Genomic DNA, 72089 nt, shown 5'->3' on the forward strand with positions numbered 1-72089 from the left:
TAGTTGAGTTATGGACAAGTTGTGAAGGGCTTTAAAAGTCAAATAGAAGAGTTTTAGGAGTCTTAGAGAACCACAGACATTTACTGTGTGGAAATGTAATATGGTCCTGTACTTAAGAAAAACAACAAACAAAAGTGTGGAGGATGGGCTGGAATAAAGAGAGATTTGAATCAAGAGACCAATCAAGAAGTCATTGTAATAATCTAGATGAGAGGTGATGAGGGTCTAAATTAAAGTAGTAGTTGAATGAACAAAAACAGAGAGTCAGATACAAGAAATGTCATGTAAATAGAAACAACAAAATTTGGTGACTGGATATGCAAGGCTAGAAAAGTGAAAAATTGAGGGTAATGTCAAGTTATGAGTTTGGATGACTGGAAGGACAATGATGTCTTTGATTAAAAAAAAAATAGGGAAGTTTAAAAGCAGAGTGGGTTTTGGATAGATGAGTTCTATTTTGAACGTATTTTATTTGAGATGTCTTGGACACAGAGTGTGTGTGTGAGAGAGAGAGGCAGAGACACACACAGAGACAGAGAGACAGAAATAGAGAAAAAAAAATACACGCACACACACAGAGACAGACAGACAGACAGATACACACACACAGAGAAAGGATAAAGCTTTGCAATTATGGAATGTGTTGTGGATGATGGACCAGCAACAGAGACAGAGAGGGAGTCGATTATGGAGGTAGGAAGAGAATCAGGAGAGAGTATCATTAAAATTCAGAGAAGAGAAAGTATTCAATTGATTTAAAGTGTTAAATGAAGCACAGAGACAGAGAAAAATTAAACCCTAAAAAAGACCACCAGATCTTGTAATTAAAAGATTGTTGATAACAGCAAATATTAGATTCATAAGGTTGGAACTCAGGCTGCAAGGGGTTTGAGGAGTGATGGAAAAGAGAGGAAGTGGAGGCAATAACAATAGACAGCATTTTCTAGGAGTTTGCAAAGGGAAGAAAAATATCGGGTGATAATTTGAAGGTAGGGTGTAGTGAAGGTTTTCTTTAAAGAAGGGAGACCTGGGCCTGCCTGTAGGAAAAAGGGAAGGCTTTAACAGACCCTGGTAGTAAATGGGCTGATATGAATATGACCTTTTCTATAACACAAATGAAAATACAGGAATACAGAGAAACAGATCGAAAAATCAATCAATAAAGATTTAGATGTTTACTATGTGTTAAGTACTATGTTGAGCACTGCTCAATCCCCTCTCTCAAGGAGGGATTACAATCTAATGTGAGAAGTATACAAACAGTTATGCACAAGCAAGATATAAATGGGATAAATTAGAAATAATCAGTGGGGGAAAGCTACCTAGCATTAAGGGGAATTGAGAAAGGCTTTCTTGTAGAACTTGAGCTTTTAGCTAGAAGGAAGATAGAGAATGCAGAAGAGAATTCCAGGCATCTAGGGCAGGGCAATGAAAATTCATGGTGTCAGAAAATGGGGTTTCTTGTTTTAGAAAGAGCCAAGAGGTTAATATAACTCCTTCCCAGAATGTGTAAAGTGGAGTAAAGTGTAATGAAACTGGAAAAGTAGGAAGAGGCCAGGTTATGAAGGGCTTTGGATGCCAAACAAAGGATTTTTATTTTATCCTAGAAATAATAGGAAGTTACTGGATTTTATTGAGTATATGGATGACATGGTTAACTATGTACTTTAAAAAGATCACTTTGTCAGCTGAATGGAAGATGGATTGTCATGGGGAAGAGACTAGGAAGCAATAGTTCAAATGTGACATAATAAGAGCTTGCTCCCAGGTAGTCAATGTCTTAGGAGAGAAAGGGGCACACATGAGAGCTATTACCAAGAATTGCCTGTGGTAAGAGATTGAATATTGGGAGGTGTGAAACATTGAGACCTAAGATTTGAACCTGGGAGATTAGAAAGATAGTGATATCTTCAATAATAATAAAGTTAGGAAAAGGGGATGATTTTTTGAGGGGAATAATAAATTCAGTTTTGGACATATTCAGTTAAAATATCTGTGGGAAATATAGTTTGAGATGACCATTAGGCAGTTGGAGAAGAGAGATTAGAGGTCATTGGAGAGGTTAAGGATGTTTAGATAGATCTGAAAATTATCTGCACAGAGATAATAATTGAATCCATGAGAACTGCGGAGATCACCAAGTGTAGAGGGGAAGGAAAACAGGGAATAGGATTGAGCTTTGGAAGGCACTCATAGTTAGCAAATGTTATCTGGATGAAGATGCAGCAAAGGACTTTGAGAAATGGTCAGATAGATAGGAGAATCAGGAGAGAAGAGTATCACAAAAGCTAAGATTGAATATCAAGGAGAAGAGGGTGATTGCAATGGCTGCAGAGAGATTAAGAGGGATGCAATTGAAAAAAAGGCACTAGGTTTGCCAATTAAGAGATTACTAGTAATTCTGGAGAGAGAATTTTCAGGTGGATGGTGAAATTGTTTTTTTTTTTAAATTTATTTATTATTATTATTTTTTATTTATTATAATAACTTTTTATTGACAGAACCCATGCCAGGGTAATTTTTTTTTACATTATCCTTTGCACTCACTTCTGTTCCGATTTTTCCCCTCTCCCTGGATGGTGAAATTGTTAGCCAGACTGTAGAGTTAGGAACAGAACGTGAGGAAAGTGAGTGAATATTTTCAAGAAGTGTAATCCCAAAAGGAAGGCGAGATGTGAGACAATAGACAGTAGCTAGCAAGGGTGAAGATAACAAGAAAACATTTTTTTTTTTGAGGATGGGGAGAAACAAACATGTTTATAGGCAATAGAGAAGCAGTCAGTAGAAAGGGAGAGAGTAAAGATAAAGGAGAGAATGAGGATGAAAAAGGGGGCAATCTGTTGGAGGAGGAAAGATGAAATGGGATCACATGTGCAAGTAGAGTGGTTTCCTTGACAAGGAGACGAACCAGGATGAAGGTGACAATACTGGCAGAGACATCTCTGGGTGATTTGAGATGAGAAATAATTGAGAGGGCAGAGCCCTTATTAAACGACTTCAACTTTTTTCAATGAAATATGAGATAAGCTTTTTAATCGAGACACTGGCTGTAGTAGAAGCTATGGGAACTTTGAGAAGGACTAAAAAGATTTGGAAGAACTGCTGTAGTGAGATAGTGAGTTAAGTAAGAAGATATAAAATAATTGCTTTGCTTCAGTGAATGCCCATTTAAGATTAAATAAAATACATTTGTGTGGATTCACAGTTTTGTGTTTTTCTCTAGCTTAGTTCAGGAATGAATGAGTAGGAGTGAAGTCAGAGGGTGGTAGGAATAATTTATCATTGATTGATTAATAACAAATACATAATTATGCATAGTTAAATAACCTGACGGTTGTGAAGGCAAGGTTGGCGATATCATAAAAAGGCTAGGTATTTAAGAACAGAAGACAGTGTAGAGTTGAACTAGTTTAGTAAGGCATCCAAAAGGGGGAAGGGAGGAGAGCAAGGACAAAGTAGGGGTGATGGTCTAGGAAAAAACTAAGAAGGGATTGGGGATTTTGGTGAAGCTAAATAACAGGATTTAGGGTTGCAAGTAAAGGGAGAGGTATTGGGATCAGACAAGAAAATTTCAGAGATTATGAATTTATTACCTCTTACTTCACTCTCTCCCTTTCTGTTGACTGTTTCTCTATTGTCTATACATGATACATTTATGGGAGATGAAAAGATCAAGGTATTGTTGTCTCTGGCCTCCAGAGGAAGTCTCGGGTAAAATTTGTGAGCTTTTGCCCTCATTGAGTTCTGTTAGGTAGTCAGCTGTCTAGGTTAGGTTTTGCATCAACTTCAGTCTCAACATAAAACTCCCCTCCAGGCTACGACTATTTTCTTCTAAATGGGAAGTAATGGTAGCCAAGCCCATGTTACCATGGTAAAAGACTTCCCTAAACTTCTGAAACAGGAGTTTGACCCCTTTAGTCTTACAGACTGTTAGAGGATATATGCAATCTGCAGGACTTTTTTTTTTTCTTCATATTTTCTTTTCTTGTTACATAAACAAAAATCCTTTTTCTTGTATTCTGAGCAGCCAAGGGGAAAAGATGGAAAAAATAAGAGTTCTTAAAATGAAAATTTTCAGTTTTCTAAATATATATTTTTATCTGAGCTTGCCTCATTCTGGTCAATTGAGACAGACAGATAAGAAATAATGATCTCCTTCCCACATCCATCCTCTTTCATCATCTGCAGAAATTGATGGCACTGGAAACTAAAGAAAAGCTAACTTTTCATTCAGGTATGACCTTATAGTGCAATTTTACAAGTTGTGAAATATCCCAGTAATTTTCTTTCTTTCTTTTTTTTTTTTATGGAGGGGGTAGTGAATTCATTTCCTTAAGATTGTTTTCTTTAAAATTTATTTTATTTTTAATTTATGGAATAAAACAAGCATTTCCATAACAGTACAATAAAAATTGTTGCATATGAAACTGCAAATCAATGCAAAACTATTCCTTTCAAATATACAGCCACATTATCATGTAAGTTTCTTTCTTCCCTTTTATTTTCTTTTTCCCTGTCCCAGGTTATATATAATATATATGTATATATATTATATATATATAAAATTATTCTGTACATCTATTTATCAGTTCTTACTATGGATATAGACAGTGTCTTTATTCATATGTCCTTTATGGTTAATTTGGGTCTTTAGAGTAGTCAGAAACTTATTTAGTCAAAAATCCTTTTTTCCCCCCCAGAGGCAATTGGGGTTAAGTGACTTGCCCAGGGTCACACAGCCAGGACGTGTTAAGTGTCTGAGTTCATATTTGAACTCAGGTCCTCCTGACTTCAGGGCTGGTGCTTGATCTACTGCACCACCCAGCTGCTCCCCAAATCCTTTTAAAAACAATATTGCTGTTATTGTATACAGTATTCTCTTGGGTCTGCTCATTTTGCTCTTCATTGTTTCATGCAAGTCTTTCCATGTTTTTGTAAGATCATTGAGCTCATTATTTCTTATAGTACAATAATATTCCATCACTATCATATACCACAACTTGTTTATTCATTCCTCAACTTATGGGCATTCCTGCAAATTCCAGTTCTTTGCTACTACAAAGAGAACTGATATAAACAGTTTAGAACATATAAATTCTTTTCCTTTTCCTCCTGATCCTCCTTGGAAATAGACCTACTACTGGTATTGTTGGGTCAAAGGACAGAGGCAGTTTAATAATTCTTGAGTCATAATTTCAGATTGCTCTCCAAAATGGTTGGATCAGCTTATCTTTGATGAACTAGAAAGAAGTGAAGAGAATCTTCATATAATCTTCATTTTATAACTTCAGTGATCTGTACAGAAAGTTATTGTAAAAAAAATCATTTTGCACTATATTTTGTAGTTCCTTTTAAAGATAGTTTTCAAATTAAGAAGAGGCTAGAAATCAACAGTTTTTCCTTATTTTCACAATACACATATTCTTATAGTTTCTTCTATCAGGTTTGGAAGGATTTAATTTCAATGTAATTTGTAGCTTTGAACTCGGACATCACATTTCAAATGTTCTTGAAAAAATTAAAATTTCCCATTCTTCAGGGACAGATGATGAAAGGTTTGAGTATATTCATATATAAGTTCTATAAATCTTATACTTCTGACAATCCAAAAATATTGAAGGGTTTTGGAAAAATTGGGGAAATGATTTTTTTTACAATAACTTTCTGTACAGATCACTTTTGTATATAATTTTTATATACTTTTGTATATAATAGCACTTTTGTAGAAACCTTATCCAGTCTATTTGAAAAATATCCCATATAAATTAATATTTATTATGTTATACATCCATTGAACTCTTTGCAGGCTCTTAACTTATCATTATCTATAGATCCATGTTTAATAATTATCTTTGATGAACTAGAAAGAAGTGAAGAGAATCTTCATATAATCTTCATTTTATAACTTCAAAGTGATTAGTTTATTAAAGCATAAGGAGAAGCAATAATAATGATTATTGCCATTCAGGGTTCAAGGTCCTATTATGGCTAGAAAGAGAGTGACTAGACTCAAGAAAAACCAAGCAACTTCAATCATGATAGTATAATTGATCCATGACACTGAAGTTTGAACAACTAAGAATGTATATATGGGAGGTTATATCTTTCTTTTAAGAGGATGATTAAGAATTGTTTATACAATATAGAGATTATTTGGTGTTTTGTCCTTAGGAAAAGTTTACTGAAAAAATTATAAGTTAATTGATACCAGAGATCAGAAAACTGGCCCATGGGTCAACTCTGCCCACTGTTTCCTGTTTTGTACTGTCCAAAGGTCTCAGATTTGGCCGTAGGCCTGTAATTTGACAATATCTAGATATTGTCCCATTTCTAATTAGATAATGTTGAAAAATAAGGCAAAATAATGAAATAATAGAGCATCTTTACATTTCTGAGTTTATTGCATTTATTAATTGTGGTGAGACTTTGATGTTTTATATATAAAAGGAGGGAGAGCCCTGAAGCTCAAAGAGGTCAGGAAGAACTTCATGAACACTGCTGACTCATGCTGGATCTCTATAGTCTAATTTAAAACATTTTACATTAAGCCACTTAGAGTAATAGTAACCAGTGCCTTTCTCACTTAAAGTCAACTGTCATGCATTTCCTTTCTGTATAAAATTCTAGAATGTAATTTTATTCATTTTTTAGTTATTGATTTTTTTATCAGAATGTTAAAGTAGGAAGAAGACTAAAAGGTTTTTTAGAAAGACCATGTATATGGTTAATAAGCAGAATGTATGAATATTTTCAATATTGTTAAATATTGAATATTTATAAAAGGAGTTGGGACTCCCAGAGCTGAGAAAGCAGGAAATGGCAACTTGAGAGCCAAAAATGGAAGTAAACTGCTATAGACATAAGACATCAGGGTCAATCAAAAGCTCTGGACCAATTATAGGCTGCCAGGAATCCACAAATCTGGGCAGATGAGACATGGTCCAAGGGATGAGACTGATTAGGTGACCCTTTTACCTCTTAGCAAGCTGATTTTCCTTCTTAGTGTTAGCCAGGCATACAAGCTTGTTTGTTCTTTATTTCTTATTTTATTTTTGGAAGTCATTTACTCACTATAGAGCCTTATTGGCCAGCAGAAATGCCAAGCTATGTATTTTATTTAAGGCTTATAAAAAAGAATAAGACAAAAGAGAGCATGTTTCTTATTTTAGTGAGAGGAAAGATTTGAGACATAGAAGTTGATCTGGGGTGTGTGAGATTAACTTATAGCAATTAAACAGAGAAACAATATTAAAGTCTGGTAATGAATTGGAGATTCAGAAGAGTAGCAGGATTTGAAACATAGGCATTGTCCTTAAATAGGGGAGGAAAGAACCAAGGACGAGTTTCAGATTGAGAATCTAAATGTTCTGGGTGGAGGGATAGAAAGTGGAAAGTTTGGTATAGGGATTTTTTGGAAATATTCATTCTACTTTGGATATTGTGAATTTGAGAATCTGATGGGGCATCTGAGGAAAAATATCCAGAAATTTGTTTATAATAATTAGCACTCAGGAGAGAAATTAGAGCTGGATAGATAGATTTGTGAATCTCTGATAGGATCCCCAAGAAAAAGATTAGGAATGTGCCCAGAATACATATACATATATATATATATATGTACACATATATATGTATGTATGTATATTGAATATCCAAGAAGGGAAGAACTTCGACTATCATACCAATATGGGCAATTCAAAGACAAGAAATTTTAGTTGAATCAATTAAATATAAACCTTAGGTATATATGAACTGGGATCTTTCCATATATATGTATAAATATGTATGTATGTGTCTGAAAAATCTATATATATATGTATATTGAATATCCAGGAAGGAAGCAGGGATGATGATAAGAGGTAACTAGAAATAATCATCTTAACTCATACAGAAGATTATTATACATAAATGCCTTTATGTTTTCTTCTAGATATATATGGAAAGATCTCAGTTCATATATATCTAAGGCTTATATGAGGAATGAGGAAGAACTTTGGCCATCAGACCGATATGGGCAATTCAAAGGCAAGAAATTTTAGTTGAATCAATTCACTGTCCTCAAGTGATATTCTTGTTGAAGCTTGGACTTTTCCATCTCATCTTACCATCTCAGGTTCATGGATATAAAAATGTGAAATAATTAAGTTCTTCCCCTGGCTCACTAATCGGATAAGACAGAATTCATTATTGGCTTCCAGGATTCAGCTGATTCTGAACAATTCTAATTGTATTCTTTAAAAAAAAAAAAAAGATCTGCTCCTGGATGGTCAGGTTAGTTCTGAATGCTTACCTCTTGACTTCTGGAACTGCTCACTTTCTGAGTGACCACAAGCTGAAAACACAATCGGTGTTCCTTTCTATTATACTGTTGCATGGCTCTGATCATGCTTTCTATTGCAAATGAGTCATCACAAAGTGTGTGTAGTATTTCTTTATAGTAGTGTCCCTGAATTTGTTAGGCAAATTTCCGAATATCACCAGGAACCCACATTTACCACCCTCTCTTCTTTTCCTCCCAGGATCAAATATAAATTGAATTTTAGAGGTACTTTTCACAACTTCCTTCCTTCCCACCTTTCCAAGATGCTCACATTTGACTGTCTCCTCTTCCCCACTCCCCCTCCATTCTATGATTTGGTGACATTGGCTGACTTTCAGTCCCTCAAACCCAATCTCTAACTTCCTTCTTCCTGCCATTGCAGTGGTTCTCTCTCATGGTCTCCTTACTCATCTCCATGTGACTTCTTTTAAGACTCAACTCAAATCTTCCCTTTATAGGAAACCTTTCCTAGTACCCCCAAAACTAGTGCTTTTCATTCTGACATTATCTTTTATGGACTGTCTCTCCCTATCCCTTTCTCCCAAAGTCCTCCAATATATCTAATAGATATTTACATTTCCTCTCCCATTAGAACATGACATCAGGGTCTTTTTTTTTTTTTTTTTTTTTTTTTTTTTTTGTCTCTTGTATTTAGCTCAGTGGCTAGCATATGGTAAACATTTAACCAATGTTTGCTGACAGATTTGATTTTGGGGACAATTTTCTCTTATCTGATTTCCTTGAGGAAATTGGGTGCTGCTGGAAATTGACAGCACTAGAAATGACAGCTGATAATCTAATATAAAGGGATGAGGCAGAATATTTAGAAGAAAAAATATTAACCCTTAAAGCACAGCTGTCCTGGGCCATTCAGTTTCTCATATCACTGTATTATGTATGGTACAGTGCAATTATTTATGTTTATGATATGCACCTGGAAGCCAAATAGATACAAAATGTACAATTGCTCAGATGATTATTGAATGCATTGGGTTAGTCCATTCACATATTTATTTTGGGCAGGTACTACTGTTACAAAGTAAATGAAATCTTGGAAAAGGAAGAAGAAAGAGATAAAGCTAGATCCCATTTGGGAAAAGAAACAATGTTTTCAGTGATCCACAATTGCTCATTGTTATAAAAATCTGTCTTACTTTAGTACCAATACCATCCCAGTGATAACCAGGTATGGCATAGTGAATATAAAGCAGGCTTGCAAAATAGGAAGACCTGGGGTAAAGCATTATCTATAACACATGATAGGGAAGCTAGGTAGTACAGTGAATAGAGTCCTGGGCTTGAATTCAGGAAGATTCAGTATTTTTACCAAGAAAACCCCAAATGGAGAGTCATGAAGAGTCAGACATGAGTAGAATAACTGAAGAACAACATATAGCATATGTTGGGCAAGTCATTTAGCAATTTCAGTGCCCCAGGTAATTCTTTATATTCCATAGTCTGTATGTGTCTTGTTTATATCTATTTATTTCACATCATGCTTCTCAATAAGAAATAAACTCTTTGCTAGTATGGTGGTACAGTTCTAGAATTCCTTCAATTGAGAAAGCTAAAGTTGTGGATCATGTCAGCTCTGGAGTTCTGTGCATCAGTAGTCTTAGTCTAGGACCAATATGATGAGCCTTTGGGAGCAAGGGATCACTATGCTGCTGAACAAGGGGCAAACCAATTCGGGTTGTACAAATGGAACAGATTTAAAGCTATCCTATAAGGCATCAGATCTATGAGTAACTACTGTATTTCCAGCTTATGTAAAATAAAAAGGAAGTCCAGTCTCAAAAAACAAAGTAAAACAAAAAAGAATATAAACTTCTTGAGGGAGGGACTGTTTCAGTTCTTTCTTAATAAACTCAGTATTTAACACAGGACATGACACATAGTAAATTCTTTTAAAATACTTGTTGATTAGTTTCTGACCTGCATGGGTAAGAATGTTTCCTCAGTGGCATTTTCTACACCAAATGAAATCATAGAACTAGCTGCAAAAAAAAAAAAAAAAATCATCTCTTCATCAGCAGTTCTCAAAATTTTTGGTATCAAGATGCTTTTGTAGTGGTAAAAATTATTGAAGATTTCCCTGCAAAGAACTTTTTTAATGTAGGTTTTATTTATTGATATTTACCATATTAGAAATTAAAATATCTTAAAATCATTATTAAAATAGTCTTAACCATGTGGATTCCCTGAAAGGGTCTCAAGACCTCTAAAGATCTCTGGACACACTTTGAGAATTGCTGTTCAAAGTGATGTTATCTGTTTATGAATCATAGAACACAATGATCTTGAAATAACTGTTATATATTTGGGTTTTTTTTTTGGTTTTTACAATGAAATATTTACTTCAAAAGTATTAAACAAATATATAAACAGTTTGTTTCAATTTCTATAGGCATGCTGTCTAGGTTTGTTTTAATGCACAAAAAGAAAAATATGATCATTTTTACTAGATAATAGAACTTTAGTGCTTCTACTACTTTTAAATTAAACTTAATATCAGTACTTACAAAGGATTTGAGAATATAGAACCTAGCAGCATATCATTATTTATACACAGAATTTAATAATACAAAAAGCATCAGTATTTAAACTGTCAAGCAATACCAAGTGAAAAATGTGCAAAATGTATACTGTTTGCATACCATTAGTTCAATTTGGAAAATGAGATCCCTGAAAAGACAAAGGTATCCATTTTTATTACAAATGAGGTGTAATTTGTAATAGTAATGTAATAATTTTTAGCAGTTATAGTTCTGGCTATGCTGTCTTCTACTAACTTAAAGCATTTTCCAATTTTCTCAGGATTCCTTGGTATCTTAAAGGTAATTAGGAGGGTTTGTACTCTCTGATTCTGACATTGCTGTAGCTCTAACTCTCATCAATGGTATTCAGTCAAATATAGGGGGCTCCCCTGCACCTCAGCACCATTTAAGTACTATTTAGCAATTCATGGACTAGTTTTTACAATATTTATTTCAAAGTTATAAAACAAATATACAAACAGCTTAGTCCATTCCTTTTTAGTGGAGTCTCAATCCCAAGTCCAAACCTCCCTCTGGTGCAAGTTCCAGGCACCCTGGCTTCTCAGGGCTTCCCTGCCAGGCTGGCTGACTGTAATAGTCTGGGTGGAATGTTAGCCCCAAGGTCACCATCATTCTGGAACTCTGAATTCCAGTAGGGATCATTGCTGGCATCTGAAACTGAGGACAAAATGAAACAGAACAAGACAAACACCCCACTCAGGGTCTAGAAGGAGAGAAAGGGAAAAGGTATTCTGTCCCTACACCCCAAACTTTTCCAAAGTTTGTTCATGGCACTCCTACTGTGAGTGAATTGTGAGCTTTTCTCTCTGGACAATGGAAAGAGTTATTAATAAGCCAAATCATTTGTAATCCAAAGAAGAGTTGAGAAATCATAGCTATAGTATATAGTATAGAGGATAGAAGCCTTGTCTGGAGTCAGGAAAATACGGGCTGAAATCCAGACTCAGATCCTTAGTTGAAGAAATCATTTCATCCCTGTCTCAGTTTCCTCAACTATAAAATGGGGATAATAATAGCACCTATCTCACAGTATTATTGTGAGGATCAGATAAAGAGGTTAGCATAGTGTTTGGCACATTGTAGATGCTTAATAAATACATGTTTCCTTTTCGTCCCTTTTCCCTGGTGTTTGTAACTAAGCAATAGCATGCTATCAATGATGATTTGTGTATAAGAAATATTCAGCATATAGTAAACATTTAACATGTTTTTAAATTCATTCATTCATTCATCCAAAAAAATTGTATAAAAGACATTATTGAGGTCAGATGTGAGTACAATGGGAAAGTAAACCAGTGTCAGGCATAAGAATCAACTCATGGAGAGCCTTTGAGCTATACTGATTCCCTTGATATAGTAAATAAACTAGGAGAAGCCCTTATAGAGAGTGATGTCTCTATAAAATTTATAGAAAGAGATCCCTGAGAATAGTGCAGGATGAAAATATGAAGGGCTTTGGATCTTTATAGACAAAGGCAGCTTTTGATGGGTTATTCCATTGGTGTCTGATTGTTTGGGGTTTTCTCAATAAGATACCAGAGTGATTTACCATTTCCTTCTTTAGTTCATTTTACAGATGAGGAAACTGAGGCAAATAGAATCATGTGATTTTCCCAAGGTCAACACAGCTAGTAAGTGTCTGAACTCAGGAAGAGGAGACTTTCTGATTCCAAGCCCAGTGTGCTATCCTTTGTATCACCTAGTTGTCCCGTAGAGGCAGCATCCATTGCCAATTAAGTTTCTAGCTGCCTTTGATGAATTCAAATAAACTGCATTATTGGTTTGGGACTGCTGAGCAGTCAATGATATTGCAAACGTTGCACGGGATTAGAAAAGAACACACATGCTTATTTTCCAAAGCAGGAAGAAAATAGACTCTATTAGTTCTAGACCATATTGCTTTGTGTCCATTCCTAGAATATTTTTAGAATGTATTATTGAAAAGACATTTAGAGATCATTGAGATAAGGGTAGCAGTAGTGTTAATAAAAAGGAAAATAATTTCTTTGAGAACTGGTCATATTAAAATGACATTCCTTCATACCTTTTTGGGGGGACAAGAGGGCAAAGTTATGTCATGAGCAGGCTTTGAATATAGTTTACCCCAATTTTAATATGATATCTTATGCTATCTATAGGGAAAAGAAAGGGATATGTGGGCTAGAGAACAGTGCCATTAGGTGGATTAGGAAATGGTTTGGTTGGCTGGACTTAACAGTCTTTAATGATTTCCTGTCAACTTGGAAGGAAGTGTCCAGTGGTTGTGCCAGAGATCCATATTTGGTATTGGGTTAATTAACATTTTTCTCACTGATTTGGATAAAGAAATAGATACGATCATTGTTAAATTTGCAGACGACATACAGAAGGTATGGCTAATAAAAAGATGGATTCTAGATTCCCAAAAAAATCCCTGCTAGGCTAGAACCTTGGATGGAATCTAATAAGGTGAAATTCAATCAAAATAAAATTTAGGGTGCTACACTAGGTTTTAAGCAATCAATTTCAAAAGTACAAGATGGGGGAGGCATGCTTAATCATCAGTTTGTCTTTAAAAGAGTTTAGGATTTTAGTGGATTGCAAATTCAAAATGTGCTTAGAATGTGATATGGAAGCCAAAAAAGTAATTGAAATATTGGGCTGCATTGAGAACCAAGGCTTTCAAAAAAAAAAAATAGTGATGATACTTTTGTTGTCATCTATTCTCATTAGATTTCATCTGGAGTTTTTATTATTATTATTATTATTATTATTATTATTCAGTTCTTGGTATTGTATTTTAGGAAGGATGCTGATAATCTGGGCAACATCCAGAAGGAGACAATCAGAAAGATTAAGGGTCTTTTGTCCCTGACATGTATAGTTTGTTTGGAGGAACTGAACATGGTTAGCTAGAAGAGTGGTATTTGAAATATTTGAAGGAAAAATTTCATATGGAAGAAGGATTGATAACAATAGATACATAAATTATATGATGCTTTAAGATTTGCAAAGTTTACATATCTCTATCTATCTACCTTTATATCATTAGATGCTCACAACATCCCTGACAGATAGATATATTGACATTTCACAGATGAGGATATTAAGGCAGACACTAAGTTACTTGATTGAGGTAACAGATATTTAGTGTACACAATAACATTTGAACTTGGGTTTTCCTGATGCTAACTCGCACAACTACATTCATTGGTCACCTAACTTCTTCTGTTGTTGTTGAATCATTTCAGTCATGACCTACCCTCCATGACACCCTGTGGGGTTTTCTTGACAAAGATACTAGAGTAGATTTGCCATTTCCTTCTCTAGTTCATTTTACAGATGAAGAAACTGAGGCAAACAATCACACAGTAAATATTGACTGGATTTGAACTCAAAGTCTCCTGACTCCAGAGCCAGGGCTCTGTCTATTGTGCCATTTCCTGCTTCAGCTCAATTTATAGATGAGGAAACAGAGGCAAATAAGATTAAATGACCTGTCCAGAATCATACAGTTAGTGTCTGAGACTGGATTTGCACTCCGGAAAATGACTTTTTCTGACTGCAGGCTTGGAGCTCTATCCCCTCTACTGTCTAACTGCCCCATGTAGAAATTTAAATAATATAAAAGGAAATGATGTCATTAGAAAGAAAAAAATCTTTAAGAATAGACCTTTAAAAAATTCTCTTAAGAAATAAGCTATTTGGGAAGGAGGAGGAGATACAGAGGGAAGCTTAAAAAACCAAAGATGTTAATAAATTTTTTATTTTGAAACAAAGAAAAGATTTGTTAGCCTCCACTACAACAATAGCTCTAACTAGGACAAAGTGAGTGGGACTTTGTCCCAGGGGGTCAAAACTTAGAGAGTACTAATAACATGTGTACAAGTAATTAAGCATTAAAGGTAGTAAGAACAGATATTTAAAATAGGAGGCAGACAGTCTGTGTGCCTCCTTCCCCTTTGGGGATAATCCATGTGAGTTTTTTCCCCTGTATAACTTATTTACCCCTGCTTCCCCATGGCAACAGTTTTCTTGTGCTCTGGGGAACCCATGAGAACCATACTTCCTCCACTTCCCCATATTGAGGACAAGTTACATTTAACTTCCTCCAGGTGCAAAAATTACCAGTTAGGGTTCTGACCACAGTCTTCTCTGATGCTAAACCTGATATCTGCTCAAAGAGCATCTGTTTGGGTCAGTCCTTCCCTCTACCTCATGCCTCAGTTTGCAAAAGAAATAATGTTTTTAGCTCACATTGTTATTTCAAATTGAAGTGTGTGTGTTTGTGAGTTACTTTTTACATAATGTCTCCCTGAGCAAAATCTTGCAACAAATCCTCAAAAGCAAGTAGATGTACCAATATTTCTCCAGGTTATCTAGTCAGAGTCAGCAGACTGATTTAACAGGCCTCAACCCACTAGGAGAAAATCATATCCTGTTTAACTCATGTCTGCCTGATAGGCAGTCTGAAGGCACCAGTGGTATAATTATCAAGTAAAAGCAAAGGGAAGAAAACTGGGAAAAGGGCAAATTTTCTCTCTTCTAGAAATCAAAAGAATTAATTTGTCAGCAAAACATAAAATATGTCAGCACAGTCAGTTTGCTTTGAATTTTATCAAGAAGACATTTTATTTTTTATATTAAAAGCTTTTTATTTTTCAAAATACATGCAAAGATAATTTTCAACATTCATCCTTGTGTTCCTAATTTTTCTCCTCCTTCCCCTCCTATCCCTCCTTTAGAGAGCAAATAATCCCATATAGGTTAAACATGTGCAATTCTTCTAAACATATTTTCATATTTGTCATACCGCACAAGAAAAATCAGATTGAAAGGGGGGAAAATGGTAAAAGAAAAAAAAAAACCAAGCAAGCAAACAATAAAAATGTTGAAAATACTATGTTGTGATCCACATTCACTCTTCATAATCCTCTTTCTGGATGTAGATGGCTCTCTCAAGTTTATTGGAATTGACCTGAATCATCTCATTGTTGAAAAAAACAGTCACAAAGTCTATCACAATTGATCATCAATAATCTTGTTACTGTGTACAATGTTCTCTTGATTCTATTCACTTCACTTAGTGTCAGTTCATGTAAATCTCTCCAGACCAGAAAGAAAAAATTTCAAAGGAATAATAAAAAAATTCTAGAAAATGAAATATCATCAAAAAAATGGAAACCCATGAGGCAAATCAAGTTCATTACCTTTTTTTGGGGGGTACTTCATTATAGTTCCTAGGCTTATAATCAGTCTAGTCTTATATTTGTCAAATGATTATCATTTTGCAACTTAATTATCAGCCCTCTCTTGTAGGCGTGAAGTAGTCTTGTACTTCCCTAAAATTTTCTTATCAAAATTAATTTCTTTGCTTCAGTTTCCTCATGAGTTTATGTGCCTCAGATATCCTTCTATGTCTTGCGATTCTCTAGGTTGGATTGAAGGCCCCTTTGAATTCTTGTCAAGTCAACAATCAAGAAGCATTTTTAATTATTGTTTTTTTTTTCCTGGTTATACATGTACATTAGATTTTTAAATGCACATTTCTTTATGAATCATGTTGGAAGAGAAAAATCAGAACAAAAGGGAAAAACCATAAGAGGAAAAAAAAACCCAGAAGTAAAAAAAGAGAAAGAAATGGACATACATGTATACTTATTGTGTATCTAAGTTATATTTTAATATATTTTAACATCTACTGGTCATCCTGACATTTAGGGGAGGGGGTGGGGGGGTAAGAGGTGAAAAATTGGAACAAGAGGTTTGGCAATTGTTAATGCTGTAAAGTTACCTATGTATATATCCTGTAAATAAAAGGCTATTAAATAAAAAAATTAAAAAAAAAAAAAAAAAAGAAATGGACATAGCATGTGTTGATTTACATTCATTCTCCATAGTTCTTCTCTCTCAGGATGCAGATGGTATTTCTATCCAAAGTTTATTGGAACTCCCTTGGATCATTGAACCATTGAAAAGAACCAAGTCTTTCATAGTTGATCATTGCACAATCTTGTTGTTATTGTGTACACTGAATTCTTGATTATACTTGTTTCACTCAGCATCAATTCATGTAAATCTTTGTAGGCCTTTCTAAAATCAGCTGCCATAAATATTTATTAGGGGCCTACTATGTGCCAAACACTGTGATAAGTGTTGGACATAAATAAAAGGGGGAGAAGAATCAAGGAATTCACATGAGAACAGTTAGGTACATACAAGATATAGTTAGGATAAACTGGAGATAATGCCAAAGGAAAGGAACAAGTATTAAGGAGGACTGGGAAAGACTTTTTATAGAACATGGAGGGAGGGAGAGAGAGAGGGAAGGAGGAAGGGAAGGGGAGAGAGAGGGAGGGAGAGAGGAGGAAAGGGAGGGAAGGAAGGAGGGAGGGAGAGAGATTGAGGGAGGGAAAGGAAGGGAGGGAGGGAAAGAAAGAGAGAGGGAGAGAGAGAGAGAGAGAGAGAGAGAGAGAGAGAATGGGGGAGAGACACATAGACACACAGAGTCAAAAAGAGAATATTCTAGGCATAGGGATCTCCAGTGAAAATGCATAGTTTCATTTTGGGAGGATAGTGGAGATCAGAAATTTCTCAGCTCTCCAGATTTCCTCCATAAACAAGAAATCATCACAAAATGAACATAGAACAACAAAATTAAGGGGGGGTAAAGCAGTTCTCTTGAGAGATCTTGAGAAGATCTCAGAGAAAACTCCAGGGGCAGAAGTCTGGTCTGATTGAAGTGTAAATCTCTCTAGGCCACTTCCCTGAATCAACAAATAGGAGGCCCTGAGGGAACTTGACTTTCACTTCAGGAACTTTTATGTGGCAAACTTTCATCTAAGGAATGGCAGAGGCTGATCTGGGAAAGGCACCCCCACCATCTCGCTGCTGTTTCCAGAAGCCAGACCTAACTGTGCTGACTAGATGTGATCCTGGGTTGTGGCTGTGGGTGGGAAGGAGCACGTACAAGCCTCGGGAATGTGGTACCACAGGGAGCAAGAACATTTTCCAGACAATGTGGCTGGAGCTTAGGGGAGAAAGAGAAAAGTCCCTAAGCTTGAGCTCCTCCACAGAATGGGAAGGTGGAGTGTCTTGTCTGAGGAACCCAATGAGACCAGTGGTGTGGATCAAAGGGAAGTGAGTTTTAAAGAGACTAGAAAGGTTTGAAAGGCTTGGAAAGCCAAATAAAAGAGGTAATAGGGAGCCACTGGAGTTTAATGAGTAGCAGTAGGGATACACATGATCAGATCTTTGTCCTTAGGAAGACTGAAAAATCAGGAAGATCAATTTGATAGCTGAGAGAAGAATTGGCTGAGAGGAGAGAGACTTGAGGCTGAGAGTTTTCTAATTGAAAAATTAGAGGATATCAAATGTTAAAATGTGTCCACTAGTGTCCACAGACATGCTGTAAACCTACCAAAGATGGAATTATGATACCATTCATAGGATATTTTGCAGGGACTGTGACAGGCTGGTCATGAGTAGGACCAAGGACAGCTGCTGGAGAACTAGCATACTTCAGTGATATGAATGAATGAGTGACAAAAAGCACTCACATTATACTAGATATTTTGCACACTGACACCTCTGAGATATTAGGACTCACATATGTTGAGTGGTTCTCTTGTAATGGATTTATGGGAAGACATGGACAGAAGCCACTAGGCAGAAATGGATTGCAATCTACATTGTAGATAATATTGTTGTTGGTAGTATCCATATCAATGAGATCCAGTTGCAAGTTGGGTACACTGACTATACCATGTTTTTGATGTAAATTCTCTTTTAGCAGTCTTTGTGAATGTCTGAGCTAAGTAGCATGACATTCCTTTGAGAGAGCTTTCTTTATATTTATTGATATTGTATATATTAGTTATAGATTAGTGGCCACTTGTAAGATTTTCTGGTCATGTTAGATTGACAAATGGGAATATGGAATTTTGTTTTTAATTGGTACCAAATAGTTTTGATGATTATTGCTTTAGCATTATAACATAAATGAAGTGTAGTAGTTATTTGTCCTTTATTCTAAATTATTTTCCTTCAGATTCTAGAACTTTTAGTTCAAATACAACTTATATAAGGCAATGATTGAAATGTATAAGATTAAGAAGCATTCCTCCATATCTAAGTGATTAAAGAATGTGAAAATTGTTTTTAAAGAAAGAAATGCAAGTTATCAAGAACTATGTAAAATGCTCCAAAACACTAATAATTAGGAAATGAAAATTAAAACGACTCTAGGTTCCATCTCATATCCATCAGATTGAAAGAGATGATAAAAAAAAAAAAAAGAAAAATATTGAGAGTCTGTGGGAAAGCAGGCACACACAATAATACCTTGTTGGAGTTATGAATTTGGTCCATTTTTTCTAGGAAACAATTTGGAACTCTATCTTCAAAATTGCTTAGTTGTGTTTATCCTTTGACCCAAATATACCACTACTAGTCCCATAAACCAAAAAAGATTAAAGAAAGAAGAAAAGGACCCCAAAATTGTGTCAACTTTTTACAGTAGCCCCAAACTGTAAACTAAGAGGTGCTCAACTATTAGACAATGGTTAAAGAAATCGTGATATATGAATGTAATGGAACATTATTGTGACATATTGTGCCATAAGAAATGATCAAATGAAAAGTTTCAGAGGAAACTGGGAGGATCTTCATTAACAAAATGAATCGGACAGAAATAGAACAATTTACATAATGACAACAAAATAGAGAAAAACAACTTTGTAAGGTTTTAGGACTCTGATTCATGAAGTGATTACTCAGTTGCAGAGGATTAACTATGTGTCTCTGTGAAAATAATTTTACCTCTTTGAGATTCAGCTTCATCAGCTCTAAAGTGGGAATGCGAATACTTGTGCTATCTACCACATAAGGTTGTGGTGAAGAAAAAAGGCTTTGCATAGCACTAAGCTGTACAAAATTGTAAGCTGTGATTAGAATGTTTTTGGGTTCAAGATACATTCCTAATCTTTGAAGGCTAGGTCATGGAATGTAATTACCATTTTCTCCCACAAATTTTCTCAACAAAATTTTTCTTGGAGCCATTTCAGGGACTGAATATTTGTCTGGATGAACTTTTATTCTGCTCAGTTTCTACATTTGTTTGTGGCTTTCTTGTCAAGAATTTATAGAGTTGGAGATAGCAACCTATAATGCATTTTCTTTCTTTCTTTTTTTTTTTAATTAAATAATTTTTTATTGACAGAACCTGTGCCAAGGTAATTTTTTACAACATTGTCCCTTGCACTCACTTCTGTTCCGATTTTTCCCCTCCCTCCCTCCACCCTCTCCCCAAAGATGGCAAGCAGTCCTATACATGTTAAATAGATTACGGTAGATCTTGGATACAATATATGTGTGCAGAACCGAACAGTTTTCTTGTTGCTCAGGGAGAATTGGATTTAGAAGGTATAAATAACTTGGGAAGAAGAACAAAAATGCAAGCAGTTTACATTCATTTCCTAGTGTTCTTTCTTTGGGTGTAGCTGCTTCTGTCCATCCTTGATCAATTGAAACTAAGTTAGATCTTGTCTATGTTGAAGAAATCCACTTCCATCAGAATACATCCTCATACAGTATCGCTGTTGAGGTATATAATGATTTCCTGGTTCTGCTCATTTCGCTCAGCATCAGTTCATGTAAGTCTCACCAATCCTCTCTGTATTCATCCTGCTGGTCATTTCTTACAGAACAATAATATTCCATAACATTCATATACCACAATTTACTCAACCATTCTCCAATTGATGGGCATCCATTCATTTTCCAGCTTCTGGCCACTACAAACAGGGCTGCCACAAACATTTTGGCACATACAGGTCCCTTTCCCTTTTTTAGTATCTCTTTGGGGTATAAGCCCAGTAGAGACACTGCTGGATCAAAGGGTATGCACAGTTTGATAACTTTTTGGGCATAGTTCCAAATCACTCTCCAGAATGGCTGGATGTATTCACAATTCCACCAACAATGTATCAGTGTCCCTGTTTTCCCACATCCCCTCCAACATTCTGCATTATCTTTCCCTGTCATTCTGGCCAATCTGACAGGTGTATAGTGGTATCTCAGAGTTGTCTTAATTTGTATAATGCATTTTCTAAGCCCAAAGAACTGAATGACCTTTTAACTCTCCAAAGGAATTTTACTATTATTTTGCCTAATCCTATAAAGTATCCTTTGGAAGTTTGATTATTATTGCACAAAAGCTATGAATTAATTTAAGTTTTACCATCATTTTTATTATATTTTGGTCCTCTTTAAAACAGTATTTATTTCTTTTGTTGTTTCAGTGATATGTGACTGGGCCCTTTGTGCCCCCATTTGGGGTTTTCCTGATAGATACTGGAATGGTTTGCTATTTCCTTCTTCAGCTCTTTTTGCAGATGAGAAAATTATGGCAAATAAAAATATGGCAACGGGATTAAATGGCTTGCCCAGGATCACACAGTTGTTAGTATCTGAGGTTAGCAAGATGAGTTTTCCTGACTTTAAGTTCAGACTCTATACATTGTACCACCTACCTACTGTATTTCTTTAAAAACCTGTAATTTTATTTATTTAATTATAAATGTGCTTAAACAAGTTTTAAATTTATCTTAGAGAATATTTTCAGAATTTTTTAGTTGTTTTGAATGAAACTTTCCTTTCTAACATTTCCTCCTAAGTTTCTTTTATTACTATATATAAATGTTATTGATTGTATGGACTTATTTTATATCATGCTATTTTATTGATGATGCAGTCATTATTAGTTTCTTTGCTGATTCTCTGGTCTTTTCTATGTGAACATTTCTTATGTCATCAGCAAACAAGTATAATTTTGTTTTTCTTGATGCTTTAATTTTTTTTTAACTTGTCTTAGTGCTATCATTAACATTTCCAGCAATATGTCAAACAATTGTGTCATTACTCTGCTTTACTCCTACATTTATTTGGGAAAGTTATTTGGGAAAGTGATTCCTCTTTAACTATAATACTAACTTTTGGTTTTAGATGAATAGTTACAAAAATTTTTTAAAGTGTCTTTTGTGTCTTGACATTTAGAAGATTTAACAGAAATCAGTTTTGTACTTTGTTAAAGATTCTTTTCTTTATTGATAAAATCATGAGGTTCTGGATGTATTTGTTTTTAAAATGGTTATAAAATTGTTTTTCTAATGTTGAATTATTTCTGAATTCTGGATATAATTCCAGCTTGATGATAATGAATTACACATGCACACACATGTACATATATATCTCTATATACACATATACACTCATATATATATATATATATACACACCACATCTTTTTTGCCAGGATAATAGTTAAGATTTTTTGGAATCTATTTATTTATTGTTTTGTCCCTTCCTCATTTATATATTACAACCATATTTATCTCATAAAAGGGATTTGATAGAATGTTGCCCCTTAACTTTTAAGACTAAATTATGTAGAATAGGCAATTAAAAATGTTTTGATAGAATCCCTTTGTAAATCCATCTCAATTCAGATTCTTTTTCCTTGATAATTCCATGATAATGACTAAGTTTCTTTTTCTGAATTTGGATTAAGATCAAATCTGCTGGTGACCCAGGGAATGGAGTATTAGGCACTGACTCAGGAAGACTTGGATATAAATCCTCTTTCAGTCAAATGCAAGTCACTTAACCACTGTTTGTTGTTTATTTCAAATGTAAAATGAGGATAATGAAAGCTTCTCCCTCTAAGGATCAAATGAGATGATATTTATCAGAAACACTTAGCACACTGCCCAACACCTAGAACATCTTATAGCAGCTACAAAAATGCTTATTCTCTCCCTCCCTCCCTCCCTTCTTCCCTCCCTTCCTTTCTTCCTTCCTTTTTTTTTCTATTTCATGTTCTATTAATTTGGCTATATATATATATATATATACATATATATATATTTACCATTTCCTTTACCTTTTCATCTTTGCTTCTATATAGAAGTTCTGATAATCTTTTTCATTTTTTTACTGTTATAATTTTACACTGTTCATTTTTCATTTTGCTTATTTGGTTTCCTGTCCTCCTTCTTTTTTTCCATGTAATTTCTACATCCTTTTCTGTTAATTTGTCTTTTTTGTGCGCTGGATTTTTACTGAGTCTTTTCTTCTTGATATTTCTATTGTTTTATTGGACTTGGAAACAGGAGGACTTTTGTTCAAATACTGCCTTAGACACTGACTAGCTATGTGACTCTAGGCAAATCACTTAACTTCTGCCTCAGTTTCCCCAAGTGTAAAACATGAATAACAATAGCATTTACCTTCCACGGTTCTGTGAAGATCAAATGAGACAACATATATAAAGCACTTTGCAAATCATTATAACTAACATATATACCTAACTGCTAGCTGTTATTGTTGTTGTTGTTACCTTTTTCTTGTATTCCTCATCTCATCATTCACTTTCTGACTTCCCCTCATTTATTAGTATTATATATCTCTCTGGGTCCCAGGGCTATACCATTTTCTACCTGCCTAATGCCTCCTTCTACACTCCTCCTTTCCTTCACATGTTTCCTTCACAGCATATCTACTGCTTCTTACTAGGGGAGGAATAGGGGCTATAGGTGTTTGAATAAAGTTGCTGTGGCCAGCAACACAAACTCGCTATTTAGGATGTTTCTGACTTAAGTATGTTGTTCTGATCCAGCTGAGTCTTAACCCAAGCCAGTTGAGTACCTCAGGTTCAAGACTGGAACAAAATGAGACACTGGTAGAACATGACAGTTAACAAAAAGAGGGTTATTTAGCTACAGCAGGGGAAAGACATTCAAAGCATAAAAAGGGCTATTTAGTGATGAGGCAGTTTTGACTTAACTGAACAGTTTTCTTGTCCTACTGTTGTTCATTCTTCTGGTCTGCCAGTTAGAAATAACTTGGCTCTTTTGTTTTAGGATGACCAGTAAACTGTGTTAACTACCTGACTTTTTAATTCTCGGAGTCAATTAAGTCATGGGGATTGTTTCCGCATCTTTTAAGAAAAGATAAATTGCCTATCCTTCATGAAAAGGAACCTTGGTGAATATGCTCTTTACCACACATATGGAAGTGGGGAAGTGGGATATATTAAGTAAGAATTCTGTGTAATCAAGTTTATTTATTTATTTATTTATTAGTGTTAATTCATAATATTTCTTACTTCCTGTTCTGTCTTCTTATCTTGTGGATTTAGTTTCAATTAACTGAAGCTAGGTATACAATCTCTTTGTTTGGAGATTGAAGGATTAAGAGATTTGAAGAAAGCATTTAATTTGACATCTTGTTGATCAAGCGGTCTTCCTTTTTCTTTTTTTCAAGGTTCAGCTCAGGTACCACTTCTCCCATGAAGCCTCCTATGATTCTTTCCATCATTAGAAATCATTCTGTTCTTCCTTACATTTTCCCATTTCAGTCATGTTTGACTCTTTGTGACTCTATTTGGGATTTTCTTGGCAAAGATATTGGAATGCTTTGCTATTTCCTTTTCCAGTTCATTTTACAGATGAGGAAATGGAGGCAAAAAAGGCTAAGTATATTTTATTCCCTTCTGCTCACTGAACAAAAAATAAAATATGTAATTGGTAGGGAAAAGCTCATAGAAGATCTTGGATGCCATACAGAGAAAATTGTCTTTAGTCATTGACCTCATTCTAAGACTCAAACATCTGCAGTTTCTTCATGATATAATCTCTTAGAACTTCATAGGTAGAAAGGATACAAGTCTTTGGGGTAAAACTGCTGTGCTCTCAAGGTCTAAAAAACCACTTTGGTTGAAGTTGGTCTGATTCTAAGCCACAAATTTTTGGTGTAGGCAATTTTCAGGCACAATGTGAAAGGGAGACTGTCAGTCATGGTGAATGCTGATTCCTAGAATTATATCATTACCTCCTGAAATATCATATCTGTTTACCACATCAAACAGAGATCAGGTAATGAAAGGGGGGAAGAACAGAATGCTTGCAAGAACATTTGACTAGGATAATTCTGTAGTTTGGAAATCAATGGGAAGATTAAGTCTTGCCTCAAAAAGTATGAGGTAATCTAGACTATTCTTAATTCTTCTTGTGGTAAGCAGCTGTATGTTCCATGTAAGACTCCAGATAATTCTGAGTCATTTTTCTTTCTTTTCTAGGTGGGTCATTTTTTATTTTATTTTTGCTGCTGTTGCTAAATCCTGTGACAAAGGAAGGTGTTGATCTCTTGGGAGTTAGGATGGTAAATGAATTGCCAACCATTTTTCCCAAAGGCCAGTGAGTATATCCTTTCAGGAACAACCTGAAATTCAGTACATCCTAGAAGCCTTCCAATTTTTCAGGATTCCCCTGGGACCTTGGGATCACCTGAGGGGACTTAGGAGCTAAGAGTCTAAGGGGATTAAAGATTGAATTCAGAGTCTTTTGGAAATTTGTTACCAACCCTGCTAAGACTCTTCTAGGCCATTTTATAGCATCATGGAATTTAGAGAAATCTTAGAGGTCATCTAGCTTTATAGATGAGAAAACTGAGGCCTCAAATAACAAGTCACATAGATAGCAATGTGGCAAGGAGACAAATTTTCCACTCCTAAATAGAGTCTGTTTTTAGTAATCTCTACCTTTAGCGGTAGAATAAGATTTATAAGGAAAGTATTCAATTTATAAAGAAATTTCTACCATATGCTGTAGAGAATGAATTGGTTTAGTGCTTTCTTTGGTTCTGATAGTGTTAGGCTTGCAAGGCATTATGATCCCCAGGAATTATTTTTTCATGACTCCCACTCATTCAAGACATCTACTGCAACAAGAGCTTATATAGTAACATTCTCTTGGGTCATAAGTCAAGGAGCACGAGAGTCCTGGCTTCCTTTGCATGTCTATGGCTTTGAGGGCTCCTGGAAGCCATGAAAAAATATCTGTATTTTTATCCCTTTATCATTTTTCTCAAAGTTTTCCAAAAATTCTATTCTAATAAGTATGCAGCAAGTCTTTGCCAATCAGGAACTATGTAACACATAGTTCACAGGATTTACTCCTTCCTCTTCCCCTGGAATAACACTACAGGCTTGGTCAGAGGTGGAATAAATATATACATAAATAAATAAAAATAAATATATATTTATATTTATAAGAGAAATGTTTTTGATAAGGGAAATCTCCCTTTCCCTTCCTCCCACAATAGGCTTAAAGAGAATGTCTTAGATATTTTGAATAATTTTCTGGATTGTGAATTTATATAAATATGTATACATAAATGCTATTTGAAACAAGTATTTAAAAAACCCAATTTGACAGGCACCTACAAAGAATTTATCTCACTATGAAGTATATGCATTGTTGAAAAAGAAGAAGCCAAATCTAACGGAGAAAGGAAATTCTCTCCTTCCACTCCCAGTACCAGAATAGTCTAGGAAAGGTTTAGACAATTAGAGAGAATGTCTTTTCTATTCCTAATAATTTTCCATAGTGTGTATTTATACAATCTGTCTATGTTGATATGTATATCACATCATATTCTTTCTCTCTTTCTACATATATCTATATTTATATATGTATTATCTATTTATCTTTATATCTTTAGTCCAAATTGTAGACCAGGGCATGAACTTGATTTTTTCTTTTAATATGGAAAATTATTAGGAATAGAAAAGACATTCTTTCTAATTGTCTAAACTTTTCCTAGACTATTCTGGGACTGGGAGTAAGCTCTTTTCTCAACTCTTATTCTCCTTGATTTCTCTGTAGCCTTTAACACTTCCATGATAATCTATTCTCTTTGAGTTTTCAAAACACTGCTTTCTCTTGGTTCTCTTTATCTTCCTTGCTAGATCCTTGTCTAGATCATCCTCTAATCACAGGTGGCCCACAGGGTTCTGCTTGGAGCCTCTTCTCCCCCTCTAAATTAGTTGGTGATCTCATCGGGTCTCAAGGATTTAATTACCATCTTGATGCTAATGACTTTCAAATCTTTGCTGACTTTCAATCTCATATCTCCAATTTCTTTTCAGACATCTCAAACTGGATGTCTAGTAGTCACTTTAAGTTCAACATGTCCAAAACCATTACTTTTCCCTTCCTAACTTCTCTATTACTGTGAAGGAGAACAACATCCTTTCAGTCCTTCAGGCTCACAACTTTGGAATCATCCTGGAGTCTTCACTGTCTCTCATGTCCCATATCCAAGCTGTTGTCAAGACCTACTGATTTCATCTTTGCAACATTTTCCCAATATACTCCCTCCTTTTCTCTGACACTGCCACAGCTCTAATTCAGACCCTCATCATCTCACACCTCAATTACTAAATTGGAGCTGCTGGTAAGTCTGCCACTTCAAGTCTCTCCCTGCTCCCATTCGTCTTCCATTCAGCTACTAAAGTGATTTTCCAAAAGTGCAGGTTGTCTGCCTATATCCTACTCCAATGTTAATAAACACCCCAAATAAAATATATTAGTTTCCAATTATTTGCAGGATCAAATACAAAATCCTGTTTGATATTCAAAACCATTCTTAACCTAGTTCTCTCTTACCTTTCCATTCTTGTTATATCCCAATGATACTGGTCTCCTGGATGCCCCATGAACAAATCTCTCCAACTTGGGCATTCTGCTTCACTGTCCTATATGCTTAGAATGCTATCACCCCTCACCCTTCCTACTGATTTCCTTTAAGTCTCAAATAAAATCCTACCTTCTATAGGAAGCCTTTCCTGATGCCTTTTACTTTTAGAGTCTTCTCTCTTTTAATTATTTCCTAATTATGCTTTATATAAATTATTTGTATATATTTATTTTTTTCTAATTAGGGTCTGTCTTTTGCTTCTTATACACCTACAATCTAGCACAGTTTCTGGTACATATTAAGTATTTCATAAACATTTATTGACTGGTTGATTAAAATGACTTGTATGCCAGTAACAAGCTCAGGACATTTACCATATAGTTCATGTTATGGTGTCCAGAGAAACCTTTCTCTGGTTGATTCCTTCTGTTTCGGTGTGCACATGCTACTTTGTTGATAAAAATTAAGATTTCTTCTAATGGGTCCTCAACTTTCACAGAATGTTTTCTCAGGTTGTAAAGGCATCTTTTTCCAGTCAGCAGAGGGCAGGCAAGATCCACTGAAATGGATCAAAATCAAACATTTGCTGGGAAGGGAGGAAAAACTTAAGGAGAAAACAAATTCGTAAGAAAATGAATGAATTTAATGTTTCATTAGAATGAATAAGTAACTAAATAAAAGTTATGCATTTCAGGAAATTCAACATAAAATTAAATCCTTTTAGATGGGTTACCAAGGCATGTATTATGTCACATGTATTGTGACAGTGTGAAGTAATAGAAGACTCTATAGATTTTTGAGGAAAACTCAGTGGGTAGCTAGATGATGGATTGGATAGAGTGCAGGCCCTCAAATCAGGAAGACTCATCTTCCTAAGTTCGAATCCAGTCTCAAACAGTTACTATCTGTGTGATCCTGTGTAAGTTACTTAATTCTGCCTCAGTTTCCTCATCTGTAAAGTGATTTGGAAAATGATTTGGCAAACTACTCCAGTATATTTGCCAAATGGGATCATGAAGGGTCAGACATAACTGAAATGACTGAGATAGAAAGCTCTATATCCAAATTCTACCTTGTACTCTGTGTATAGGGGTAGGGTGGGGGTGGGTCTCAATTTCATTCATTTCCTCCTCTCTATTCATACAATGAGCATCCTAGCTCAAGCTTTATTTCATATTTTTCCTGGACTTTTGAAATATCCACAAAATTAGTTTCTTTGTACTCAGTGTCTCCCCAGTTCAATCTATTCTTCTTCCCTCTGACAAAGTAATTTTCCTAAAGTATGGTCTGACCATGTCACTCTCTTATACTTAATGAATTCCAGAACTAACCATAACTTTGACTATAAAAATAGATATTTATTGATTCGGTATTTAAAGCTCTTCTTCACCCAGCCACATCTTTTCTGATCCAGCTAACCTGGCTTTCTTGCTATTCCTTACTTATGCATTTTATTTCCCATTTACATGCTTGGAATCTACTCTTTCCTTACATCTGCTTTTTTTGGAATCACTGATTTCATTCAAGACTCAGTTTAAACTGTATCTTCCACATAAAATTTTTCATGGGTTTTACAATTCCTTATACCTTTTTCCCCAAGGTTACTTTTTAGGATGTATTTTGTATATTTTAAGTGCTTTGCAGACCTTAAAATCTGTATAGAAATGCTAGATTTTATTATGGGGCAGTTAGCTGGTGAAGTGGAGAGAGTGTCAGGCCTGTAGTAAAAAAAAAAACCTCATCTTCCTGAATTCAAGTTTGGCCTCAAACATTTGCTAACTGTGTGACCCTAGGCAATACATTTAAACCTGTTTGCCTCAGTTTCCTCAATTGTAAAATATATTGTTGAAGAAAATGGCAAACCACTCCAGTATCTTTGTCCAGAAAACCCTAAATGGGACGATGAAGAGTTGGACACAACTGAAAAACATGCCACTATTAAGATTTTTTATACCTACAGAGGTGCATATTTTATCTCATATTAAAATTTGAGTTTCTTCAGAACTGATTCTTTGGGAGTCCTTTTTCCCCCATCAGTCTTGTTTGCTTTTGTAGGGAAGAGAGGGTAATGGGACAAGCTAGTTCCATAGCTATAGGAGGATGGTATTGGACTTTCAAAGGTTGGCTCCTATTGGGAGGAGAGGAAGGATTGACTCTATAAAGACCACAAGACCCTTTTTCACTGTCATCTCACAAGATGGCTGATGGGAAAAAGATTCCCAAAGAGAAAATCTCTGTTGAAATAAAAAAAATAAGAGAATAACAATTACTTTTTGGTTTAGGGGTGGAGATGCTTGGTGATAAGTGGGTCTTTGGGATGCTTCTTATGTTAAACCAAATAACTGCTGCTTATTCTGCCTATCCCTAAGGACCAATGAAAGTAGATGAACCAAAGTATTCTGGGTAACAGAAGGAAGCCATCTGAGTACATGTTTCTTCCATCTTCTCCCCATAGGTTCAGATAATTAAACTCTCTAGAAAATTTTTTATCTGCCTTTAGAGAGATTTAGAAACTACACTATGTCAGACTATATTACCACTGCCAATTTTGTGGTCTGTCTATGTTTGATTTTCTACTTTCAGAAACCCAGACAAATATATTATTTTGAATATATTGTTATTTTAGTGATACAAGGCTCTATGACTGACATTTGGTCCCTGAAAATCAGAAATGGTGTTTTTTTCATCACTTACAGTATGATGATGAAAGCAAATAGCTGAGAACCCACTTATCTTGTACCTACTTGTTTTGGGTTGTTTGGGAGCATTCCTAAGTAGGTTTCCCAAGACGTTGTTATCAACAGCTTTAATTAGGCTGGGGAGACTACTTTGAAAAGAAAAGCAGACTCAAATTATAAGGAGGGGAGCAGACAAGTATTGGAGCAGGGGAGATTATTCACAATGATACAGGCAAAACTTGTGGAGGCAAAAAAAAATTCTGATTCAGTAAGTGGAGATAAATGTGTCTCTCTATATTTTTTAAATAAAACATCAACTTATGGACAGCTGTCAAGATAAAACAGGTCTTTTATCATCTTTCATTGAAAACATATCTTTCAGAGAGAAGCAGTAAGGATAAAAGGAAAAAAAGAGCAAAAGGGTATCTCAGTATGCAGTTGGTTGTCAGAATTAATTAAAGTATTTTACTAATGATTTTTGTTTTCTCTACAAAGTCATTTCCAAATAACTTCTTCCCCAGTAGAATCCTTTTCTTATTACCCCCTTCCCCCACCAAATCATTTAATCAATGAGCCAGTTAGTTATCTTTGATGGTGTATGCAAAATGCCACACCCACAATCGAGTATTTTTTCTATCTAGGTTCTAGAAAATGTCTGGTTCTCTGGAATCAGAATGTGTCATTTAATTTAGACTGATTTTTAGTGTCAATTTAAAGATTTAAAGATTCCAGTGTTTAAAAATGTCAACTTTCCCTTCCTCTTGTTCTCCCCCACTATATCTCTATTTAATTGTCGTCCTAGATTATTTTTACTTCTTTCATTTTCTGGGAATTAGACTTAAGCAGATCAAACCTATTTTGATAGAAACATTTCCTGGGACATTTATCTGGTAAATGATTGGGTATGACACAGTGGGATTAGGACTGGGACTCTACAAGCAGGGATTCTAGATTTAACTAATGAGCTAATAGCCTTGCAATGTACTACTGTTCAAGAATTCCAATGATCGGTGAACTCACTATATATTAATAAAATATCTATTAATTAGATATTAGATATTAATAAGATAGTTTATTCTGCTTCATGACAGTCCTGATATATTGTTAGGAAATTTTTCTTTAAATCAAGCAATAGGTTATTTTTTTCCCATCTACCTCTATTTGTTTTTAGTTCTTCCCTTATGGCTAGGTAGAACAAATTAAATCATTTAACATTGATTACATTGTTTAAAATGTTTAACCATAGTAGATCTGAATTTAATAATATGAAATTTAATAGAGATAAATATAAAATTTTTGGTTTTATGGTAATAATGATGATGGTATTGATGATTTGACATATTTGTAGCCCATAGACTGATCTGCAAAGTCTGACCTACTTACTAATAATGGGGTTAGTGTGCAATCTTGCCTTTTTTACCCTGGCCACTTCCTTGATATCCACCTTTCCGATTCTGCACATCCTGGAATATTGGACCTTGTTATTTGCCTTTCTGCTTTATTATACTCTCCCAAACCCATTGCTTTCCAGTTCTCATGATGTTTTTTGCTGATGTCTTTCAATAAACACCTCCAGACATATAACCACAAGACTCATCATCTTTTCTGTCATCATGTGTTTCAAACTTGAGTACTCATTAGCTGATCTGCCAGGGTAATAAAAGGGACGATGATGATAAAATACATTCATTTTTATTAATGATTGAGGTAAGAAGAAAAGAATCAATAATTTATTAAATGTTAACTATGAAAGAACTTTGCAAATATTACTTCATTTAATAATACTTATATCACCTACTATCAAGGTACTGTGTTAAGCTCTTTACAAATGTTATCTCATTTGGTCCTCAACAACCCTGGAAGGTGAGTGATTATTATTTCCATTTTACAGTTGAGAAAAGTGAATCAGACAGAAGAGAAGTGATTTGCTCAGAATCACACAGGTGGTAAGTGTCTAAGGTTATAATTGAACTTAAGTCTTCCTGATTCCAGAGCCGGAACTATCTACTATGCTACCAGTTGCCTCTAGGAGAAAGAACAGTGCTCTAGGAGAGAGAAAGCTTAGTTTTTAAGCATGGCTTTGCCACTTAATAGTACCGCTCCCTCCAGTCTTGTTTTCTTCATTTGTAAAATGGAAAATCCAGTACTTCATAAGATTATAATGGAGATTAATTGATGTATAAAAAATTGCTTTCCAAGGAAGTGTGGTAATTTGATTATTCTTCATCTGTATTCAAGATTACTCTTGCCATTCTGTAACTCCACCAGCTCATTTGAATCTCTTTTCATTTACTTTACTATGTAGGTAATTGCAACCATAACTTAGATGCCAGTATGGCATCAGAGGCTGGGGCGGCACTCCCAGAACTTCAGTATACCATCTGACATGTAATGTATACTTAATAAATGAATAATCACTTGCTGATAGATTGATATCTTCTTCATATAAGTGGCCAGAGGGTGATATTGGGAAGGCAGATAAAGCTGGATATGTTTGGGGAATTGTAGTTGAGTTAGATTACAAGAACTAGTATTAATTTATCTGGAATGCTCCAAAGTTGTAGTATTAATTCATGCTTCTACTTGCAGATAATCATGATATATATTGTAGTTAACATTTATATAATACTTTAAGATTTGTGAAGTGCATTATAATTATTAACTCATCTTATTCTCACAACACTCCTAGGAGACAGGGGCTATTGTTATCTCCATTTTACAGATGAGGAAACTCCTAAGCTAAGGGTTTAAATGTCTTGCCCAGTGACATATAATGAGTTAACATCTAAGTCAGGATTTGAATTCAGGTCTTTATTGATTTTAAGGCAACACTGTTTAATTTCATGTGCCATCTGGTAGTCATTAGACTAATTTCATTTGGAAAAAAACATGACTAAAAGTTGTAACCTGTTTTATTTTCATTTGGTCAGGAAATTTGGGGCAATTTGTAAATATCTGCTGCCATCTGTGACAAAGTAATTTCTGGCTCAGGCTTCTTGCTGCCACTGTGGTAAGAGAAATACTGTTATGGGAAAGAAATTATGACTCAAAGTTCTTGCTGCCACTCTGGTAAGAAGAGAACACTGTCCCACTCTCTATTTTGAGCTTCCAGACGTTGTTCCAGGAAGCAAGAAAGTCATGACACCTGCAGAATCAAGACTGGGAAACAAGCCACAGTTCCTGCTCTGATCAACTGCCAGATGTCCATTTCTTCCCTTTTCTGATATTTGTTTACAGACATGTATACTCTTATCTTCCTTTCTTGCTTTTGGTAAAATTCTGTTTTTATTTGTAGCTTATGTATTCATATTCTATATAAGATTGCTGAAGCTGATGCCATGGGCTCGCTGACTTGTATAAAATCAGTTAAGTCTGCTCTGAGTGCTATAAAACTTCAGGTCAATCTCTGCATTGTTGATTTGGTGATTGACTTCACCTAATTAATAAAACCTTAAATAATTTTTATCTCACCTAATTCCGACTCTGAATGAAAATCTGGGTTTCTGTGCTTTTGTTTCCAAACAAAGCTGCTATCTCCTAATAGGTGGGACATCTCCCAGATACAGTTTTACTTTTTAGTATTGAGTGAATTAGAACAGCTATATTGTTTCACAGTGTATATAGTGTGTTGGCTTGGAGCTTGGAAGATTCTTTTTTATGACTTCAAATCTGACCTCAGATACACACATTCATTTATCTTATGATCCTGAACAAGTCACTTAATTCTGCCTTATTTCCTCATCTATAAAATGAGCTGGAGAAGGAAATGGCAAACCACTCTATTATCTTTGCCAATAAAAAGTTGAATGAAGTCATGGTGAGTTGGACATATTTAAACAACAGAATAGAATGAAATGAGTAGCGTAGCAAAAATTTTTTGTTTACTCTTATATAATAAATATTTTCCCTTGGAAGCATATACATACATGCATACATATGTGTATATATTTATACATATACACACTTTTCTTGAGGGGGTACTTTCCCTCTTATCTGAATAAATCTTAGTTTCTCTAGTGCTCTAGAGGAAGCTGCATAGCGCAGTGGATTGAGCTTTATTCTTTGAGTCAAGAAGTTCAAAATTCAAATTTGACTTCAGAGATTTATAGTTATGTCACCCTGGGCAAATCATTTAACCTCAGTGTACCTCAGTCTCCTTATCTGTAAAATAGGGATAATAATAGCACCTACCCTCTAGAGTTTGTTGTAAGTATAAAATGACATAGCATTTGTAAAGTGCTTTGCAAATCTTAAAGTTCTAGAAGATGCTGATTATTATTATTTTTTATTCTAGGTTTCAAGTCTGTAGTTATTTAGGTTTAAATTCACCTTCACAGAGAACATCATTCAGATGTAATCTTTGATTACTTTTTGTTTTGATTACTTCATTAGCTACCTTGCCCCTCAATACTAAACTTCAAATGACACAACTGTGGAATGTGACTAACTCAGCTGTTAGGCTTCATGAGGATGGAGGAAAGTATAAGAGGGGATAATCTGTAATTTTTTATATCCTTTATAGCATCTAGAGCAAGGTACTTTTAATGTACCTTTTCCAATAAATACTTGCTCACTGGAAAAATGGTGTTGCAATTCTTTGGGATAGAAGGGATCCTAGAATGATTCCAAGGAAGTCAAGACAAGCACTTAGAGGCAAACTGTCCTCTCAATGCCATAGGGACTAGATAAACATCTCTATTTCAAAGTAGACTATTAGAACATAATTGAAGAATTCATGAATTTAAGTGAAGGAATTTTTGAATTACCTCAATTCTTTCTGAAGCTTATGTTGAATATAACTTAAATTAAAATAATTTCACATTTTGAAAAAATTGAGACTAAATTGCAAGTTCACTATTGAAATGTTTATTGACATATATATCTACTCAGTCAGAAGTTGGCCCATAACACAGTGGTAAGTTGTAATTTCTCAAAGAAGGTTTTATTCCATTCTGTCATGGTTAACATTCCTTCTTTTCCAGAGGTTTATCTTTCCTGGGTGTAGTATAGTCTCCCAAGATTTTTGAGCTGGGGGATGGAAGTTGTAGCTTCCTGGGCCCATCTTCCGTAGGACTGAATCCATTCCAGGATACCAACAATGAAACATATCCAATTGTATCACCAGACTTGAGTGGCAGGTTAGAGGATTTTAAAAATTAGCCTCTTAATCAGTTCCTGGAAGCAAATAGAATATTATTTTTATGCAGATTAAAGGACAATTATTTGAAGCCTTTTCAATTGAGGCAAGATTGGTTGGGGAGGCAGTGTAGAAGGGGAAAGGAAACCATTTATCAAATGTAGAAACATTTCTTTTCAATACTTTTCTTTAACCACATTCTAAACATGTTAAAATTTATCTAAGTAGAATACTATTACAGATACTATGGATTTTCATGGAATAATTGTGTTTCAGTTGTTGTTGCATATTATTAATGATTCTCATCCCCTGACTTAGGTGGCTATACACTACAGTAATTCTCACAATACATTGAAAGTTTAACACTATTCTATATTGACAGATGAGTGTCTCCTCTCAGCATTAATATGGTAGGAGAAGTAGTGGAGTCTGGATCCTGGGGTGCTATCAGAGGAATCATCAGATTGCCTCCTGTTGGAGTCAGCTCTGACGTAGAAGAAGGAAGCTCCCTGGTATTACTGGGATTCATATTTGCCAAGGCAGAGGGATCACCCAAGAACTTCTGTCTCATACTGCCTTCAGCTGTCTTTTTAGGGCCAAGGGACATTTTATGGGTTTGGAAAAACCCACCGTTTGGTGCTTCAGTGGTGCTTCCCTCAATTCTTTGAATTCCCACTGGGTTGGTAGCTTCGAATACATCATCTGGACCACTGGGAGTTGGGAGCTGGCCTTCGGGGGTTCCCCAGATGGCAGAGTTTCCTCCTGTTTGTCCTGCAGGAAGAGCTGCATCCTGGGTATTAGCATCTATCCTTTCCTGGCCAGTTGGGAGTATGGCTCCAGTACCAAAAGGTTGGATGAGAAGTCCTGTGAAGATCTGTGGGGCCATTGGCTAGGAGAGTGGAAGACAGAGAGAGAATCTTGAAAAAAAATTTTGATTTGATTGCGCCAGAAAACATTAGTATTTTTGTATTCTCAAGGATTTGGGGTGGGTGACTGGGTGGAGGGTGGGAATGGGGAGGTGGGGGTGGGAGAAGAGTGGGCATAGGGGTGAGGAAGCAAGATAGAGAGAAAGCACAGATAAGCCTTTTTGATCAAATTGTGTCTTGCTTACTTGATCCAAATCTGATGCTGATTTCACTGAATTTTCTGTTATTGTTCTACCTCCATCAGCAAAACACAATGAAAATCTCAGAATTTAGAGACTGAGTTTAAAAACCATGAGTTTGAATGCTACTATCTAGATAATGTTGAGCAAACCACACCTTCTTTGGTTTTTAATAAGATAATCTTCCAGTTCAAACTATAATCCAGCTGCTAGAACTTTCCTCTCCAAGGTTATCATCCATTTACTCTGGATTTTGTTTTATAAAGTATCTATTTATTTACATTTTATCTCTCCCATTAAGACATCATCTACATCAGGATAGGGTTAATTTTTCCTCCCTTCTATGTATTTCTAATATTTGGTGCAGCTAAGTTAGCATAGTGGGTCTAGAGTCAAATTTGCCCTTAGACATATATTAGCTGTTTAACCTGGACAAGTAACCTTTACTTAGCTCTGTTTGTTTCAGCTTCTTAATCTGTAAAATGAGCTGAGGAAGAAAATGGTAGACTATCCCACTATCTTTGTCAAGGAAACTCCAAATGGGATCATGGAGAGTCACAAATGACTGAAAAAATGACTGAACAACCATAGCATTTAACATAGTATGTTAAACAAAGTAGGTGATTACTAACTGCTTGTTGATTGGCTTACTGATGAACATCTTTTAGGAAAAGAAAATCTATAATTCGGCAGTCTGATTTCAAATAAAAAATTATTTAATTTGTCCTTATAAAGCAAGGGGTTATAAGATCTTAAGATCATTGATTTTGAGCTAAAACAAATCTCAGGGGTCATCTAATCTAGACCCTTCATTTAACAGATGAGGGAAGGGAAGCCTGAGTAAGTTAAATAACTTGCTTGAAGTCATGCAAGTATTAAGTGTCTAAGATACCTCATTGTAGAAAACCAATTAGTTAATCAAATAAGTATTTATTTAGGCATCTACTATGTGCCAAGCATTATACTAACCACTAGTAGTACAAAACATTAAATAGTTCCTTCTCTCAAGAAGGTTACATTTACTCTTACATAATATATACGACTACAGTTGACTCAGAAAGGATTTATATATACATATATAAAGTATAGATATTTATTGTAAATATAAATAAACAATATATATGTATTATAAATTTAGGTTTAAAAGATTAAATCAAATTAATGGGAAAAACGTGAATTTAAATGAACTGTGTAATTCTCTTGTCTTCTGTGTTCCTGGGTTGTTTCCTTCTGATGCATTTTTAAGTGGCATTGAAAAATTTGGCTTGAAACAGACTGATTCTTGGGGATATGGTCATATGTACTTTTCCTTAATTCATTCAAAGAGCTTTCTGTTTACCCAGTTGTAGTGACCATAGTTTACGTAATTTGATAAATCGTGTACTGGTGCAATCTATAGAATCTATAATTTCCTTTTTCAAGAAGGAATTTCACACATTTTATGCGATTTTCCACTCAAACATGGCTGAGCTTAGTTTTATGAGGACAGCAACCTCATCAGCTATGTCTTGCTGTGGCAAATTTCAAACAGAGTAGAAAGTATCAGTAGAAGTCCATTAAAGACATGGTATCATTGATCTGAAAATAAATATCAATTAGCATTTGACCTATGTCACACCAGTAGCCAGATGAAAAGAATGTCATTTAAAAAAATAAATTCCATTATTAGGAACAAAAAAAAATCTGACAAATTTCAGGTCCAGAACTCTCTTTCTTCTCTCTATTGCATAAATATATTCGTTTCCCATGCATTTGCCAGCACCTAGTGGTGGGCTTGGAATCAGGAATTAGGAAGATTTAATTTTCTAAATTCAAATCTGGCCTCAGACACTTACTTGTTGTGTGACTCCAGGCAAGTTACTAAACCTTGTTTGCCTCAAGCCTCATCTATAAAATGAGTTGGAGAAGGAAATCACAAACCATTTCAGTATCTTTGCCAAGAAAAGCCCAAATGGGGTCATGACATGTTGGACATGACTGAAAACAACTCAATAATAAAAACATTTGCCTCAAACCTCCTTGAGCTACAATGCTTGGCACATAGTATTTGGTTTTATTTGGCTTACATTGGACACCAACTAATCTAGGTGGACAAATATTTCTTGTAAGCTAGTTTTTGCCTTTTGGAGTATGAATAAAATTGAATAGACTTGGCCAATAATGACAGGTGTTCTATTGGGTGAATAGATAGGTACTATATTACCAGTCTCAAAGGAATGCTAGAACAATTATAACTATGTTGATTTTTCTATTTTTTCTCATGAAGATCTGTGCCAATAGAGTCAATCTTTCTATCAAGGAATACATGTAGTGCTATCAAGGCTTTGCAACAGTTCTTCAGTTTTTCTGCTGGAGTTTTCACTATGTATGTCTTTTAGGTACAACTCAAGTAACATGAGGATTACTTTTGCAGTAGATTAAGAACGTCTTAAGTTTAGAGAAAGGATAATTTAACAGATCTACTGAGTTTTTAATGCTACTTTTGGGATTGACAGTCAGGTTCTATTACTTTAAATATGAGACTTTAAACATAAAAAGAATCAATAGAAATAGAAAATTTGAGATATTAGGTTTCATTTTTTTTTTACCAATTCCTCTGAGCTTAGGAAGGCACCCTAAAACAGAACAGCAAAAGTAAACCATTAGGCATATTTTAATACAAGTAAGACAAAATACATATGATCTAAACATTTTCAGACTTTTGCAGAGATATTTTCCATCCTCAAAATCTGCTCAACTTTTCTTGTTCCTATCACACAACTTATTGTATCTCTATCCAAAGAGTCCAGGAACACAGATGTACTAATTGAGAAATCTGGGACCAGAAGAACAAAAGATACTGGGTAGATTAGAATTTCAAGTTTCACTTTGCTTTGCAATTATACAAATTATAACCTGATGCTGATATTTAATTTTCTACCCTTGTGAAATTCTAATATTGAGAACAAGAATTACAATTCAAAAAGGATTCTTGACTGTTTGCATGTTATAGATCATTAGGAGAAACATAGTTTTATGAATATTTCTGAGCAAAATATAATTTAAAGAGAATAAATTCAAGGCTGGGGGGGCATATTCCACCAGCCTATTGAGTATTATACAAATGCCATTGTATGTTGAGGTGCCTTATCAAAGCAACACAAAATGGTATAGAGGTCTCTATTTGGTTAATTAGGATTAATTAGGCTTATATAAGTATAGCTACAGTATATTTTATTTCATCTTTCAAGAATTCACAGTTTCATTCAGTGTGTACTTCCTACATTGACCCAGATTGCTAGCTCTTCATTCCTTATTTAATGGCTATTTATGTTGCGATGGCCAAAAACACTTGTTGGTTGGTAAGCATCTTCTGATGATGAACTTAGGTTGGTCCTCAAACTAGAGCTAGTAATTGCTCACATTTAGAAAACATCTTAAGGTTTGCAAACTGCTGTATATCTCATTTATACAATATTGGGAGGTAGTTGCCATTATTATCTCCATTTAATAGGCAAAACACTGAAGACAAGAAATAAAATGATTTGTCCAGAATCACACAACTAAGAAATATCTGAGGCAAGATCCCAACTCAGTTCTTCCTGAGTCCAACAATGCACTACAATTCTTAGCTTTTTAAAGCCATCACTATAGCTACCTAATTGTGTTGATAAATAATTGGTCACCAATCCCTTCATCAAAGACTTTCTAACCTTTGCTCCCTCTCCTATAGAGATTGTACTCATACTAGCATAGCTTTTGAGAGCTCTGGCACCTTTATCAGTCCGAGGCACTAGAGTCAGTTCTCACTGAAGGGCCTTTGCCCATGTTCTGAGGACCAACACCATCAAGGGTGTAGAAGTTCAGTTGCAGAAGATATGTCACCATCTGCTAAAAATTTGGAGTCATAACAACTCATAAAGAGTTCATAAGGAGTTATGTTGAAATTTGGTGAGAGAAATTGTTTATATTATAATAGTGATAGGATGAGTAATCACAAAAAATGAGATAATGAATCCATATTATTTAACTAAGTAAATTAGAATAAAAATATTCAGACCAATAATAACCCCCATCTCTACCACCCCTTTTAAAGGCAGTTGAATTTTGAAGTCTAGATCTGAAAAATGATCATCTTACCGGGGCTCCAATTTGTGCCACAATGACAGGGAGCACCTGAAAAATAAAATCAATAATGCAATACAATTCAGATTACTTTTATTTTTAAAAGTAAGCTTAAAACCAGAATTTCTAATTTAAAATTAAATTAAATTTGCCTTTTTTTTGATATCTTCAGAACTCAGTATAGTAACTGGCATATAGAAGGTACATAATATACTTGTTGACTTATTGACTTGGAACCTGAGATTCTCCTCCTCTTCCTTTCTTTCTTTCTAAATATCCATGAATGTTGCTCACCCTGTTTCACTATTTACTTTCATTTTACCCTGTTAGGCTATTTGAAAGGCAGCCACATTGTGAAAGATTTTATTTTTTTCCCCAAAGTTTATTCTCTGATAAAGTTGTTGGCTAGCAAAAGTTCAATATACTAACTAATTTATAGACAGAAATAAGAGGAAGAGAAGGAATTTCCTCTTTCAGAGATAAAAGACAATCGACAAGTATAGATAGGGACTGAAGCTGTAGGGGCAAAAGGAGGGAGCTGATTATATTATCTATAAGCTTTGCAAAAGTATCTAAGATCACAAGGATGACTTTTCTTTCCATTTGTAAAAGGAAGCAATCAAAATGTAGTTCACTAGGAGAAAAAAAAAGAGCTGCCATTACATATCTCTGAGAGGCTTGGAGTGGCTGGTTTTCCCATGAATATTCCAAATATATAAGCACTAGAGGAGAGGGATAGAGAATGTTGGTCAGCATCCTTTCCTTTCCTTTCCTTTCCCTTTCTTCCCTAGGAAGTGTTAAGTGTCTGAGGACACATTTGAACTCAGATTCTCCTGACTTCAGGGCTGTACTTGTCTTTTATAATTAAATACTGCTCGAGTTCTTGTGAGGCATGCTGAGGAGGGGTTTTTCGTTCAGGAATGAGGACTTCTGAGGACTCCTTCACTCTGAGAGTTCTAATAGGAAATATTTTTGTTTCCAAAGTTCTATGCAAACTTTTTAAGAATCCTGAAAAAAAATAATGCATTATATTGAGAGAAAGTGTTCTGGGTAAAATTTCCTCTCATTTATTTAAAAATGAATTATTGGAGAGGAACCTAGGACTTACTTGTTGTGGAGACACCTGCTGTGCGATATTTGTATCTGCTAGGGTCATTGGGAGTATCTGGATGTTAGGTACTAGTCCTGTAGCTGGATTTATCTGTAGGATAATAAATTTCATTTACCAAAGGCCCATTTGAAAAACACATGTTCATATAAAACTTGTTTAATGTGAGGATTAGATAACTCATTTCCCTCCCTCCCTCCCTTCTTTTTTCCCTCTCTTCTTCCCTCCCTTCCTTCCTTTCTCCCTCTTTCCTTCTCTCCTTTCCTTCCTTCATTTTCTCCCTTTATCTCTTTCTTTTTTTTTCTTTCCCTATCTTACCCAGACTGAACACGCACTGCCTACTTATAGGCCAATCTCGTGATTTAGCAGGAACTACGGTCATGCTTAACATTTAGTTTCTTTTAGAGAAAAACCTGATCTAGGTAGAAATATTTTTAAACAAAAGTTCTTTAGGACTAAAATGTTGATTCCTCCAGCTCAGGTGCTTTGTTTAAATTACTTGTGACTACCCAGAGATCAGAGATGAATGACCACTCCTAACTGGGGAAAGGTTTGTGATATTGAAGATGTAGCATGAATGATGGAGATTAACTTTTAGGTACTATGCCATTTGTCATAGTTGTCTTAGAATAGTAATAGCAGGGGCAGTAGCTATGGTGGTAGCAGTAGCAGCAATAATAGTAGTTATTATTCATAATCATATATTATTCACATATATATTATTCTTTGGGGGGTCTGTGGAGGAGGATGCAACATTGGGGGAAAAGGGAAGAATTGTCTAGAGAACAAACTTAACCCTTTCAAGAGATTTCTATAAGAAAGACCTTTATGTTACATATTTGAATCCTTGGATATTTTTTCCCTTTTGCATTTTAGCTGTTCTTCCATCTTAATATTTTGAAAAAGAATAGATACACTTAAATCAGTTAAAGAGAACACTTACCAGAGGCATGTCTGTCCCCACTGAAAATATTTGTGACAGTGGTATTTGGCTCAAAGGAGGGAAGAGCTAAAAAGCATAAAAAAAGGAAATATGAAAGAAAAAAACAACTAGTTTCATTATACCTTCAACTATGAATACTTTCAAACAACCTATGTCTTATGTATTTAGATTAAAAAGAATTTATTCACCAGAATTCTCTAATAGTGTTATTTCCTGGAAACATTGTATTAAGAAAAGGATATTATGGTGTATATGGATGTCTATGAAGAATTCATGTATCTTCTGAAGATGATAGTATTATAGATTTAGATTTGAGAGAGACCTCAGAAACCCCTAGAGGAGTAAACTATGACAAAGACCAACTAAATGACTTAACCAGCATCTCATAGCTAATAAATATCTGAGGTGGTATTTGAATCCAGCTGTTTTTTGAATTCAAGTCCTATATCCTCTCCTCTATACCACATTGCTTTTCTTGCTTAATATTTTTCCAGCTGTAATGCTGAAGAAACTGAGGCAAGATAAAGATTAGAGAGTTTTTAATAATTTACTGAAAGGGAGAGATTGTGCTGGGGGCATGATGCTCCCAGGGCTGATGTCCAAAACATTCAGCTGAGAATGTGAGTTCTTCATGACATATAGCACAGTAGCTAAACAAAGGCAGGGGGGTGGAGTCCAAACTCTGGTGAGTGGAATTCTCCAGACTGGAATCATCAATCTGGTTCTGACAGGCTGGGGTGGGGGGTAGGACCATAAATTCTAACAAACTGGGAATTAAGCTTAGAGTTATAAGCAATGCCAATTAGGTATCTGAAATAGGACATCTGGAGTCTTATCTTCTAGAATGTCAGATCTTCACAGCCCTAATTATCCCAGTTCTAATGGGCAGAAAAGGGGGGTTGCAACCAGGGAAACTGAGGAAAAACAATTTAGGGAAACTGAGTCAGAACAATTAGGGAAACTGAGACAGGACAATAAAAGGGAACTGGCACAACACAGCAAGAAGTTTATATAATGGGAAAAATAAATGAATAAACAATCAACATGTTATTAAGAGCCCTGAATAGACCTAGATGCTGGGAATTTATGTATAAGTAATAAAATAATCCCTTTTCCTAAGGATTTTGTATTCTAATGTAATCTCTGATTAGGTGTCTGGAGAGTGTGTTTCTCTGTTCCCCCCACAAATTTGTGGCCATTACGGATGAGAAGGAGAGAAAAAAAATCAATCACTGAAGAACAATTATCTTTCATGGGCTCTGATCTGCCATGACTGTTGGTTCCTGCAGTGACTTATTGAAGAGCTTAGCAAGTCGACTTTTTAAACAGTGGGTAAGGGACAAGGGCATTCTTCTGCCAATCAATTGTCAAATGCCATTCCATCTTCCTCAGGGAAATTTCACAGTGGGGTAGAAAGGGCAACAGAGTGTTCAAACCTTATTAACACATTCATACCTCACCATCTCTATTTCCCATTGCTTTACTTCCTGTGATTATTCTATCTTACATTTAAAATTTATATTCTTATTTTCTGCAATGACATCATTAATTGGTACTAGTTTTTCTGGTACCAACTCTCACTCTTACACTTAATGTGCACATATAAGGAGCATTTAAGGTACATGAGGACGAAAATTGTTCAGTTTTCTTTTTGTTTCTCTCTAGTGCTATGCCTGGAACCAAGTTGAACTGAATTGAACTAGCAACATATACCTCATTCCTCACCTGTAGAACACTATTTCTGCTAGGAAGAGGGTGTGCTTCCCTATTAAATCATCCACTTTTCTCACTTTTACCCACCCTATACATGACACCTTGTTTAAATGACCCCGGTCTTAACCAGTTATTTTTGGTCTCTTTCTTTGCAAAGATTGTTATGTTGTTACTATTATTGAATTGTTTCAGTCATGTCATCCATTTGGGGTTTTCTTGACGGAGATATTACAATATTTTGCCATTTCTGTCTCATTTTACAGATCAGGAAACTGAGGCAAATATGGTTCAGTGACTTGTCTAAGATCATATAGCTAATATGTGTCTAAAAGCAAATTTGAATTCAGAAAGAAAAATCTTTCTGATTCCAGGCTCAGAGCTTTATCTACTGCATCTCCTAGCTACTAGTAAAGGTTACTGTAGTTGTATAGATTACTTACCTGGCTTGGCTGCTGTGGGGTGAGTAATGTTGGCTGATCCAGAACCAAATTTGTAGGAGGAAGTCCCACACCAGAATGAAGCTGTTGCTGCAATAATACACACTGGATGAGTCAGCAGAACAACATAATTCAGGTTTTGTTTCTCTTTATATTCAGGGAGAAATGGGGTTTTCTAAATGAACAAATGTGCATACATGCTTTCTGTAGCATACACGTGTGATGGAGCAGTCTTTTCGAATAGGGCATTGGGTATACACAGAAGAATGGAATTAATGACCAGAGAAATACTCAGTTGAAGAGTATGGGAATACAAGACCTAATTAGGAGTCCTTAGCTTTCTCTTCAGGATGTCTCTATCTCTCCTCTGTCTGCATACATTTCTCTCTCAATGTCCTTTGTTCTGTAGCTTGTTACTTAGCACTTTTAGATAGATTGTCTTATTTTCACTGTTTGTCATAAGAATTATATCAAATAAATGTTGTATCCACAACCACAATGATAAACATCTATTAGCTCTTACTATGTGCCAGGCACAGTGGAGTATATTTACCAAAAAGAGACATTAAGATGAATTTAGCCCCCCTGTTTTAATATTGTCCATCACCTTTTTGTCTTTTAGAAATGGGTCAGTGGTATGGGACAATCATTTGTAACTACACAGTGATTTGAAATCTTATGAAATTCAATTTGTTCTGGGAAGCAAAGATCACAAGTTAACTAACTTTCTAGGCTTATGTGAAAGCCAATGTTACACAAGCAACATCCTCCTGGTAAGTCCCCTTTGAATAGTACCTGTACCTGCTGTTGACCAAAGCCTTGTACTGGATACATTCTCATTAGCTGGAGTATCTGGAATAAGGAAGAATTGCTGAGATTTACATATTACTTTTCTTCTAAGATTGCAATGCATTTTCCCATATATCTTAATTTCTTTCACAATTTTCTTGGGAGTTGATGGAAAGGAAGTTATTCATATATTGAACTTTATAGTGGGAAAAATTAATGTGGTTCATGGTAAGGAAATAAGAAGTGGGGTCAGGATGCTTGACTTATAGATTCCTGATACATTTGTTAGACTATGTATATGTATTAAGGCAAGTATGGTTTTTTTTTTAAGAGCAATAAATACCACAGTTTTATTGACTTTTAAAGAGTTAATGGAAGTCCAAAGAAAAGTTTTTTCTTTCCACAATTTCTGTTCTTACTGCTTGTCTATCAATAGACCTCTTTACTCAAATGTTTTCAGTACCATAATTATTGCCTCAAATACAAGGTCAATGGTTAATGAGAAATAAGTATAAATTAAAACAGACAGTTAAATCTCTGCCTAATGGTAGAATTTTTTTTGAGGATTTAGAATAAAGGTTATCATACTCCTATCTTTTGATCTTTTATAAGCTTCCTAAAACAACATGAAGAAGCCATGTACACCATAGAAACAATAGTACTGCCACTAGGTTAAAACAAACTCATTATTGGGGAAGTATGTTATGTTTTTTAAAAAATCTATCAATTAACCAATCAATCTACAAACAACACAATTTCTATTAGATACTAGAAATTGGAGATATAAAGGAAAAAACAATTTTTGAGGCAAGTATTTTAAATGAACCAATGTGTTCATTTAATATATTATATTACTAAACACATTATCTTTAATACTATATATTCAGCAAACTCAAGAGGCTTCTTTTTACCTCCAAGATCAAATATAAATTTTGTGTAGAGTTCAAAACTCATGATAATTTATCTCTTCCCACCTTTCTACTCTTCTTACATTTTATTTTTCATTTGTTGCTTAGTTGTTTCAGATTCCTTGTGACTTCATATCGGGATTTTCTTGGAAAAGATACTAGAGTGATTTTCTTTTTTCTTCTCCAGCTCATTTTTTACAGATGAAGAAACTGAGGCAAATAGGGATAAATAATTTATTCAGGGTCACATAGTGTATGAGGGTAGATTTAAATTCAGGTCTTCCTAACTTCATGTCTGGTACTTTATTTATTATGTCACTTAGCTGCCCTTTTCATCTAGTGTAACTTTCTTGGTAAAAGAGATACCTTATAGAATCTGGCAAACAGATAAGCAAAGATCCTTGTATTAAAGAAGCAAAATATTACTTTTATTTTTCTGAACTTTACATCAGAAAGAAGCCTACCATCTAATTTTATCTTGGAAGCTAGGTAGTCCAGTGGATAAAATTTGAGATCCAAGTCATTGCTACATAAATGCTTTTGTGATTGTTCAGTCATTTTTCAGTTGTGTATGACTTTGTGACTCTATTTGGGTTTGTTTGTTGTTGTTTCCGCCAGGAAGATCCCCCAAGAAGAGGTAGCCTACCTTCTTATTTGGCACCAAAGATTGAGAACTTTTCCACCTTTTGAGGTAGTCCATTCTACTTGGGGACAGCTCTATTTGTTAGGAAACTTTCCCTGATATACTTTCAAAATTAATTTCTTTGTAAGTTCTACCCATTCCTCATAATTCTGATTCCCTGAGACCAAACAAAACAACTTTTTTTTATAAGTTCTTAGAGCACAAGTAGATGGGTATCATGTCTTCACCTTAATCCCCCAAACACTATTTTCTCTTCTCTAGACAAAATATACCCAGTGACTTCAACCCATTGTCATATGACACAAGTTCAGTGGTCTTCACCAACATGGCTACACTCTTTTCAACATTTCTGAATTGGAATGTTCTTCTAAAACTATCATGCCTCAAATCAAATTCAGCACTGCAATTTCTATGTGGTAGAAACAAAGTTCTCACTCCTCCCATGCAAATTAAGGTCATTTTACCTTTAAAAAGTATTGAAACCATTCTCTAGATTTAGTTCAGTGGTCTAATAGCATGCCATGATGATCTATTATATAAAATATCCTTGATAAGCCCCAAGCTCTCTCCCAGGTTTGGTAGAACATCATGGGGAACTCAGGCAAGAATGTTTAATTCAGTTGTTATTAGTTGCATCAACTTAATACCTATTCTTGCTGAATATCTTTCACCTGCTATGACTTAATCAATCTTGATTTGTTCCAGAATCTAGCCCAAACTACCAAGAAATTTTCAGAAAACATGATTTTGATTCTGTACAAAAACTTTTGATATGTTGTCATTCATATAATTTTCTTTAATGAAATTGCCTTTATCATATTAATTCTTTGAATCACCAGTTCTTTAGGATTAAATTATTTAGTCTACATTCTTCAGAACAACCATACCTATCCATGCTCCCTGTTATATATTTTATAAATGGGAAGATAAAGTTTTTTTGTACTTCTGCAAAGTATTTATCCTTACTAGATTTCACCTTTTGCATCCTGTTTTTGTCTCCAGTTTGTTCACCCTCCTAGGCCAGATTTGAATAGAGCCACAGCCCCATAGATTTACAGCTGGAAAGGATCTTAGAGATTCCCTTGTGACTTTTCTGAGTAAGATGTATATATTTTTCTCAGAATTTAGCATAATGCATAGCCCCTCAAGAATATGTATTTTATACAGTTAGTATCTAATAAATGTTTATTCAGTGAAGGAATGGTCTTATTTGGGGTTCCCACTGCTTCCAAATATCTGTCCTGGCAATCTACCAGTGCCTGAAATTTTATCATAACATTTCATTTTTTTTGATTGATATATCTCTTATTAAATGAAATCACTTCGGAAAGAACAACACATTGGTCTATTATCTAACATTAGCATTTTTCTATGGATTAGTTTATCACCAATAATCCTAGTAAACATGATTATAAGGGAATTGGACATAGTACCAATAGATTTTGGTGGAGAAGGGAGAAAATGGAGAGATGAGTTTGGTTGTTAAAAGAGGTCTAGCTGCAGTGGTAGAGGACGAAAATGATGAAGGAGACAGTCAAGAGGTTGTATGAGAATATATCTATATATACATAGATATAGATATGAGAAATTTTGCCACTCAGCTCAAATACCACAAGATACTTTTTCAAGTAGATTTAATAATTCATGATCTGAAAATAATACACTTAAGACAAATTCAATGAAGCAGGAGGGAAAATTAGTTACTACTGTGGCTCATATAATGGTGAAAAAGTAAATGTGCCTACTGGACCCTGGGGTAGCAGCAAACAGAATTTATCGAAAGACATAGGCCATGTTCCATATAAAATTGTGACCAGACTAACTCAGTTTTCTTTAAAAGGGTTGTAGCTCTCCTTATATACTGTTTAAATTTTGCTTCCCATAAGGCACTTTGAGATAATGCTCAACAACATGTCTTAGTAATTGCCAAACCAAATGCAAGGCTGGCTTTTGCAAAAGAGAAATGTCCCATAGCCATTGCTTTAGGCCTGACTCCTGCTCAGCTATTTTTTTTCAGGTGATCCTACATAACTTGTTTTGAATGCCTTTGGCTTCTCTTTTCCTGTCACAGAGATTCCCTTCCCAACTACCCCAACAATATGATTGAACCTGTGCCATGTTCCTGAGTTATAGAATTTCATGAATTTTTTCCCTCTGTTTTTAAAAACAGTGTTTCATGTTCCCTAAAACTTGCAAAGATAATTTTCAGCATTTATCTTTGCAAAACCTTGTGTTCCAATTTTTTCTTCCTTCCCCTCCTCTCCCTTCTCTTTAGGACAGCATGCAATTCCATATAGATGAATTTCATCTCAAGGACTCAATGGTCTATACAGGCATATAATAGCCCAGCAAGTCTCAATACAAGATCCTCTCCCAAGGTTATATTGACACATAGCAGTAACAATGAAAATAAACCAATATTTCAGTAACAATAGTTATCAAGTATCTACCATTTCTGTCAGCAATTTCTATAGGTTAATCAGTCACATCTTCAGAATTTTTATTCTATTATACCTCATGTTTTCTTTTCCATGTTGGACCAGTTAAAAATAAAAATTAGGAGAAAATTATACTTACTGGTAATGATTGAATTGTCCCTAGGAGACAAAAAAGAAGAACTGCTGTTTTCATGTTTCAAATTGGTACCTAAAACCAAAATTAAATTGTTACTATTTATCCTTTATCCTTTTTTTCCTTTCAAAATAATATACCATTAAACACCTCTTATTTTTAGTATGAGACAAATCATTTTACCTCTATGTTCTTCAGCAAAATTGTATAGAAGTAATGAGCTGAGTCCTATTGATTTCCTGAATTTTCTCTCTTTGTGCCCTTCAAGTTGTCATTGGTTGTGGAAGGAATTTAAGCACAATTTCAAGAGACTGGTTACCAAAAGACCAATCAGGATCCAGCAGTCTATGTGAAATCATTTGGTTTCACCCATTCCCCAACATTTCATTAGGTGGGCTATTAGATGCAGACAGCATGATGTCACCTGGTGTCTGCCAGGTTGAAAAGAGAATGCTTCATGATGTTTGCCTAATTAACTCAAGAAAAGAAAAAAGACTATGATCTAAGTGTGGCAGTGGGGTTAGAGGTAGTTAGCTTGATATGAAAACTACTTATTTCTTCTTATTTGGCATCTAATCATTTTATGGAGGAATCCCTTTTTTCCAAATCCTCCTTCAGCCAATCCTGGGAAACATATGATAGTTACCTTAGTTAATAACTATACTCAGGGAGAAATAATGTTGTGACTTTGACAGTAGAGAGCAATGGAGGGAATAAAGTTTCCTGAGACATCTCTTTATTTTAGAAGGAAGCTACTCTCTTGGTTTGTTTCCACATCTTAAATCTGCTAACATGTGACTCTTTTTTCATGGAAGAAGGCTGTATTCAACTTTTGTTATACTTTGGGAAATTTGTTGAATATAATAATCAATAAGATTCTCTCTCTTTTAGTTCCGGAATCCCAGTTGAGGTGGGAAGTGAAAAAATTTCCTTTTATCCCAACAATCGAATCAGAGATCTATCTCCTTCCTTCGTTCCTCCGTTCCTTCGTTCGTTCGTTCATTAGTTTGTTCGTTCATTCGTTCGTTCGTTCCTTCTTACTTTTCTCCCCTTCTCTATTTCATTTCTTTCTTTTCCCCATCTTACCCAAGCTCATTCCTTACTAGTTTGGGTTCTCTGTCAGGGAAAGTTAATCACTGATCAAACATGCCTCTTACTTTAGCCTCAGGTATCTCATCTTAGTAAGAAAAGATAGTGGTGACAAAGATGAGGTTGCTCACTCTTAGCTGCATGCTCTCTACTTTTCTCTCTCCAACTTCCATTTTATCTCTTTACTCTCACTTGTATGATTCCCAGTCAAATCCCTTCCTAGCACCCTGTACAATTAATTACATTTATCTCTCTTGCAAGAGCCTCTCCTTGGTTAAGAGGAAATGATGCCATATGTTTTTGAGGCAATGTCTTTAGGAAATTCAGACATGTAGACATGGGAGAATTTTCTTCTCTCTACAGAAATTTGTCTCCAAATGCATGCTATATAATAAGCTAAACAAAGTGTGGATTATGTTTCATGTCAAGAAAAAACATCAGTATCACTTTTTTTTTTCTGTATGAGTTAATGGGAATTATACTGGGGATGAATGTGTTTGAAGACTCCAAGATATTGCATATCCTTTAGAGTTCAAATAATAGAAAATTAGAATGGTCCTGGAAATACTTTCTCAGAATAAAAGAGAGATATTTGTTATACCAATGTTTTGATTGTGAAGATGACTTTTATTCTACTAGTGCTAAAAGGTATAACTCATTAGGAATGAGTTATGGCTGAAGACTACCTGAAAATGACATTTACTATATGCATAGAACTATATTTCCTAGATCCTGAGGTACTATAAAGATAAAAAGAAACATAATATGCAGTCCTTACCCTAAAGGAACTTGACGTAAATGATTGCTAAGATATTCTTATGGAAAATCAGAATTATAACTGGGTAGAGAAATAAGGGTTTTGTTTTGGATGGGGCAAAAGATCAGGGAGAGTGGGCTCAAGCTTAGAGATATTCTCTTTTTAAAAACATTAATTTATTTATTTTGATACACATTGCTTTTTGAATCATGTTGGGAGAGAAAAATCAGAACAAAAGGGAAAAACCATAAAAGAAAAAGAACAGAAAAAAAATAAGTGAATATAGCATGTGCTGATGTACATTCAATTCCCATAGTTCTTTTTCTGGATGCAGATGGCATTTTCTATTCAAAAATTCTTTTGAGATTGCTTTGGATCATTGAACCTCTGAGAAGAACCAAGTCTTTCATAGATGATCCTCACATATTCTAGCTGTTACTGTGTTCAATGTATTTCTGCTTCTGCTTGTTTCTCTAAGCATCAGTTCATGTAAATCTTTTCAGATTTCCCCAAATCAGCTTGTTCATATGATGACCAATTATTATAGAACAATAATATTCCATTACCTTCATATACCACAGCTTATTCAGCCATTCCTCAATTGATGGGCATCTACTAATTTTCCAATTCTTTGCTCTCACAAAAAGAGCTGCTACAAGCATTTTTGCACATTGGGTCCTTTTCCTCCTGTATGATTTCCTTGGGATACAGACATAATAGTGGCACTGCTGGGTCAAAGGATATGCTTAATTTTATAACCCTTTGGGTGCAGTTCCAAATTGCTCTCCATAATGGTTGGATCATTTCACATCTCCACAAACAATGCATTAGTGTCCCAGTTTTCCCACATCCTCTCTAGAGATATTTTTAAATGATATAAGAGTTGTTAACTTAGCACAGTATCTGATACATAATAAGTACTGTATAAATGTCAACTATTGTTATTGTTGTATCATTATTTTATTGTTATTCTTACTGTTTTTCCTTTTGTTATGTATTTATTTATTTAAAACAAATACAAAGAAGAAAAATAAAACACTGTCACACGCATGGAAGAACATGAAAGGATTCAAAATATGAAACAATAAATTTCCATAAATACTACACATTGTATTAAGAACCATATTTTCATTACTTCCTTGTAGGTTTTCTTTCATTTTCTGTTGTGTACTTTTTACTTTATTTTTTTCCTCCCTTTCCTCCCGGTACCTCTAAATCCACCAACTCATTTTCTATACCACAGCAATATTCCAACCTTATATTGTTTTAAACCTTATTGTTTTGGACAGCTAGATTACATAGTGGATAGAGCACCAGCTCTGAAGTCAGGAGGACCTGAGTTCAAATATGGCCTTAGACACTTAACATTTCCTAGCTGTGTGACCCTGGACAAGTCACTTAACCCCAATTGTCTTAGAAAAAAAATCTTATTATTTTAAACAATCTAAAATAATATTAACTAATGTGGCTGACATGTAGTGTACTTTCTCTATTTTCTTTTGATTGAAACTATTTTAATTTTAACTTTGTTTGAGATCATGATTATTACCCCTGCCTTTTTTTCCTGATCTTTATTTTGTTTGTATTTCTTATTTCCTGTATCTCCTGACTCCTCTATTTTATTTCTATTTATTACCTCAGCTTATTATTACTTAATCTTTTCCCCTCAGGATTCCTCCTTTACCCTTGACTTCCCTCTTTATCTCATTTTCATTAATCTACATACTTTATCTCATCTCCATTAATCTACATTCTCTTCTCTGATTCTCTCCTCCTCTTATTTCTTAATAAATGTAGAAGTTTTTATGCATCCATACATATGTAGGTATATATTATTTCCTTTCTAACTCATTTCCAATGTAAGTCAGCTTCTAGATTCTTCTGTGTCACTTCTTGCTCTTGTACCTTATTCATATAATCTGATTTTTTTTAACCTTTTCCTACATGGTTTTGTTTTTCAAATCACTTTATACTTAATTCTACCTCAATTTTTCTTTTTGAACTATCCACTTACATTTAATGACAATCTTAGACAAATGACTTATATTTCTATATATAATGTGTAAATATTTTGTCCTTATTAAGTCCCTTAAAATTAATCTTTAATATTTATCAGATATTTCTTTTGGTCTTTATGTTGTAAATTCAGCTTTTTGCCACAAAATTCCAGAAGTCGCACAATTCATTGAATATTTCTTCCCCCTCCCATTTTGTTTTTCTTAGGCATAGAAAGATTTTTCTATTTTTTCTGGTAGAATTTTGCATCTATATTTCTTCATCCATCTACCTGTCTATTCTTGGCCCCCCTTGGAGACACTACCACCAGCTATTACTGTCCTTGCATGTTGTTAGGATGCCAGGGAAGAAGTTTGAATTTTTTTGTCCCTTTGAACACATCTGGTCTTTCTTCAGCCCAGGGCAGGGGCATACTGAGATTGAGGTACTCTCATCCCTCCTCAAGTGGTTATCAAGGGTTAGCTGGGGTGCTGTCTCCTGGCTTACTTCTCAGGAGAAACTCTAATTTAAACTAGTTCAATGTTTCTATACAACCCTAAAGAGTATGATCAAGACTCTGAGCCATTTGGAACTGACATTCTGCTAACATCACTGCATTTCTCACGGCTTTCAAAGACATCTTCAGTTGATCAAATGCTTTCTACACTTAGTCTAAAGAATTTGTAGGAGTAAATCAACCCATGTCAGAGAAAAGCAGATCACAACTTCTGAGCTGCTCAGTAATGGCATTAGCCTGTGAACAACTAATGTATTACTAACCTGGGTGAGATAAAGAAACTTAATATCCTCCCAAAGTAGACTTTGATCAATTTGAGTTCATTACTTATGAGTATCATACTAAGGTATCTTGTCACTTACATTAAATGGGGTGAGATAAGTTGTTTAAACTTACCCCTGCTCTTACATATGTGAAACCATTTCCATTCTGGTTAGTTTGTTTTTGTTAAATATATTTATATATGACAGAGGCAACTAGGAGATACATTGGATAGAGCTCTGAGCCTAGAGTCAGGAAGACTCTTTCTGAGTTCTGGCTTCAGGCACTTACTAGTAGTGTGATCCTGGGCAACTGATTCAACCCTGCTTGGTTCAATTCCTCATCTGTCAAATGAGCTGTAGAAGGAAATGGCAAACCACTTTAGTTCTTTGCTAAGAAAACCCCAAATAGGATCATGGAAAATTAGACATAACTAAAGATGGTCATGACTGAATAACAACTCTTAGTTCAGTAATTATTTCTGTGAGGTATGCTTGAAAGTTTTTGTGGCTTAGCCATTCAGCTCTTTTTCAGGAATTATGGAATTTGCATCCCCTGATCCATTGAATATCTTCATTATGTTCATTGTCTTTTTATTTACTTATATTTCTAGGCTCACCCTCTGGTTTGGAGTTTTGTACCAAGGCTTGGCTCTTCTATTTCTTGAGCTATTGATTGAGGTGGTCAAGCTCTATTTGACCCTGACTTCAATTTATTTGATTCCTGTCACAGATTCTAATTCTTATATCAATCAAACCATTTAAGAGTGTTATGTACTCCATGCAAGACTTTGGGTAAATCACTAAACTAGTTTGCATATTTCTTTCTTTATGTATCAAATGAATGTGTTGAACCAATGATTGCTTGAAATTCTTTCAGTTTTCAATCCATAACCCAATGCTACTTTGTCGTCTTACAGTATTTTCTCACAAAAGATCTCGAATTAATGTTTTACTCCCTTTGATTATGTAGGCAATCACTATATCGAAGACCTAGCAGCTAATTAAGGATGGCGCAGGACTGCTTCTTCCCTCTCCACCACTACCACCACAATTGAATTAGGACTTGTTCTAGCTAGGGAATCTAAACAGCCTGTGGAGGAAATTGACAAAGATGAGCAACGTTTTTATACAAGAAAATTTATGTCTGGCGTTAGATAATTTGCAACAATAGTGTAATTATAGAGTTTGCTGTCTGTATTTTAAACTACAAGCAAAACACTCCTGTAAACAAATACGATCTTTCCTGTAAGGGAAATGTGAGCAAAATAATTAAGGAATTTTTTTTGACCCAATAAACCAGCTTTCCTGTCTCCGTAGATTTGATATCCCTGAATCTTGAAGCTTTTTTGATGTTCCAGATGTTTCCTGGTCTTTTCTGGTCCTCCGCATCTTCCACAAAGCTCTCAAGTCAATTAATTCCCCAGGAATAAGGGAGGTCTAGAAATAGCCAGCCTTCATGGCACTCTCCTATTGAGATCTTTCCTGTTGGGAGGTGATGTTTTTGGTAACTGTATTCTTTGGCTCAACCCCAGCCTGAGGTCAATCTGGTAGATTTGAAAGCCTTGACGCTACCATGGGATCAGTGGTTTGGTCATTGTTTAGTGCTGGTGTTTAGTTGGAGTTTGCTGCATTTGAGGATTTAATGGGCAACCCAAAACTTTGAGAATGTTTGATAATGAGACCATTATAATGAGAAAGTGTCAGAAGTGGAGTTCTTTTGATTAAATTCTTCTGTAAATTAATGATTTGCTCATGGAATGCCAGGTCTGACACTATCCCTTCTCCTCCTTCTGCTTATTAAATGAATCTAGAATAATAAGACATGGGACTGTGTTTTTAGCTGCCTAATGATGAGTAGGAAAGTAGATCAGAGCTTGCCCTTTTTCAGGGGCATGATTAGGGATTTTTGCATGCAGGCCAAGTAGCACTGAGTCTATAAAGCACATTGGGTATGGGAATTATCTATTTGTGGGGAAGAAACTCTGGAATACTGCCTCAAGACTGCTGGGAAGGTTGTTGGGGAGGTATGGAGAAGAAATTCACTGAAACCCAGTAGTTTTTTATTTTAACTAATTATTCTTGCTAAAGAAGTTCTGTTTTTTCTTTGCTGAATACCATAAATTCTGTCAGAGCTGTTAAATCTGGTACCTTTTGACTTTGGTAACTTCTCATGCTCAACTAGGATTGAAACCTAGATTGCCTCCCCCTAACTGCAGCACTTTTCTTATGCTGTGAGACTACAGGGTCATGTCAGTAAGCTATGATCACTCTTGGTTGATGACTTAGGTGGGTGGCTCATGTTTCATAATGTTTCAGAAACTTTCAAGACAAATATGGACTTGCTGGATTTTGACTATTGCTTTTGGCTATTGAGTCTCCCTATCAAAGACATCCAAACAGATTAATTCATGGTCTTCTGGTAGTGTGACATTTATGGACTTTATTTCTATTGATCCAGGACTTTATCATAGTTCACTGCTGTTGAGAAGGTGTAGAAAGAGCCTTGTGCTCCTAGACACTATTTAATATTCTGGAGAAAAATGGGTAGACCGTTCTTACATTTATTACTGAATAAAAAATATATTCAGAACCACTGATTCATTTCTTTTTAACCAAAGGACAAGGGTTTTTGGACTATGTAATTTTTGGAGAATGAACTTCATTTTTCTTTTTCCTACCTGGAGAAGTGAGGTAGTTTTTAATCTCCTCTGAGTAGATATTTCTCTGCCAGATAATGGATGAAGTTAGGAATTTAATGTTCTATGAATATTAAAATTACCAAATCAAGGAGAATAAACCATATTGTTGGAAATGATATAGAAAAAAGGTCAGACATCCTATTCAATGTAGTGTTTTGAAACTCCCTAGGGTTCAATTAACTTTTTTTTTTAAATCATGGAATTGCTGAACTTTTGTCTTTGTGTATTAATTTGCTAGCACAGAGCCAGATATGTAGTAGGCTCTGAATAAATGGATATTGATTGGATAAGTACATGGCCAAAGGTCACATGATAAAGTGAATGTGAAGAGTCATATGCCTTTTTGGAGAGAATATCCCTAGCTTTCAAAGCACTAATGATGAAAGTGACCCTACAACGAATCTTGTAGTTTTCTCGCATTTAGCTTGCATTTGACTAAAATCCATATTTTTTGGCAGAAAGTGAGCTTTTAAACCAGTCTCTTTCAATATGTCAGTATTCCTTATTTCTTATTTTCTTTGTCTTTCTTGTTCCTTGAATTTTAATAGATATTATTGTAACAATTGTTGTAAGTTTAATTATTTGCATTATTGTCATTTTTTTATGCCAAATAGGAAGTCCCTGAATAACTGTTTTGGTTTAAAAAATGATCCCCACTAGATATTACCCATGGTGTTGATTGACCCACCTCTAGTTTGGAAGTGTGGGAAAAGGTAGGCAACTTAGAAATTCTAGTGAAGGTGTTAATTGGGAATTTGGGGTAAATGAGCCAAGATCAGAAACTGGGGAAAAGGTGAGGAGTTAGAAGGGCAGATGTGGAAAGTGACAACTGAAATTGAAATAAGGTCAAAATCTGCAATGATAAGCTTTAAGAGGAGGCCAGTGATTTCTGAAGGTTGGTGTTCAGGCTGATAGGATGAAGTGTCACACAAAAATCAAAGTTTTGAGGAAGACCTCAGAATGATTTCATTTGTGTCCTTTCTCTAGTATTTGGGAAAATTTCAGGTTATGTCTAAGTCCCACCCTTTGAACCATATCTTTCATATATCCTCCTCTCCCTTCTCTGATAGTGTTACCATTCTGATGCAGGCCCAGATAGCTTCACATTTGGATTACTAAAGTAATTTTCTAGATAAGTCTTTCTGTCACAAGTCTTTTCTTATTTCTGCCCATCTTCCCCTCTATAGCCAAAGTAATCTTCCTAAAACACAGGTTGACCAAATTAGCTCCTACTTAATAAACTGTTGGCTCCTTATAATGTTCAAGGTCAAATAAAATATCTTGTTAAGCATCCAAAGACTTTTATATCCTGCATTCCCTTTCCAGTATTTTCATTGTACACTTATTTCTCCCTTCCTGTGTCTTCTTGATATTTTTTGAATAAGATACTCTTTTTCCCAACTCCCAGCATATTCAGTTGCCTAAGCCTCAAATTCTCTCTCATCATTTCTACTTTCTTGCTTCCTTGGCTTCCTTTAAATCCCAGCTAAAAATCTCACCTTCTACAGGAAGTCTTTCTTATCCCTTTTAATCTTCTAGTATCTTCCTTCTATTAATTCTTCTCAAATTATTCAGTATGTAATTATGTAATTTGTTTGTATCTAGTTGCTTGCATGTTGTTCTTTTTTATTAGATTGTGAACTCCTTAAGTGCAAAGTCTTTTACGTTTTTTTTTGTTTTTTGTTTTTTTTTGTATCTCTGGTATTTAGTATCGTGTCTTGCATATAGAAAGCTTGATGAATACTTGTTTAAGATACTATCTAGTTTTTTACTGGAGAGTTCCCATTGCCAAAGCAGCTTGAATATGCTTGAAGTAACTGCCATGGTAGCAGACATGAGTATCTCCTTGCTATGATCATGAGCTGTTTATTCCCTTTCTTCTCCCTCTCCCCATTAATCTAATCCCACACAAAGAAAAAAAGTATTTAAAAATAATTTACTAACTATAGTACATTTGGAACAAAACTTTCCACAGTTTTCAGAATTATTGTCAGAAAAGAAAAATATGATTGTTTCTCTCAAGTGAACATAGTTGTTATTAGATATAGGCAGAATTTATTTTTCTAAAACATCAAATCAAAGTTCACCTATTTTGAGGCAATTGGAATTAAGTGACTTGCCAGGTCAGATTTGAACTCAGATACAATCTGATTCCAGGGCTGGTACTCTAACTACTGTGCTACCTACCTACTCCAAGATTCACTTTCAAAAGGAGTTTTTGAATGATTGAAACATTAGAAATTCTACCATGGGATTGGTTTGCTCTGACAGTGGTTTGGGAGAGAGCTTCATTAATAGAGCAATAAAAGTCAAATATGTGTACCAAGATTGGAAATAATTTTATTTATAGTCCTTTACCAGAGACAGTGGATTCTGTTCTATAGCAATATTTAAAATAGTACAATATCATTTTTACAAGAAGTATAGAATCATTTAGATCTTTTGCCAGACAGCAAAACTAGCTATTTAAGGGGCAAAAGAAGTTAGAAATACATCCAAGTTATTATTAATGAAGGCTGAACCTATTACCCAGGCACTTCCTGTTTTACCACCTCACCATTAGAATGATTTAGAGGTTGACCTGATGATTTCATAATTTCTCCTCCATGTTTAAATTGGTAGGAAATTTTTTTTCCCTTTTATCCTATACATTTGTTAAGATACTGATTTTCCTCCATGAATCCAAAACATCACACATTTGAAATTTATTATTAATTAAGATAATCTTTCTTAATATTTTAACTGGAGATCAGGTGGCAGTATCTCAGGAAATTTTGTTCTGAAATTCTAAGGAACATAAATGTTTGACTTTTGAGTGGACCCTGTATTTCAATAAGAATCTGAATGACAATCTGAAGGGAATGTTCTGTTCCCAAAGTTTCAAGAAGGAATTTGGTATCACAGAACTATGTTTTCCATTTTCTTCAGAAGTATTTCAATCTTGACTCATTGAACCACAGTATATTAGTTCTAAAGTATGCTGGTAATGGTTATGGTTATTGTTATATGTTTTATGAAAGTTATTGTTTAAAAGTAAGTGCTGGTGATAATGTAGCTGTGATTGATATCCAAATACTGTGATTTTACTTTTCATTTATTGATCATGCCTACTAAAACCTCAAACATTTTTTATCTTATTACTCTTAGAATTCTAGAGTTATCTGGGAATTTTATCTTTTAAAAAATGGAAAGAGGTGATTCCATAATTTTCATTTTAGAAAAAAGTGCTGAGAGTGAATTAAATTGATTTAGTTGATTGTTAAGCCCAATCTCAGTAGCTGGGGTGTGGGTTTTTTCTATTGTATTAGATCCTTCCCTAAAGGAGGAAACAAAAGTGGTCAGTAACTCCACCAGAGTTGTACTTAGAATTCATTGAAGCAGATTCTTGGAAAGAAATTTTATTTTCAGAGACATCAGTAGGTAGAGTATTCAGTGATTTCTTGTTCAAAGAAACACTCAGAGATGGATTCAGATTGTCAGAGATTGTAGAATTCTATTTCAGAAGGCAAAGAGTCAGAAGAAATTGGTTTAGTGGCAACTGGATAAAGTTTTAGAAAATTAAAGGAATATTGAGATTTTGATTTTAATCATTTACTTTGCCAAAAAGATGAATTTCCATTTCTACATTCTTCATTATTTCTGGGTAACTGATCCTCTCTAAGTTGGTCAGTCTTTTGTATATTCATTTTCTTCTTTAATTACAGGCTACAATAGAGATTCTTCCTTTATATTGGCTTTCACTGACTTTGGGAATAAAGGAAACAATAAACATTGTGCATAACTATTAAAAGTGGTTTGATTAAAAGTTCACATTTGAGCAATTTGCTTTATATTACAAAAACTACCAGACAAAAAGAAATTAGAGCCCTTCTTGTTGTTTGTACTCAGTCAAATCTGTAGGAAAGAAAAAGAAAGCACAGGGGAAGAGTGAGTGTGTGACCTGTGGCACCAATATTTTCCACTGCTATGCTAGAATCGGTAGAGCTAATAGTCTCTGAAGCTCCCATTGTCAGTCTGAAGTTTAAAGTATTTGGGGCCACAGGTCATTTTTTAGCCTCTTCCCCTGGCTAATTCTAAGCTAGGTAATGTAGTGGATAGAGCACTGGGCTTAGAGTCAGGAAGACTGTTCAAATCCAGCCTCAAACACTTACTAACTCTGTTGACTCTGGGCTAATCATTTGACTTTGTTTCATTTTCCTCATATGTAAAATGAGCAGGAGAAGGAAATGACAATCCACTTCAATATCTTTGTAAAAAAAAAAAATCCAAACGGGGTCATGAAGTCAGACATGACTGAAAAATGACTGAGATGCAACAATTCAGCATTCATCCCAATACTTCTCCATTCTTACTTCCTTTAGGCAACCTTCCAAGTTGTTAAAATGAAAATGAGATATGTTTTCACCATAAACTATCTACAACGGAGAGTGAGTGAAGTTAAAATAACTAAAAAGATTAAAATTCTCTCTGTGTACTCTCTCTTTAGATCAACATTAAAAACAGGCATATGGGTTTTTGCAAAGATAAAATGTCTTTGTATTTAAAAACACAGAATAGTCACCATGGGTAAAGTAAAGTAAGAAAAATATTAAAAGCCGCCTTTAATTAACTGGCAGATATAATAGAAACTTAGTTCAGAAGTTCTTAGCCTTTTTAAAAAATGTAGTGGAATCATTGGTGGTCTAGAGAAGTTGTTAGCACTTTCCTTGAAATAATTGCTTGAAATGTGTAAAATTAAAAAAATATGATTGAAAAATAGATTAGCTGGAATAAAATACAGTTCTCGAGAATAAAAACTAACAATTTTTTCTTTGACCTAGATTCAAATGCATAATGATTTATTCTAATGTTCTTAAAGAAAGATTGCATTAGATACCTGAAGAAATGATCTGAAGACATCTCAAGAATCTAAATCAATTAAGAAGAGTGATTTTGATTGGTACAACTTATTCTCAAACAAGTTATCAGAGCCAAGATACCCATTAGCAGGGTTACTGCTCTCATTCTTTACTGCTGTAGTCCTTGAAAAAAATAGAAAAATTATGAACTGTTCATGGATGAGATCAGATCATTATTCATTCTTGACTAAACAATAAAAATTTTAAAGACTATTTGGATATTTAATAAAAGATGGAAGGGGAATTACTTTAGGTTTTTAGAAGAAGTTCTTTGAATTTTTATCAGAGAGAGGAACAGAGGAAGGAAGTAGGAAAGAAGGAAGATGGAGGGGGGGCACAGAGACACATGCTCAGAAACACAAAGGGGAATACAAAAAGACACAAAGGTGGGAAAAGGGAGGAGACATAGAGAGAAAAAGACAGAGAGACCTACAAAGACAGAACACATACACATACATGGGTGGAGGGGGAGAGAGTTGGGAGAGGGACTTTTTTCTTTTCTTCTTCTTTTTGTTTGTTTGTTTGTTTTTGGATTGGAGTTTATAGCTTGTCCTAATCAGATTCTACTGAACACCTACTATTTTCAGAATGGCACTGGGGATAAAAAAGGTAAAAGATGAATTCCTTGACCTTCAGGGAACTAATAGTTCACCACATATATACATATGAGGTAAATAAAGTTCCAATGTGCTTAGTATCTAGTGAGTAGAGTTATCAAATCAGTGTAATAAAACATTAAGGATATGGTTGCTGAGGTATGAGTCAGAATGAGTGACAGGGTGATACAGTGGATAGAGAGGGGTAGACTCAGGAGCACAAAGACCTGTATTTAACCATAGCTCACACACTCTTCCTAGCTTTGTGACTTAACCTACCAAGACCTGTTTCCTAATCTGTAAATTAAAATATTGTACTTGATTCAGTAGAAGACATGGTATAAATGAATAGTGGGAGAATTGGAGTTATTGTTATGGATCAGATTAAAAAGGGCATGAAATCCCAGACTGAAGAATTTGGATTATAATGTAGTTGGGAGCCATTTGTTGTTTCTGAGCAGGAAAATTATCACGAAAACTGATAGTTGAGGAATATTAATCTGTCATGGTGTTAGGAGGAATTAGAGGGTGAGAGAAAAGAAACAGAGGAAACAAGAAATTCATATAATAATCCCTGAATGAAATGATGAGAGGAAATCAAAGAACTGAATACTAAAAATATGGAGTCTAGAGACTGAATCTGTGATTTCATTGCTGTGGGCTGGGACTGGGGAGTGAAAAGAATAAGTGTTTAGAAAGCATCTATTATGCATTAGATACTGTGTTAAGTGCTTTACAAATATTCCCTCATTTAGTCTTCACAATAATTCTTTGGAAGTAGGTGCTATTTTTTAGTCTTCATTTTATTCTTGAGGAAACGGAATTAAACAGGGGCTAAATGACTTGTTCAGTATCACATAGATAGTATGTGTTAATTACTCCTCTACCAATGCAGAATGGCATCTTCTTTGCAGTTTACAATCTTAGAGTGCTATCACAATTTCTGAGATATCCAGTGAATTACAGTCTTATACAGCAGAGATCTATCTGGAATCTAGATCGTTCTGGCTTCGTTACTGGCTCTTTATGAATGCTGCTGCTGCTGCTGCTGCTCCTCCTTCTCCTTCTCCTCCTCCTCCTCTTTCTCTTCCTTCTTCTTTTCCTTCTTTCCTCCTCCTCCTCCTCTTCCTTCTTCTCCTGTTCCTCCTGCCACCTACTTTTGCTTTTCATCTTCCTCCTTTTCTAGATTTACACAAACCTACCTTTTAAAGCATCCCCTGGAATGTAATTACAATAACGATGTACCTTAAAATTTGCACACACTTTAGGTACCATATTTCACTTGAGCCTCCTAACAGCCTGGTAAGGTAGCTAAAGACTACCAGAGATGAAATGATTTGCACAGGGATAACCAGTAATAATGAGGAAAGCTTGTTGGTGCAGTGGATAGGGCATCGGGTTTGGAATCAGTAAGACTCATCTTCCTGAATTCAAATTCAGCATCATATACTTTCTAGCTGTATGACCCTGGATTTAACTTGTTTGCCTCAGTTTTCTCATCTATAAAACAAATTGGAGAAGGAAATGGTGAACAACTCCAAATCTTTGTCAAAAAACCCCAAAAGAGGTTATGGAGAGTTAGATGTGAATGAAACCACTGAGCAACAGACGCATAGTAATAATAAACATTTATATAGCTTTAAATTTTACAAAGAATTTTATTTTTTCCAATATTATGTCACATGATCCTCACAATATTTGTGCTATTTATGCCCATTTTGTTTAATAGATGAGGAAAATGAGGCAAATATAGGTCAGAGTCACATAGTTCTGGGGGCAAATTTGTAAATTAATTTTTAAAAATTTCCCTAGTTGCATTTAAAAACTGTTTTAACATTCTTTCCCCCCAAATTTTGAGTTCTAAATCCTCTCCCTCCTTACCTTTTCCTCTCATTCATAAAGCAGCAATTTGGCATGGGTTACACATATGTAGTCATATAAAAATACAATTGGAGAGCAAATTTGAATTCAGGAATTTCCAGGTTCTAGTGTTCTAACCAGGGTATCAACTGACTGACAACTAGTATCAAAGACAGAATCCCTCTGTCTTACTTTAAATCCTCTTCATGTTGCTTCTTATAATAATTGAATTACACCTAAAACCATCTACATGTGTGATCAATGCAGATTATGATCTGTTTCAAGCAAGAAATTAAAAACGTTTTAAAGAAGGTCATAGTGTTTCCAGATAGCTCAATTGGTTGTAGACAATCTTTTCCAGGCCAGATGCCCAGTCACAAGAATTGCTTTATTCCTGGAAGTCTTAAATGGAAAACCCAAAACAAAAAGCTCCCCCATAATAAACATTTTTCTCCAAGCAGATATTCGAGGCCTTAGGGTAGTCATTTCATTTTGTGAAAAGCTTGTGAGAATTCTAAACATGTCTACCTGATCAAAAAGTCTGCCTTCAAAGGGTTTAACCTGCAAAAGAAACAATTGCTTTCTCTGTTGTTGGGGATCCTTTGACTCAGGTCTGGTCATATTGATAGTAGAAGTTGATGAGCTAATGTTTTTCTCCTTCCTTGGATTGGTGAGGAAACATGAATGAAAAGACTTACAAGTGAAAACACCAGCTTTTTTGGTTCTCTTGTTGGCATTTCTTGACTAAAGGATCAAGTTGGTAGAAAGTTGGTAGAATTTTGGATCAATAAACTTCAAACAAAGAAGAGGAACTTTTATTTGGAAGTTTTCTGTGGGGCTAGTTCTTCCAGAGGAACACTGTGATCCATTGGATTGAATTCTCCCATTAGATTAGTCACATCCTGGAATTAAGTTTAGGTAAACTCTTTTTAGCCATTGGAGGGCCATATCCACTATTGGGTAAGATATTTGATGGGTAAAGACACCTTCATACAGCAGTTCTCAAACTTTTTGACTTCAAGACCCTTTAATATTCTTTCTCCTTCTCCCAGAGGCAATCGGGTGTTCAGGGACATACAGTTAGTAAGCCTCGAGTGTTTGAGGTCAGATTTAATTTCAGGGCTGGTACTTTATCTACTGTGCCTTCTACTGTACCAACTTTTCAGTACTCTTAAAAATCATTGAGGATTCCCTCCCCATAAAGAGCAAATCGCTTTGATATCTTTGGCAATAAAACTCCATGGACAAAGTCAATTCAATTTAGTGTTAGTTGTTAAAATATGAGTTTCTTTGCTTCACTGGGACTTTAATACTTCATTTCTTTAGCCAAAAAGGGAATATGCCATATGGGCAATCTTCTTTCTCCTAAAAGTAGTTAGATGGCTCAATGAGCCTGGTCTCCACCCAAGTTCAAATTCTGGGCAGTTGTGAGGATTAAATGAGAAAACATTTGGAAACCAATACATGGACCTACACTTAACACAGTACACCAAGATAAGATAAAAATGGGTTCATGATTTAGGCATAAAAAACATAGAATAGTTTACCTCTCAGACTTATGGAGGAGGAATTTATGACCTAAGAAGAACTAAAAATCATTATTGATCACAAAATAGAAAATTTTGATTATATCAAGTTAAACAGCTTTTGTACAAACAAAACTAATGCAGACAAGATTAGAAGGGAAGCAATAAATTGGGAAAACATTTTTACATGTTCCCAAACATCTGATAAAGGCCTCATTTCCAAAATATCTAGAGAATTGACTCTAATTTATAAGAAATCAATCCATTCTCCAATTGATAAATGGTCAAAGGATATGAACAGAAAATTTTCAGATGATGAAATTGAAACTATTTCTACTCATATGAAAGGGTGTTCCAAATCACTATTGATCAGAGAAATGCAAATTAAGACAACTCTGAGATACCACTACATACCTGTCAGATTGGCTAAGATGACAGAAAAAGATAGTGATGAATGTTGGAGGGGATGTGGGGAAACTGGGACACTGATGATTGGTGGATTTGTCAATGGATCCAACCATTCTGGAGAGCAATTTGGAAATATGCTCAAAAAGTTATCAAATTGTGCATACCCTTTGATGCAGCAGTGTTTCTACTGGACTTATATCCCAAAAATCTTAAAGGAGGGAAAGGGATCTGTATGTGCCAAAATGTGGCAGCCCTTATCGTAGTAGCTAGAAACTGGAAATTGAATGGATGCCCATCAATTGGAGAATGGTTGGGTAAATTGTGGCATATGAATGTTATGGAATATTATTGTTCTATAAGAAATGACCAGCAGGATAAATACAGAGAAGCTTGGAGAGACTACATGAACTGATGCTAAGTGAAATGAGGAGAACCAGGAGATCATTATACACTTCAACAACAATACTATATAAGGATCAATTCTAATGGAAGTGTCTATCTTCGTCAATGAGAAGATCTAATTCAGTTCCATTTGATCGGTGATTAATAGAACCGGCTACACCCAGAGAAAAAAACACTGGGAAATGAATATGGACTGCTTGCATTTTTGTTTTTCTTCCTGGTTTATTTTTACCTTTCTAAATCCAATTTTTCTTGTGCAACAAGAGAACTATATAAATATGTACACATATATTGTATTTAAGATATACTTTAACATGCTTAACATTTATGAGACTGCCTGTCATCTAGGGGAGGGGGTAGAAAGAAGGGGAAAAGTGGGAAAAGAAGTGATTGCAACAGACAATATTGAAAAATTACCCATGCATATGTTCTGCCAATAAAAAGCTATAATAAAAAAAAAAACCATAGAGACCTATGCATAGTAAGAACTTAAATGTTTATAAAGCAAGGTTTATCAGCTCTTGAATTTGAGGGTCACTTCTCCGGAGGAAGTGAGGTGGCTTAAATTCTCAAGATGTTGTGGTTCTCAGCTATGCTCAGAAAAAGAACTCTGGGAGATGACTAAAAACTATTACATTGAATTCCCAATCCCTATATTTATGCACACCTGCATTTTTGATTTCCTTCACAAGGTAATTGTACAATATTTCAGAGTCTGATTCTTTTTGTACAGCAAAATAATGTTTTGGTCATGTATACTTATTGTGTATCTAATTTATATTTTAATATATTTAACATCTACTGGTCATCCTGCCATCTGGGGGAGGGGGTGGGGGGTAAGAGGTAAAAAATTGGAACAAGAGGTTTGGCAATTGTTAATGCTGTAAAGTTACCCATGCATATATCCTGTAAATAAAAGGCTATTAAATTAAAAAAAAAAAAGATTTTGTGGTTCTTTGGGTTAAGCTTGACTGGCATTTTTCAGTTACCCAATACAAACAAATATGTGAGGTTCTAGGAAATACTTAGAAATAAAAACAATTGCAAATCTTACAAAGTAGTAGAGCAATCAATAATCTTTGTAGGATTTATTTTTAAAATTAGGAGTTGAAATTTCTGTATGATGGATATGATTTTATTTTTTTTAAAACTGTATTTAATTTTATTCCCAGTCACATGTCATGAAAAATTTTAGCAGGCATTTTTACAAAATTTTAGGTTTTACACTTTTCTCTCTCTCACCCTTCACTCCCCTATTCCAAATTGGTAGGCAGTTTGATATAGTTTATAAACATGCTATTATGTAAAACATTTACATATTTATCACAGTTATAAAACAAGAAACAGATCAAAAGGAGAAAAAAGAATAAGCTTAGTAACAATATGTTTCAATCTGCATTCAGAGTTCATCAGTTCTTCATCTGTTTATGGATAGCATTTTTTTGTGAGTCTTTTATACTTGGATTTTTGTGTTGCTGAGAAGAGCTGAATCAATTAAATAGTTGACCATCACATGATGTTGCTGATACTAGGTAAAATGTTTTTCTAATTCTGCTCATTTCACTTTGTATCAGTTTGTACAAGTCTGTTCAGGTTATTCTAAAATTTGCCTGTTCATCATTTCTTATTGCACAATAATATTCCATTATATTCGTATATCACAGTTTATTCAGGCATTCCCTAATTAGTGGGCAACCCTTCAATTTCCAATATTCTGCTACACTGAAAAGGGCTGCTAGAAATATTTTCCCACATGTACATCCTTTCCCATTTTTATGGTCTTTCTGAAATACAGATCTAGTAATGATATTGCTGGGACAAATGATATGCCCAGTTTGTTTATCATATCCTATCTAACATTTATCACTTTCCTTTTGTCACATTGGCCATTCTGACAGGTGTGAAGTGGCACCTTAGAGTTGTTTTAATTTGCATTTCTCTAATCAATAGTGATTTTGATATTTTTTCCATATGCCTATAGATATTTTGATTTCTTCATTTGAAAACCCCCTGATCATATCCTTTGGCCATTTATCAATACAAGTATGACTTGCATTTTTTTGTAAATTTGACTCAATTCTCTATATAGTTGAGATATATAGCTGTTGTAAAGATTGTTTCCCAGCTTTCTTCTTTCTTTCTAATCTTGGTTGCATTGGTTTTGTTTTTACAAAAACTTTGTAACTTAATATAATCAAAATTATCTTTTTTTTTGGTTTTTATAATGTTCTCTGTCTCTTATTTGGTCACTAATTTTTCCCTTTCTCGTAAATCTGAAGGGTAGACTATTCCATGAGCTTCTAATTTGTTTATTGTGTCATCCTTTATATGAAATGTTGGTCTATACCTAGGTTGTGTCCTGTTGTTTTTCAGTTTTCCCAGAAGTTAGTCAATAGTAAGTTCATATCCCCAAAAGTGGGTCTTTGGGTTTATCAAACACTAGGATACTATAGTCATTGATTACTATGTCTTGTGTACCAAGTCTATTCTACTGATTTACAGCTCTATTTCTTAACCAGTACCAGATAGTTTGGTTATTATTATTTTGTTTTATGTTTTATGATATTTTTTTATTGTTTTATGATATAGTTAGAGATCTGATATTGCTGGGCAACCTTCCTTTGTATTTTTTTCAAAAATTTCCTTGCTGTTATTTATCTTTTCTTATTCTGGATGAATTTTCTTATTATTTCTTTCTAGTTCTATCAAACAGGTTTTTTTTAGTAGTTTGATTAATATGACACTAAATAAGTAAATTAATTTAGGCACAATTGTAATTTTTATTATATTGCTTGGCCTACCCATGAGCAATTGATATTTTCCCAATTGTTTAGATATAACTTTATTTATATAAAAAATGTTTTGTGATTATGCTCCCATAGTTGTTGGGTTTGTCTTGGCAGGTAGACTCCTAAGTATTTTATATTGTTTGTAGTTGCTTAAATGGATTTTCTCTTTCTATCTCTTGATACTGGGGTTTGTTGGTCATATATAGAAATGGTGATGATTTCTGTGAATTTATTTTACATTGTGAAACTTGGCTAAAGTTGTTATTTATTTCAAGTAATTTTTTAGTTGATGCTCTAGAATTCTCTAAGTATACTATCATATCATCTACAAATAGTGATGGTTTTGTTTTCTCATTACCTCATTGCTATTCCTTCAATTTCTTTTTCTTCTCTTATTGTTATAGTTGACATTTCAGTACTATACTGAGTAATAGTGGTGATAATGAGCATCCTTGCTTCACCCTAATCTTACTGAGAAGGCTTCTAGTTTATCCCCATTATAGATACTGTTTGATGATGGTTTCTAGATAAATACTGTTTTCCATTTTAAGGAATGCTCCCTTTATTTCTATGCTCTCTAATGTTTTAATAGGAATGGATGTTATATTTTGTCAAAAGCTTTTTCAACATCTAATGGGATAATCATATGATTTTTGTTGGTTTTGTTATTATGATCAATTGTGTTGATGGTTTTTCCTAATATTGAAATAATCTTGCATTTCATATCTCAATTCTTTCTGATCATGGTGTGTAATCCTTGATGTAATTGCCTTGCTAATATTTTGTTCAAAATTTCTGCATCAATACTCATTGGAGAAATTGGTTTACAATTTTCTTTCTCTGTTTTAGCTCTTCCTTGTTTAGGTATCTATTGTTTGTATAATAAAAAGAGTTTGTTAGGACTTCTTCGTAGTTTATATTTCCATGAATATTCATCAATTTCACTCAGATTGTCAGATTTATTGACATATAATTGGACAAAATACTTCCTAATGATTAATTTCTTCTTCATTATCACAATAATAAGAATTCTGGTTTTTGATCCTCTATGTTGTCTATTTTCAGCTGGTTTGCTGAAGTTTGCCAGTTCTCTGGGAAGCTTCCTGTCCTGAGCTGGACTCCCTTTAACCTCTTATCTGAATGAAACAGATCCCTCCAGCTAATTATCCAAGTTTCCTGGACTAATATTTTTTTACTTTATCTTCTTACTGATTCCATTGCTCCAGGAGCTGTTTTGGGGCATGATTTCATGGTTGCCCAGATGGGAACCCAGAGTTATAGGATTTCATTCTGCCATCTTGGCTGTCAGATGTCTAGTGGATATGATTTTAAATGTTTTCTATGAAAGAATATTTGAATGTTTTGTTTCTCTATATCAATACACATTAGGTCAGCTAAGTGGCACAGTGGAGAGGGAATTCTAAGCTTAGAATCAGGAAGATTCATCTTCCTGGATGAGCTGGAGAGGGAAATGGCAAGCCAATCTAGTATTTTTGCCAATAAAACCCCTAATGGGCTCACAAAGAGTCAGATTTAGAAACAGCAATATTAATAAATACAGCAATACACAATGAAAATGTATACAGTATCATTAATTACAGAAAAATTGAAACCATTGTTTGGAGTAATTTGTAGCATTAAAAAAAGAAAAAATGATGTGATGGCTTTCAAATTCTCAGTCACTGAGGCAGATAGTATTAACATAATTACAGTTTGAAAGTGATGTTCACATGGAGGAGGGTAGGGTATGTGTTTTGTGAAGCAAGTGAAATGCAAGAATGGGCAAAACCATATTTGTACATTTAATCATACTTAATGATTTGACTTTAACTTAACTCAGCTAATGAAAATTCAGTTTTCTAATTGATAGAATGGGGAACAACTATTCTCAGATAACAATTATAATTTGAATTATTCTTTTATCTAAAAGATTCATAAGTAGATAACAATTAATTTGATTTTTGAAGGTAATTTACATGTAGGACATCAGAAACTTCTCTATAATATAATGCCAGGCACCTTTTATTTAAATAAATTCAATACAGGTCTGTTGCATAATTAATGTAAACTTGAATAGTGTTCCTTTAATGGAAGATTGCCCACTAATCTTTTACCTCAGAGGGTCAGGATAATTGCTTCAAAGTCCAGTGATAGTTGGAAAAAGAGGGAATATTTTTAATGGTATTCCCATTATCTTTAATTTTAATTCATTTCCTTTTGTCTCATGATACGTTTGAAAAGAAATATTATTATAATTAATCCTACAATGAAACCAATCACCCTGCAACTATGATGAGCATTGTCTTGTACAGTCAAGCTTTTAAAAATCTAGTCTTATGAAATGGAGCTCTATTTGTGACATCTCCCCCAAGCAATTTTTTTCATTCAACTATAGAGACACAAGGAGTTTTCTTTCATCCCATGTAAATTTACAAGAAAGTAACTTTATTGGCATGATGACTGAACTATGAAAGTTATTTAAGTAACAATACTTAACTAATTATCACTAATTATTAATAATTGTAGCTAATCAGTTAGAGTCATATTGATTTTTTCCTTGAATTCAGGTTGCATTATTTTGTATCTCCTCACCAAGACCCTCTTTCTTCCTTCCTAATGGGTACTGGGAACTTCATACTAATTAACATTAGATGTGATGAAATAAGTGGTGATGACAATTTAATCAGTGCTTGTTTCCCTAGAAAAGTAATTTCATATTTCTCAGTGGTGATGATTTCCTAAGTAGTGATCACAGTGTT

The 72089-nt window shown here is 34.7% G+C and overlaps 2 protein-coding genes across 2 annotated transcripts in view; both read right to left on the reverse strand.

Annotated features, from left to right (window-relative positions):
- Window positions 1-35580: 35580 nt before the first annotated feature.
- Window positions 35581-49729, reverse strand: AMTN (amelotin). Its single transcript, XM_023505693.2, has 8 exons — window positions 49538-49729; window positions 45416-45472; window positions 44624-44710; window positions 42471-42536; window positions 41528-41620; window positions 40435-40470; window positions 38904-38930; window positions 35581-36099 (listed from the first exon to the last, which is right to left on the reverse strand). The coding sequence occupies exons 1-8, from the start codon at window positions 49589-49591 to the stop codon at window positions 35581-35583; spliced, it is 939 nt and encodes a 312-aa protein (XP_023361461.1). The 5' UTR covers window positions 49592-49729.
- A 22025-nt stretch (window positions 49730-71754) lies between these two features.
- LOC116420058 (mucin-2-like) overlaps window positions 71755-72089 on the reverse strand; it is a 10881-nt gene continuing 10546 nt past the window's right edge. Inside the window, exon 3 of the mRNA XM_031943530.1 lies at window positions 71755-72089. This exon is cut by the window's right edge and continues 5362 nt beyond it. The gene's annotated coding sequence lies outside the window, so the exon portion shown is untranslated.

This window comes from Sarcophilus harrisii, chromosome 6, assembly GCF_902635505.1.
Source record: "Sarcophilus harrisii chromosome 6, mSarHar1.11, whole genome shotgun sequence".
NCBI classification, from domain to species: Eukaryota; Metazoa; Chordata; class Mammalia; order Dasyuromorphia; family Dasyuridae; genus Sarcophilus; species Sarcophilus harrisii.

Coding starts and splice junctions, on each gene's coding strand:
- AMTN (XM_023505693.2), bottom strand. CDS start 49,591: ATGAAAACAGCAGTTCTTCTTTTTTGTCTCCTAGGGACAATTCAATCA. Junction 41,621..42,470: donor TGGGGACAGACATGCCTCTG/GTAAGTGTTCTC, acceptor ATTATCCTACAG/ATAAATCCAGCTACAGGACT. Junction 38,931..40,434: donor TGGCACAAATTGGAGCCCCG/GTAAGATGATCA, acceptor GTTCTGTTTTAG/GGTGCCTTCCTAAGCTCAGA.